Source organism: Pinus tabuliformis, chromosome 6 (assembly GCF_031772625.1).
Source record: "Pinus tabuliformis cultivar Carrire ecotype Pingquan chromosome 6, CPIR1, whole genome shotgun sequence".
NCBI lineage: Eukaryota > Viridiplantae > Streptophyta > Pinopsida > Pinales > Pinaceae > Pinus > Pinus tabuliformis.
Window position 1 is genome coordinate 316675596 of NC_142292.1, and position 72089 is coordinate 316747684.

The following is a 72089-nucleotide window of genomic DNA, read 5'->3' on the forward strand; positions in this document are numbered from 1 at the left end:
GATGTCCTTCTCAATGAAAAGGTGTGTGCCCATGTACACTGGCAAGCTCATTGACCCCTGTTCAACCACATCCCTAGTGCTACTTTCAACTGTGTTTTTTGATCCATCTCTCTTAGACGCCATGATACCTGTACTTCTCATAATATACTTAAAAACCTATGGTACCTGGACACAAAGAAGACACTCATGGTGAGACAATGTCAGCTAAAAACATCAAACAACTTTGAGAAACATTTGGGCAACAAATTGGTGACTGCTCGGAAAAATTACGCAGCACTAACTTCAGGAAGCTAGGAGACTCTAAGCTAGAAATGCGCATTACGTAGTCCCAACTCCCAGTGAGGCTGACTATTGGTTGAATTTGTGCAATGCGTAGTCCAGGAAGCTTGATTGTTTATTGAAATTGTGCAATGCGTAGTCCAGGAAGCTTGATTGTTGATTGAAATTGTGCAATGTGCAGAAAAGTTAGGTTGCGGTGCTGGCTAGAAGTGCACATTGTGTAGTTCTAGTGTGCATGACTAGGCACTGCCTTCCAGGGTTGGATGGAGCACAACCCAAGGATAGTGTGGGAAGCCTCTGTGCAATTGATAGAGGAAAGGTAGAGCCTTGACCTCCAAGAATGCATAGAGCTTGTTGGAGACACGGATCAAGCTGGACACAGCTCGGATTTTCCCAATGAAAACCCGAAAACATGAAGGTGTGAATGTGTGTGCAAAGCTAGTGAATATCCGAGTGAAATAAAAATGCATGTGATTCAAGTGAGTATAGAAATAAGTGAAATGATGAAACCAAGAATCTCATCAAGCGAGTCACCAAAATGGTGACTATGAGTGCAAAAACAGTTTTATGCATGTGACATTAAGGAAAGGTAATGAAAAAATTGAAATAACACTTCTACAAGCTAAAATGCATTGAAACACCAATGGTAATTCAATAAAACCAAGGAAACAACACTCATACAAGCCAAAAACTAAACAGCGAAAAAAAAGTGGCAAAAGGAATGAAAAAAACTTACCTGGAAAAGATGCGTCGACTGTACCGAAGGTTCCTAGATGCCTTGGGAGTGCTAATGCTCTGAGTTCGAATGTGAAGAATGAGATTTGAGCTTTCATTTAAATAGATTTGGAAAAATTAGGGTTTACGATGCACATGCCACAAATGTAGGAAAAAGCGACACTTAGCGGGAAGTTTCTAAAAACAATTTTGCATGTAACTCCCGCTATTAAAAATAGATCCATAAAATCTTGGGATGCTTTTTCACTTTTTTATTTTTTTATTTTTTAGGAAAATTTTCCCAACATGTAAGGAAGGATTGCATAGTTCTGGACAGAACCAGACAACCTACTGGCACATGCGATGGATACTCAGTGAGGGAAAACTTCTACGTTGGTTTTGGAATGAGGGGCCTTGGCTAACTGTCTAGCTCTGCGCAACTCTCCAAAGCAATGATGGTAGGCTACTCTATGCATTTATGTAGAGTTGTGCAACTAGCTAGTTCTGTGCAATTCCAGAGATCAATGCAGCTGGCCTTGGCTGCTCTATGCATTTCTAGAGAGTAGTGTTATCTAGCTGAAACTGCATATTTCTAGAGAGCATTGCCAGTTGGCCTGCTCTGCAAAATTTCTAGAGAAAGGATGGCTGGCCTGCTCTACACAATTTCTGACTGGAGGGAAGCAGTTGGGCTGCTCTGCACAATTCCCAAGGGGAAGACAAGTTGTCCTCCAGGTTTGTGCACTTTTTCCCGACATCTAATCGACCATATATCAACCAAGTGTTGGGTGTGCTTGTGGTTGACCGAATGTTGGCTTGAGGGGGCCTGACCCAGGTTCAACATTAGTTAGCCAAACAAATCCCTACACTACTGACCCTTTCGACATCAACCCGCGGAGCGCAGACCTAAGTCTCACCCGAAGCAGTATGGGGGGATGCTGGAACCAAGTTTCCGCACCCTGAGATGGTCGTGATGTTGTTTTATTCCTTCTATTCCTACTTTCACATAGGTCGCTCAGTTCTAGGGCTCGCCAAACTAGCCCTATACTTCAGCCTTCAGTACCTCCACGAAAGGGTACAGTTTGAATTTGCGCAACCCTAACATTAGTTTCAGATAGTTTCGCATTGTTAAGGTAGCGTATCGCACAGATTTTTAAGTTATCTTAAGGATCTTACCTATCTTATTAGATAATCACTATTAGTGACACGTAAATAAATATCCTTATTTGCATTCAATTATTCAATGTGATCACATACATTTGCGCATCACATAAGCATTATAAATGAAATTCATACACAACATGACAAGATGCATTAATCGAAACAAAGACACAAAATTTATAGAATACTTCTCTTTATTGATATCTTCAAGTGATTACAGACTCTATCTACCCTACGCACACAGCTGTAGGGGTCCGCACACTCAGCTGCAGACTTCTACCCTAGGCCTCTACACACTTAGTTGTAGAGCCTCTACCTATGCTACGACCCAAAAATTAGACTTCTTACTTCAGAGCTATGACTCTCCAAGATCTATCTGAACTATTCAAAAACTACCTAGAGCTTACTTAGCTCTTTCTATACAATCCCATCGGCCATGGACCATGGGTAGATATTTTACAACAAACTTTACTTTACAAAATTAAGGGCGGAAAATTCTCTATGACTCATGACACCTTCACGCTCGGCAACCACAAAATACAGAGACTTTACTATTTTATTACAATATTTGACCCAAAGCATGGGCTTTTAGCCCTAAAACTGTCATTGGGGGGTCCTGTTCCCAACAGGCCTCCAACACAAACATCATGACTCGCCCTCGAGTCACTCGGCAGGCACAAAGATCTTTGCGTGAAGCCCTTCTAGCTTGACCTGTATGACTGCAACCTTGGCAGTGCACTAAGCGGCTGCCTGCGTCGCGTCTTTGACCATCTCCTTGGTCACTGCTCCTGAACTGTCAACCTGAAGCTTTTTCTGCATCACTTACAGAGTCGCAAGCTTGACTTCAATAGATCCTGTCACTGTGTAAGCCTCATCCAGGCAGGGCTTCAATCTTTCCTTTAACACTGCTTCCTTGTGTAGCGCTATATCCATTTGTTCCTTGAGCTTCTTAGCCTCCTGCAGCTTTGCTAGTTTTTGTGTCCTCGTGATGGTTCATGCTGTGCCCTTAACCTCATCATAACACTGTTGTAGCTCACACACTTCTATCTCTATTCGCTAGACATTAGGGTCCTCCTGCAAGCTTGTCAGGACCTCAAATGGCTACTCAAAAAGTTGTGAGAAGTCTGCTATTGCATTGTCCACCACCACTAATGCTTCTGTGACAATGGTCACCGGTTGCTCCTTTACTTCTGGTGGAGTGGAAGGCTAGGCCTTCAACTGTAAATTTGTGATCTGCAGGTTCAACTCCAACTAAACCCTCGCCATCTTAGTGTGAGTGTTGCGCACCCCTGTGGCCAGCTTGCGGATGCGCACCTCGACTGGATCCTCCTTAGGAATGGACCATTCGGCATGCCTCCTCGACGACCTGCATAATGCGCTTTCTCTGATTAGTCACCTCGGTCTTAGTAGCGATGGAAGAATCTCGTCATAGTGCCATCTTCTTGTTGTTTATCTATTGTTCACTAATCACCTGGAGGGCGCGGTGCTCATGGGCCTCAGCTCTACAATCACTCAATCCTGCAAGAGGTGGAGCACTTCACACAAGAGCGCTGCCAGATTGAACCCTACCCCCTTTAGGGCATTAATAGTGGGCCTGTCAGCTTCATTCTCTGTGGTTAGTGCTCCATCAGGCAGCATTATCACACTGGAGGCATTTGCACGCAGCATCTCAGTAGCCTCTGAAGTGCTGATGGCAAGGCTGGTAGACACCATGCCAGCATGCAATGTGTGAGTTTGTAGCTCTTGCAAACCTGTCTAGATAGCCCCCAAGATTTCCTGTTGCTACTGCTCAAATTGTTGTAGGGCCTCCGCGATGACATTGCTCACTGTGTCACCGATATCATGTAGATCACCCTCTGTTAGCGTGATGGGGTCTAGCGATGTCTTGGTAGCCTTTGATTTCATCCTAGATCCTCCTTTCTCTGACTTCCTTGGGTGCTTGATGTGGGCAGACATCTCCTGTGGGTCTATGCCATGCTACTCATATGTCTCCTCCTCTATCTTAGGTGAAGGCGACCTCGTGCCTTTATCAAAGCTTCGCTCTGTCCCACCTGTCTACTTTGTTGTCTGCTGCATGGCCTCATGCTCTGCTTAGGCCTTGTCAGTGATCTCCTTCTTTCTCTTCTCAGCCAGTTGAGTCATCTTTAGCTTGGCCTCCTCCTTCTTTTTCTGTGTGGTGGACTTGCTTCCTCCCACCGCCAAGTCTGTTGTATATCAACATTCTACCAACCATTGATCAAATACTACATCAATGGCATCATTCGTTGCCTGATAAAGCAAGTCATACCATTTTTTTGTAGGGTCCTTCTGTGCCCTAATGGATAAATGATGGAAGTCTGTGTTAAATTCTACATAGCCCTATAGGTTGGTGTACACCGTAGGCGACAATCATGATTTTAAATTGATGGCCATGCAGATGTTCATCTCCATCAATATCCAAAAGGTCTTCCTTTCCTTGACTCCATGCATGTCCTTGATCACCCATAGTGAAGCATACTTTGCTGCCTTTAGGAGGTCTGGCATGACCAAAGGGAACTGACTATCCTCTGGTAGCTCCCACGCTACCAGCACGATTGAAAATAAGAGCCATGCATAGTGGAACATCTTTCTGAGCTCCTGTGCTTCATAGTCATTTGTTAGGAACTCTCCACGAAGGTAGTCTGACCAGTTGAACTGGAGTCCTTCGGCCCACTTGGCTGCTAGCACGATGACAAGCACCGGCACCTCATCGGCGTGACACTTCCTCATCACTTTCCCTGCTAGAATTTGTGTAGCTACCTTTACAGTAGGGTCACAGATGATGGATATAGCATATCTGCGTAGCTTTTTCACTAGTTTAAACTTTTCTTTCATAGACTTTGCGAGGGCCTGCTCACCACCTTTTCCACCAAATATCATGGCCGAATTCTCTCCTATATACGTTAATCATGTTATCTCGTGAATCAATCTATTCATGATGGGTATTGTCTCCTCCAGCCACAGAAACCCATCATGCACCAAGCAGAATAGCTGCTTGATGACCAATATTGTCACCGAGGTTATATTGTCACCGAGATGTGGTTGTAGTGTGGTACCCAAAGAATGTTTAGAAACCCTACCTTGTCTACTTCTTTGAGCCACCTCCATAGCTGCAATGCGGTCATTCCAGTATTTGTATAAATGGTGCGACACATTAACTGTTCGGTTGCTAGGTGTGAGAACCTATCGTGATCAGTCAAGTCCCAGTCTTCAAGTTTTAGTAGTGTCACAAGCGCCAAGTGCGGTCCCTCAAAAACAATCTCATCCGATAGTAGAGGGGTTTGCAAGGGGATATTTCTCTCATCGACATCTTTCGGCACCTTGGTCTTGGGCTTGCATGGAGGAACATACTTAGGAAATCGAGTGATAGGATCAACACCCTAGGCCTCAACCTCCTCCACATTAACTCCCACATCCTCATCATCCATCAGGATGTCTTCAATGTCTTCCTCCTTCGGCTCCAAATTTATGGCTTTGCCCTTCTCCTGTGTAGTGGATTTTGGTTGGTTTCTCCTTGGAAATGTATGCACTGGTATGGCAGGATGGTTTCCATTTTTATCCTTGGCGGTTTCCTTGGTTGGGGTCATCTTTGGTCTCGGCATCATTGGTGATTTAGGGACTTCTGCTAATACTTCAGTGACCTCTGGAGCAACTACTTCTACCTCCATCTCAACTTCCAGCACTCACTCCTCAACTTCGGTATCTATAGCTTCTATGGATGCCGACATAACGCTTTCCAACAGTGCTCGCGACATCTCTGGTAAGTTTGCAAATGTTGGAGTCTCTTTCAAAGCCTCGAAGAATTCTCGGTTCATGAGTGACTGAGAGCTCAACAACTGAATTCTCAAAATTGTTGGGTTGTGTTATATTCTTTCCACATAATTAACAAGGGGTTTGAGGCGTACCCATAACCCCACTTTATGGGGTCCAGGGCAGCGCACCGGAAAATTTTGATTTTGGACCCTATGTTAGGTTGGGTGGACCCACCTATGGTTTTGTGCATGTTTTTTTGCACATGTTTTTTGGACGCGATGGTTTTTTGGTCCATGGTATTAGATGCGATGGCTTTTCGGTCCATGGTATTGGATGCGATGGTTTTCGGTCCATGGTATTGGATACTTTGGCATGTATAAATATGTATTATAACATTGAAAGGAATATAATGAAAAATCAAGTTGGTAGTCCCAGTTTTGGGATCCAGTGGGAAATCTCTATGTATATGTGCTTTATGTGTTATGCTCTCGCATTGTTTATTTTTCTGTGTTTTAGAATTCGTATGAAGGTAATTTCAGTACAGGGTTAAAACCTACATTTGGTATCAGAGCTACTTTTGGCTTCAAGGGGATGCCTTTGTTGCTGAGGGGTTTCGCTCAGGCCTATGGTAGACCCTGTTCAGTGGGAGATCTGCGAGATCGATTCTGGTGGTGAAAGAACATGGTGAGTGGTGGAAAGATAGAGATCGAGAAATTTAATGGCTAGAGTTTTGAATTGTGGAAACTCAAGATGGAGGATCTATTGATGGATAAATATCAGTGGATTGTGGTAGATCCAGGTACTAAACCAACGGGTGTGACCAATGAAGAATGGAAGAAGTTGGATCGGAAGGCAAAGAGCATAATACGATTGTGTGTCTCAGATTCAATATTGCTGAATGTATCAGGGGAAGCTACGGCAAAGGCTTTGTGGGACAAGTTAGGGACTTTGTACCAATCTAATTCTCTGGTGAATAAACTGTTCCTGCGGAAAAAGCTGTATAACCTGAGAATGAAAGATGGAGACTTGGTGACAGAGAATATGAATGCATTTAATACTATGGTAAGACAGTTAGCATCTGTTGATAGTAAAATTTCAGATGAAGATAAGTGCATCAGTTTGTTGTGTTCTCTACTAGATTCATGGGATAGTCTGGTTATTGCAATAGGTAGCAATGCAACTGCCTTGCATTTTGATGAAATAGTCTCATCCTTGCTGATGGAGGAGATGAGATGGAAAAGTATGGAGAGCCAAAATGGTGATGCCTTGTCTGTACGAGGATGGTACCAGAACAGAAACAAAAATAAGTCATCGAGTGGGAGATCTAAATCTAGAGGTAGATCTAAATCTCCAAGAAAACCTGTAAAGGTGGTATGCTGGAAATTTGGAAAGGAAGGGCACTTCAAAAGGGACTGTAAATCTAAAGCTCCTTATAAAGGAAAGGGATCTGATGATGCTCCTTTTATAGAGGCGAAAACCACCTCAGATGAAGGTGGGGATGTGTACTTGGCTTCTTCAAGTACACATGTAGATCATGAGGCATGGTTGATTGACTCAGGTGCATCCTTTCACTTCACTCCTTATTGAGAGTGGTTTTGCAAGTATGAGAAATAATATGGTGGTGATGTCTTCTTGGGGGATGACAGGAAGGCTAGAATTATTGGTTGCGTAAAAGTAAAGTTGAAGTTGCAAAGTGGAAGGGTTAGAACACTTCTGAGTGTTCTACATATTCCTGCATTGGCCAGAAATCTGATTTTTGTAAGCAAGTTGGATGATGTAGGTGTAAAAATAGTGTTTGAGAAGGATACCTGCAAGATGGTTTGGGGAGCACTAGTTTTGATGTGGGGAGTTTGGACTGGAACTCTGTACAAGATGCAAGGTAGCACTGTTGTTGATGGGTGCAACAGTTATGTGGTTCCTGAAAGTGGAGTAGAAAATCTAGTCGTCTTTGGAGAGAGGACCATGCTGTGGCATCAAAGGCTTGGACATATTGGAGAGAAGGGCCTTCGAATACTTCATGGTAAAGGTATGGTAGAAGGTATGAGTAATAGCTCTTTGTATTTTGATTTTTGTGAAAATTGTGTATATGGGAAGCAAAATCGGGTGAGCTTCCCCTCTGGAAGTAAGAGGGCGAAATAGATATTAGAGCTTCTGCACAATGGTGTGTTTGGACTTGTGAAAGTTCCATCACCGAGTAAGTTTGTGTACTATGTATCATTTATAGATGACTTCTCAAGGAATACATGGATATATTTCCTTAAGAAGAAATTTGAAGTCTTTGACAAGTTTAAAGAATTCAAGGCTCTGGTGGAAAACCAAATAGAGAATAAGATAAAAGTGCTGAGGACAGATAATGGTGGAGAGTTTTGCAATAAGGAATTTGAAGAATTCTATAAGAAGTGTGGTATAGCACGGTAGAAGACTACTCCATATACACCTCAGCAAAATGGAGTTGCAGAAAGAATGAATAAGACGTTGATGGAAAGGGCAAGAAGCATGCTCAGTTGTGCCAGGTTAGGACAGGAATTTTGGGCAGAGGTGGTGGATACTTCATGTTACCTGGTCAATAGGTTACCTTCATCAGCGTTGGAGGATAAGACTCCACAAGAGGTATGGACTGGTAAGAAACCCTCTCTTTCAGATCTCAGGGTATTTGGATGTGATGCATATGTACATGTTCCAAAGGAGAAACAAGCCAAGTTGGATAGTAAATATGAAAAGTGCATCTTTATTGGGTATAAGGATGGTTTGAAGGGTTATAAGCTTTGGAACCTAGTAAAAAGGAAGGTTGTGTATAGCCAAGATGTGGTGTTCAGAGAGGTGAAAGATGTTATTAAACATGAAGTTGAACCAAAGGAACCTGAGAAGATAGAGCTTGAGGTAAAGGAGGAAGAGTCAGAATCTACAGTAGAGGAAGAATCAGAAGATGAAGAGCCACAAACTCTAGGTGTAAGAAGATCAATTCGAGAAAGAAGATAGCTAGAAAGGTATAGTCCATCTACTTTCTGTTCAAATTTTGCTTTATCTGTTATTGATGATGATCTTAGAACTGTGAAGGAAGCAGTGGATTCAAAGGATGGAAAACTCTGGAAAGAGGCCATGGTTGATGAAATGGCATCTTTGCACAAAAATGAGGCTTGGGATCTGGTGGAGATGCCGGCTAGAAGGAAACCCATTGGCAGCAAATGGGTGTTCAAAAACAAGATAAATGTAGAAGGAAAAGTGGAGAAATACAAAGCCCAGCTGGTAGCAAAAGGTTATTCCCAGGTGCCGGGAATTGATTTTGGTGATATTTTTTCTCCTGTTTCCAAGGTAACTTCTATTAGATTACTTTTATCTGTTGCTGCTGCTTTTGATTTTGAGGTAGAACAAATGGATGTGAAGACAACATTTCTTCAGGGGGATCTGAAAGAGGAGATCTACATGAAACAACCTGAAGGCTTTGCAGTGAAGGGTAAGAAAGAACTGGTATGCAAGTTAAAGAAGTCTCTGTATGGGTTAAAACCGTCACCAAGGATGTGGGATCAGAAATTTGATACATTTATACGGGGACTTGGCTTCACTAGAAGCAAAGTAGATCATTGTGTGTATTTTAAATTAATTGGTGACTGTGTTATTTATCTGGTCTTGTATGTGGATGATATGTTGTTGGTTGGAAATGACAAAGAAATTATCCAGGATTTGAAGACCTAATTGTCCTCCAAATTCGACATGAAAGATCTTGGTGCTACAAACTATATTTTGGGCATGGAAATTAAAAGAGATTGGGAAAAGAGGAAGCTCTAGTTAAACCAGAGGAAGTATGTCAAGACAATATTGTAGAGGTTTAATATGCAGGATAGTAAACTGGCGAAGGTTCCTATTCCTGTAGGTATAAAGTTATCTGTTGAACAGTGTCCCAAGACATAAGAAGAGGAAGAGGATATGTCCCGTGTTCCATATGCAAGTGCAGTCGGTAGCCTGATGTATGCAATGGTCTGTACTAGACCAGACATTGCACATGAAATGGGAGTATTGAGCAGGTTTATGTCAAAACCAGGAAAGGAGCATTGGACAACAATGAAGCAGGTTTTCAGGTATTTGTGTGGCACTAGTGAATATGGTTTGTGCTACCAAGGAAGACCAGGATTGGACAGAGTGTTGGATATTCATGGCTTTGTTGATGCAGATTGGGTTGGAGATCTGTATCAGAGAAGATCTACAAGTGGGTATGTGTTTAACCTATTTGAAGGTGCAGTCAGTTGGATGAGTAAGAAACAATCTGTAGTGGCACTATCAACTACAGAGGCAGAATACATGGCAGCCACTCATGCAAGCAAGGAAGCAGTTTGGTTGCAGAGATTGTGTTCAAGTATGGGGTTAGTACAGGAAGCTATAAGGATAGACTGTGACAGCCAAAGTGCAATTTTCTTGGCAAAGAACCCTGCATATCATTCAAAGACAAAGCACATTGATGTTCAGTATCACTTTGTGAGGGATATGATAGAAGACAAAAAGGTGTTGCCGGTAAAGGTGGACACTTTGAAGAATACTGCAGATGCATTGACAAAATATGTGAGCTCTGAGAATTTTTCCTGGTGTAGAGAAATGATGGGCATTACAAGGCTGAAAAATGACTGAGCTCTCCTGTGGCCCCCTGTGGAAAGAAAACAACAAGTGGGAGAATGTTGGGTTGTGTTATATTCTTTCCACGTAATTAAAAGGGCGTTTGAGGGGTACCCGTAACCCCAATTTATAGGGCTGCCCTGGAAAATTTTGATTTTGGACCCTATGTTAGGTTGGGCGGACCCACCTATGGTTTTGTGCATGTTTTATTGCACATGTTTTTTGGACACGATGGTTTTTCGGTCCATGGTATTGGACACGATTGTTTTCAGTCCATGGTATTGGATGCAATGGTTTTCGGTCCATGGTATTGGATGCTTCGACATGTATAAATATGTATTATAACATTGAAAGGAATATAATGAAAAATCAAGTTGGTAGTTCGGGTTTTGGGATCCAGTGGGAAAATCTCTGTGTATATGTGTTTTATGTGTTATGTTCTTGCACTGTTTATTTTTCTATGTTTTAGAATTTGTATGCAGGTAACTTCTGTATGGGGTTAAAACCTACAAAAATGCCAAGTGTTTTTCGCTGGATAGCCACTTGTAATTTATAGGGCATTTTGAATTCAAATCCAACCGTTCCCCCCAAATTCGGTTCATTAATGCTGGATTGGCAGCAGATCTTCAAGGATATAACCCATAAATTTCATCTTAAATGCTTGCCGCCCACTCCATTTGGCCGCATTTCTACTGTCGAATCATGAATAGTGAGTTTAATTTTCACTTTCCAACTGACCTACGCGATTCCTTCCTGGGTAGCGCAACCCCCTTTGTGCTACTACGAACCTTGTGATACTTCCTTTCTTCGCATAGTCCTCAAATTATGCAGCTCCCCAACCCGATCAGTGTATTTTATAGTCTCGTGCCTCCTTTCAGCTACTTGGAGCGCTAAGACTATACTACCTTCATCTAATCACATGGATGGACCTTCGGTGTATGACTTCAGTCGACTGTCATTCACTTTTCTTGGGAACAGATCTCCATTCAATTTGACCAACTGAACTGCTCCTCCATCGGTAATCTCCTTAATGACATAGGGCCCTAACTAGCACATTTTTAATTTCCCTATAAATTTATCAAACCTACAATCATATAACAAAACCAGGTCATTTACCTTAAAGGTGCGCAGCTTAATGTGTCGATCATGCCATGTTTTTTCGCGCTGCTTTTGGAGCTATTGGTGAAATCCAACTAGAAATCTCTCTTCCTCAAGTTCATCTAGCTGTGCGAGCCTTTCCTCCAGGGCTCCGCAATTCGTCATACCCATTAGCACCGCTATGCGTAGACTAGCCACAATATATTCCATAGGCATTATCACTTCAACGCCATAGACAAGCCTAAAGGGAGTTTGTCTAGTCAACTTCTTGCATGTTTTCCAATAGGCCCATAATACTATGGGTATGTGTAGGTCCCAATCACATTTTTGAGTATTGAAAATCTTGGTCAATGCATTCTCTGGCACTTTATTGAATTCTTCCACCATCCGATTAGCCTACAGGTGATAAGGCATGCTCTTCTAGTGATATACCTGAAATTCCTTTGTTAGCGCATTGATCATCTCATTTGGAAAGTGTGTACTGCGATCACTCAACAAGATCTTTGGATAGCCAAATCACATTAGTACATACTCAAAGAGGAACTTTGTAGTAGTTGCGCCTATGCAATCCTTCACAGGCTGTGCCTCCGCCCAACGAGTCAAATACTCCGTTGCTGTGATAATGTACCTTGCTCTTGTTTTTCCGTAGGGATGAATGGGTCCCACAAAATCTATTGCCCACTTCTCAAAGGGTTGTAATGTCATCTGTGTATTTAGAGGCATCTCATCCCTCTGCGATGGCCTACCAGTCCTTTGACACGCAACACACACTTTGTAGTAAGATTTTGAATCCTGATGGAGGGTTGGCCACCACAACCCTGCACGAAGAATATTCTGTGTGGTCGCTCACCCTACGTAATGTCCTCCTATGGTGCCCCCATGAGCATCCATGAGGATTCTGCTTCTTTCAAACTTTGATAGATATCATCGCAATATCTCATCAAACCCCTTTTTAAATAGTTGCCCAACAATGATAGAAAAATCTGCCACGCACACCACTAATTCCTTCTTATGCTAGATGGTGTATCCTTCCCAGGAAATCCCTATCATTAAGAAGTGTATGGTATCCTCAAAATGACCATCCATGATGCACACTACAAATAGCTACGTGTCAGGCAATCCTTCCTCCAAATTCATGGGGTCTTCCCCTGTCTCGATGCATGACAGATGGTCTGGTCCCACATTCAGTTGTCCAATCTTCACAATAACTTCAAAAGCATACTCCCGGAACAATAACAACCACTTATATATTCTCCCCCACAACATAGGCTTATTGACCAGGTAGTTTAGCAGGAAGTGATTTGTGTACATCTTAAAATGGCCTCTCAGTAAGTAGTGTCTAAACTTCTGGAGTGTGTATACCATGGCTGACCCCTCGCACAAAATATCCCATTCACCTGTACCATGGCAAAGCTCTGTTTCTACATACCAATTCATCGAGACAATATCTAGGGTGTGACAAAACAAGTGCACCCATTCAGGTTGGGGCTTTTCTCCATAAGCGTGAGCCCATTTGTCCAAGTGCATGCGTGAGTCATCCTGCACCTCATATTTGTCTATTAGTTATACCTTCAACTTCCCAAAACATGTTCTCATCATCCTCCTACATTCATGCCAATCATAAAAGCTTCCCTTATGTGTACCCCACCATCTTGTGGGCGTAGCATGCACTACCCAGTCCAACGCCTAGAAGTGCTACTTTTCAAGCACCTCACTCTCAAATGCATCCAAAAAAATATTTACATCATTCAAGCCATCATATGTGGGTAGATTTCTTACCTCTGACAACATGCAGCGCAACGACTAGGTCATCATGTTACAACTCAGAGTAGTTACCTCATGTAACCGATTCTACCACTGCTCTAATTCTTCATCACAGTCCGAGGTACAGGAACTCTCATGATCCCATGTAAATCGCCCATCCGCGTCAGATTCACCTAATCTTGGTCTCACGCTATTATCTTATAAATATAGTCCAGATCGTCATTGTTCTCATAATCATGGACTAGTTCAGTATAGCGCGATCTCTCAGCAAGATCTACGGGTACTATTACACAGAGCGATTTCTTTTCAAATATCATATTTTGCTTCTTTAGGTTGATTACTTCATTCATATCAGTAGCCCAATCAATTCCCAGGAGTGTAGGTTAGGGGTTTATGTCATCCACAATTTCTATTACCTTGAATTTAGACAGTGTGCTTGTGCCTTCAATATCTACAGTCACCCCTTGTAGCCACCCCATGGGGATGATCTTCTACTGATTCGCCATCCTTAGCTGAATCGGAGACCATTGTAGGTCGGGTCTCCCCATCCACTCCCAAGTCTTCTTTGGTAGGACGTTCGCTCTGACCCCAGATCCAAAATAACATGATCCATTTCATATTCTCCTATTTGCGCGGTCAACCTAATCTCCCATCCCATCCTTGTTTTATGCTTACCAATCTTTCATGCTACATGCGACTCACTCAGGGTGTTTTCGACGCATCTATGTATAAGCTCATGTAGCCCCTTCACAGCCTTGCTATTGCGCAGTAACTTCATACAGGTCTCTAGGAAGGTTGTAAGCATAGAAGGGTCCATCTCCTGATCATGCTTATCCTTGCTTCTTGAGGTGGAGGCCTTAGTGAAGCTCTTCCTTACTTCCATGAATGTTTCGTGTGCATGCTCCAAATCAAACTCAACCTCCTATGTTGTGGATTTGCGAACCCATGTGCTACCTTCGAGTTGTTTCCTCTTCTCATCTCCTATTGTGATTCCACTTCAAAGCACTATATTCATGTTCGGATCCTCTTCACATAGCTCATACCTAATCATTTGCAGGTTCTTAGTAGGCTGAGGTGGTAGCACCCCTTTGTCACGTATCCTTGCTATCAGCGTAGGACAGTCTTCCATTTCATGATCAAACAGAGTGCAATACTTGCATGATGGGCGTGTTGGGTTAGTGCAATTGTGGGCATAGTTTCATGGTCCTCTGTAATTGTAGCATATCAACTGTCCATAACCTCTACCAAGTCCTCCTCTGCCTCAGCCTCGTCCATGCCCCTGAAAGCTTGTCCATGCTATCCCCACGCTCTAGTTAGGGGGCCACGTTTTTGCCTGTACTCTATAAGTGGCAATTCTGTCTATCATCAATTCATATCTTCTGCAATTATGCTCATCATGTCCTAACAACCTAAAGAAGTTGTACAACAGTTGTTGTGGTGTCTGTACAAACTTTTGCAACAAATGACAGTTATCAGTGGCATGTTTTTCTACTACTTGACATATAGCGCACCACAATGCAGGCCCCGTGCTTGGTCCTGCTTGAGCTTCCAGCCTTAAAGGACTCAGTCCTCCTCCTGAAATATAGTTTGCAAAGACTGGGCAATGGTCTTTTTCATGCCCCTAACCCTTGCATTTTAGGCACCATACCTCTTTGCGCACTTCTGGTTGAACTGTTTTGTCCTTCTTCAAACTTTGCATCTCAAGGCAAAGATTTTTCAATTGCACATGGATCTGCTGAACCCCTAGATTTGGATCTTGGATCGGTGTTTCATGCAGTCTCATTGCAATTTCCAAGGCCTTTGCCTGAGTCATTATCTTCTGTTGTGATAGCGCAACCCTTAGGTGTGGTAGGAGCGAAGCCACAAACCACTCACGATGTTGTTCATTTGTTAAATTCATATTAGCTTCGCAGATCTTACACTTCAACCCTTGATCTAATTCCCAAGGTGTCTTGCCTAGTTTCATCGTGATTTCCTTGAACCCCACAATTGAATGTGCCTTAGATTTAGGCCTACTAAATTCTTTATTCAGTGTTGTCTGGATGTCTATCACTCTAGCATTTGGGTTATCATTAGAGTACTTGATGTAGCACGTTAGTACGCGATCATGTAGAGCACTAACCAAGGTTTCCTTCTTCATGTTATCATCTGTAACTCTGTGCATTACCCATACAACTTTCACCATGAACTAGTCCGGGTCTTCATTTCCCAAGCCTTTGAACAAAGACAACTTCACTGGATTTTCCATACTGCACTGCGGTGGAGGTGGAGGTGGTATGGATGAAGTTGCTAGTGATGTTGGTGAAGTTGGAGGCAGTGTGGGTGGAGGTGGCAATTGCGGGAATCGTTGTCATAACAAATGAATAGCACTTTGCGGAGAAGCCTGTGCTACTCCCTCTTCGTCACCTCACTAACGTGAAATCAATGGACTATATTCAAGACCCTTTCTTCCTTCATTCCAGTAAAGTTTTCTGATTTGTGTAGCTCCAAACATCAAGGTAGCTACATGACCCGCTTTTCACACAATAACATTTTAATCCAAGTATTCAAAGAGTTCAAGTACTTACCTTGCGATCCCTTCAAAAAACTCCACTCCGCCTCGCTATAACTGACTAAGGCATCGACTGCAAATTCAGTTACAAATCCTCCTATGACGTGATTGAGCCAGTCATCGGCAGTGCAGGTGATCTTATCCTCCGATGCTTCCAATTTCTGTACTAGCTTGAAGGTCCAAACAACAGGACTGTCAAGTTTCCACTTCCTTGGCTATCTCGCTTCACGATATACTCATATAGCTCAATCGGAAAGGAACAAAAATAGATCTCGTGTATTTCTGTATATAGGTCAATGTTCCTTTATTAGTCACAGACTTTTGTTCTCCCACGCCACAAACTCATGGATCTTCCTATCCAACCAGTCACTAATCTCTTTCTTAGTTGGATTCTAGTGGTACGACATCACACATCTCTTATGCATATTCTGGTCCTAGAAACGGAACCATTTGTTGGCTTGAGGGGGCTTGACCTAGGTTCAACGTTAGTTAACCAAACAAATCCCTACCTACTGGTGCTTTTGGCATCAAGTCGCGGAGCGCAGACCAAAGTCTCAACCAAAGTAGTATGGGGGGATGCTGGAACCAAGTTTTCACACCCTAATATGGTCGTGATGTCGTTTTATTCCTTCTATTCCTGCTTTTGCACAAGTCACTTAGTTCTAGGGCTCGCCAGACTAGCCCTATACTCTGGCCTTCGATACCTTTGCAAAAGGGTACGACTGGCCTTCGCATAGCCCTAACCTCAGTTTCAGATACCTTCGCACTACTAAGGCAATGTATCACATAGATTGTTAAGTTATCTTAAGTATCTTACATATCTTATTAGATAATCATTGTTATCACCACATAAACAGATATCCTTATTTGCATTCAGTTATTCAATGTGATATACATACATTCGTGCATCACATAAGCATTATAAATGAAATTCATACACAACATGACAAGATGCATTAATTAGAACAAAGACACAGAATTTACAGAATACTTCTCTTTATTGATATCTTCAAGTGATTACAGACTCTATCCACCTTGCGCACATAGCTGCAGGGGTCCGCACACTCAGTTGCGGACTTCCACCCTAGGCCTTTGCGCACTCAGCTATAGAGTCTCTACCTACACTACAACCCAAAACTTAGATTTCTTACTTCAGAGATATGACTCTCCAAGATCTATCTGAATTATTCAAGAACTGCTTAGAGCTTACTTAGCAGTTTTTATACAATCCCATGGTCTATAGACCATGGGTAGATCTTTTATAGCCGACTTTACTTTACAAAACTAAGGGTAGACAACCCTTTATGACTCATGACACCTTCGTGCTCCGCAACCACAAAATGCGGAGACTTTACTATTTTATTACAAAATTCGACTCAAAACATGGGCTTTTAGCCCCAAAACTGTCCTTGGGGGATCTCGTTCCCAACTCGACGAAATTAGTTTATTTGAACACAAGTTGTGAAACAACAAATGAACTCAAATTAATAGAAGTACCTCATTAGTGTAAGATAACTGTGATTATTTCAAGGAGGGAGGCTCCAAAACGAAGTGAAGGCAAAATTTTCGAGGGTGGTTGTAGCCGCTACAACACATTGATGCCTCAACACATAAACTGGCATTCCCTCCATTAGGTCGTAGATCCATTTATCATTTAATTACAAGTAAAAAACATGATGAAATCCATACATAGATGTTGTCATAAAATGCATGCATAACCAACATAATAGCAATATAAATACTCATTAAATTATAGCCATATGGACCACATTTAATCCATCAAAATCCTCATAGAAATACAAGGATAGATAACCTTCCATTAATGATGCAAAATCCAAACCCAGGATTGAACTTCCACATTCCACTCGGCCATAGAATGGTTGAGCCAAATCTCTCTTTAGCCATTCACCCCTAGGGCATATTCGAAGCATGAATGTGGGATCACATAGAACACGTCAATGAAAACTCATTCAGGACTTCTAGAGGCCATCCCCCTCAACCCATCAAACAATGATTCCACCTCACGGTCAAACATCATAAAACCTCATAATATTGGTCTCCATCCAAGCTTTCCAGGGCTTCCAGAGCATTTTTTCCAACCAAGGTTTCCAGGACTAGTAACTCAACCCACAACTGATGTCAGCATTCCAGATTGTTTGTCCAACTAAGGCTTCAAGGACCATTAACTCAATCCACCAAGGGCTTCAAGAGAGTTTGGCCAACTAAGGCTTGCAGGACTAGTAACTTAATCCAAGTTCTTAGAGGGATTCCAAAGTGTTTCTCCAACCAAGGCTTCCAACAACTAATAACTCAACCCAAGATAAGGAATCATGAGAACCAACCAAAATAAAACAAGGACGTGAACCCACAAACTCCATGACTATACAGGAAATGGAAAGGATAGGAAATCCACTATCAATCCAAGCAATCCTCCATGTCAATGATAGATCAAGACAAGAATCCACATGCAACTCGATACCTATAAGAAAATCTGACATAGTTGCTGATCTTGATGCCCTATTGTGCTTTCTTGCTCTTCCTTTGCTTTCTTGCTCCAAGAATCCAAGTATGCCACACCCTCCAAGCGTGCTCCAAGAAAACCCTATGTCTCCAAGAGTATGAGAGACAAAGAGAATAATGAGAGGACTCCAAAACTGAACTAAAAAAATGTTACCAACTAATCCTCAGAAGCCTTTTTATGAATGAGGCCTATATTCTCTTCATTTTCAATTATTTTCCTTCATTTTCCTCTTCACATGCACCATGTGACCTTTCACCTCCTTTTTCTCCTAATTTCCATTATTTTCATAAATAAATGTGCCAAAAATTCCATTTTTCCTTCTCAAAGCCTTAGCCATTGCCTTTGCAAATTTCCTTAGCCATTAAACAATCACAAGTGATCCATATCACTAGGATTTTTCCCAACATTCAGCTTGTAATAAGTGTCCCATCATCCATGGTTATTATTTTTTCTTTACTTACTTTTATTACATGGAATTTTCACCAGGGTTGTTACAGAACTCTCCCCCTTGGGAGAACACCATCCTCAATGTTCAACAACACCTACAACCACAAAAATTGTTGTAAGAAAAGTATACTACTGATGGAGCATTATAACTTAGCTTGTGGCAATATTTACAATGATCAACCTGCTAAGAAGAAAACAAACATGAACACATAATGAACATAACATCATCATGACATGACACCCATACTTCTTATTAGAGGTTTATAACATAGATAACCGTGGTATTTAAATCCATATACATATAGAAAAATCACCAAAACGTATACCAGAACATATACCAATGAATATAAAAAAATCACACTAAAAAACCAAGCCAAAAATGTTTTCCCTTAACTGTCAAACAAGGAAGGATACATAGCCCGCCTCTTATCCACCATCTACCATGTAGCTTCATTGGGACAAAAGTTCTTCCATTGCACTTTCACTTGATCCATTTCTCAGTTCCAGAGCATGAGCACCTTTTTCTCTAATATCCTCTGAGGCTTTGACTAGAATTCTCCATCTGGTTCCTCATGCAATCCAGACTAGTCAATCACATGATCAACGTCTCTAACATACTTCTTAAGCAATGACACATGGAAAACATCAGGGACTTTCATTGTCAGAGGTAGTGCAAGTCGACAGGCTATGGGCCCAATCCTCTCATTGATATTGAAGGGTCCATAAAACTGTGGTGCCATCTTGGCACATGATACAATCTACAAGGAGCTATTCTTTGGCTTGATGCGCAAGTACACATGTTCCCCAACCTAGATCTACTTGAAAAACTTGTTCCAATCTGCATAAATTTTCTACTTATCTTGTGTTGCCTTTAGATTCTTCTTGATCACCTACATTTCTTGTTCCATGTCTGCCAACATATCTAGTCCAATCAACACCATATTAACTGGATCACTCCAACTGATGGGAGTATTGTAACTCCACCCATATAATGCCCCAAACAAACTCATCCTCAAATATTCCTAATACCCATTGTTGTACGTGAACTATACGAATGGAAGATATTATTCCCACTTTCACTACTGATGCATCACATACATCCTCAACATGTCCTACAATATCCTGTTGATCCTCTCTGTCTGCCCATCTTTCTACAGATGATAAGCCATACTAAAGGATGACTTTGTGCCCAAACCTGCAAATAACTCCTTCCAAAACATGGAATTGAGATTTGCATCCTTGTCTGACACAATATGCTCTGTAACACCATGTAATCTAATCAAATCTTGGATGAATACCTATGCTACATCACTAGCTCAGAATGTAGAATTCACTAGAATGGAATTTGCAACCTTTGTCTACCTATCCACAATAACCATGATGGAATCTTGTTGTCTCATTGTCTTCAGCAAACCTATGATGAATTCCATGGAAATGGCCTCCCATTTCCACTTTGGAATTGTGATCGTCTATAGCAGTACACCTAGATGTTTACACACTGCCTTCACACACTGATAATCAAAACATCTAGCCACAAACTCTACTACTTCCCTCTTCATATTCGGCCAATAGTGAAATCTCTTCACTATTGTGAGTGTCTTATGGTAACATGGGTGACCTGAATATGGTTTCGCATGAAACTCCCTTAAGATCACCTTCATGAGCTTGCTGGTATCTAAAACATATATCCTATCTCAAAACCTAACCAAACCATCTATTATAAGGAAATAATCCACATCCTATGCACTTGCACTTGCACCTGTACCACTACCTATACCACTACCTTTACCTGTAACTGTACATGTACCTTTACCATCACCTGCACCTGTACCATCACCTATACTTGTACCTGTACCTGTAATCTACTGCAACTTGTGTAAAATCTCCATATATTTGACATCCTGTTGACCTGTAGGAAAGATCCTATCCTATAGATTTCTCCCATAGGAGCTCATAACTGCTAAGTGATTTATCTGTATCTGCCTACTAAGAGCATCTTCCACTTTGTTCTCTTTACATTTGATATACTGGATCTCAAAATCAAACTCATTGATTGTAGCCAACCACCGAGTCTGTCTACCATTCATATTTGTTTGGAAAATAGGTATCATGAGCCTTGGTATTGCAACAAGAATGCTGCAACTCCCAAGGCTGCTGACTTTAATTACTAATTCGGGGTTCATACAAACTTAAGAGGTCACAGCACTATATTTGCAGCATACAATGTGTCCTTTCTTTGCTATCATGATGTAATGGAGTGCATGTACTGAAGTCAAATCCTAAACTAATTGCAGAAAATGAAATTTTCGAAATGGAACCTTAACCTATTGCAAGAAAGAAAGTACAAGGAAAGAGAATGAAATCAAATGCCAAAACACACCATTTTTTAACTAATAGCTAAGAGGCTTTGCTTCAAAATAATGCTAAGTTAACATGTATGCAATCCTACTATAATAAGCATGCATATTCAAACCATCAAACCTTCTACTGTTGTGCATGTAAATGAATAAAATAAATTTGTTTTTCTTTTTGTCTTTTTTCATGTGAGAGTGTGAAAACTAATCCATTTTGGTGATGTGGCAGGTGGCTAGCAGATGATGGTGAATGGTCAGAAGGTTTGGGAGACAAGTAGCAACCCTTTGCTAGCTTCCTAGGGGCTTTTTCCTCAATTTGGCCTCAAAATAGGCTTTCCTACAGGATGCTACAGTGATTTCCTACAGGATCCCCTAATTTTCTACAAGATGTATAGATTTACTGTAATTCATCGAATGACCAAGCAAATCAAATCAAAATTGGATGGGAAAAATACTGGTATTAACTAGGATCTCCTAGGTCCCCATTCCAAGTGGAATCACTCAAAAAGACCTCTGTTAACCCATGCAAAAAATATAAAAGAATTACTAGTCGAAAATCTAGAAATTCGAGAACTAGTGAGCAAGTAAATCTAAAAAATGTCTAACCAAATCAAGTGAAAATGAAATGGGATAATTTTTTATGAACTAGAATGCTTTTGTGATCTAATGCAAGTGGAATCAATTTCATTGAACCTAGTTAGCATGCTTTAAAAAATAGTATAAATTCACCATTCTTTGCTAAAAGGGAGGTCCAACAATCTAGATTTTGGAATAAGAAGACTAACCCAAGCAACTTAATGATCCCTATAAACTTCCAAAGCTTTTCCAAGGGTGAAATAATTCTTGTGATCCTGCAAAAGAACTTACATCAACCAGTTAACTCAATCCTACCACAAGAAATCATTAATTCTAAATGCAGAAATAGAAAGAAATAAAAACTAGAGATACATGTGAATAAGCAATGAAAAGAAGGAAAGAAACTGATAAAAAAGGGCTCTGAGGATCCTAGGATGGCCAAGCCCAAGGAAATTCAGAGACCTATGGAGGAGAACAAGATTTAGAAGCTGAACATGACACCAATATTCATTATTTTCATCAATAGAATTACATCCCTGCAAGAAAATACAATGGAGCTACAAAAATACAAGCTCTCTCCACAATAAAACTCATGAAAAATCTCTCCCTAGAGGCAAATTCGACTTGGTACTTACACAAAATGATTATGAATAATTCCCATTAATGGAGGAAGCTTTCCCCACTAAAATCCCTTAATTAGTGGATCTAGCCCCCAATACTAGGAATTTGCATTAAATGGCAAGAACATATTCCTAGATTTTATCAATCATTCCCTAGAGGCAAATTCGACTTGGTACTTATACAAAATGATTAAGAATCATTTCCCATGAATGGAGAAAGCTTTCCCCACCGAAATCCCTTGATTAGTGGATCTGCTCCCTTGATTAGTGGAACACATTCCTAGATTTTCTCAATCATTCCCTAGAGGCAAATTCGACTTGGTACTTATACAAAATGATTAAGAATCATTTCCCATGAATGGAGGAACCTTTCCCAACCAAAATCCATTGATTAGTCAATCTTCTCCCTTGATTAGTGGAACACATTCCTAGATTTTCTCAATCATTGGAGTTTCACAATGCCATAATTCCATAATATCTTGTTGACTTATAAGTTCTTATTGATCCTCTAGTAGTAGGGAACAAGTCCCTAAATTATCTCCTCCACAAACTCTTCAAAATCTGCCCAATATTCTCATAATATCCTAGAAACAATAGATAATATTAGGCACAAATATTCAATTATTCATAAGCCTTCCTAATAAATATATTAAAGCTAAAAATAAATTATCGAATGCAAAAAAGAGAGGCTTAATGTCCTTAAGGATGGTCATAGGCCTTAATTTATGTTTTAAATTAGGGGCATGGGCCTTAATTTATGTCTAATTTAGAGGCCCATTAGACCCCTTTGATGAAAGTGTTGCTCATTCTCTGAGCAACTTAGTGACCTCATTGTTCCTCATCCATGGCCTTGGTGGCCTCTCTCTTATGCATTAACAATCTTGGTTGTAAGCTCCGCAAGGACAAGCCCAAAAACATATTTGTTCAAAGAAAAATCATTATTTCTTGAGACCATTAGCTTGCTTTCTTTCCCTTATTCAAGATGAGTTCTGGAATATATTTTTTTAGTTTGGCAAGGTATTCCACAGCCTTGTCAATCTTTTGCTGCCTTGTTCTGCCATTTGGACACCTCTAACACTTTCAAAATGCATTTAGACTGTTTTTTTTTTTTTTTTTGAAACTAATTTTGTTTTTAAGGGTGAATGCAGGGGTGATGATGGTGGACAAGGTATGGTGATGGAATGATGAAGGGGGTTCATTCTATTGGCATATCAAGTCATTTATTTTCCTTAGGACTACCTCCTATAGGATTTCAGGGTCACTGTAATTCCTACAAGATCATCCTATAGAAAACACATTCCCTTTGTAAACTAAAGTAAAGGAGTGGAAAAGATGATAGAAATGGTGGATGAATGAATGGTAATGAGTGGTAAAATAAAAATGTGAGTGACAAGGGTCTCTTTGTGATCCTCCTTTGCTCTTTAACTGTCCTTCTTGCTGACCTGCAAATGGAAATTTCATAAAAATGGAGAGGATGCTATCTTTGTTTTTTTCTTCAAGAATAAAATGGGATGGATGAATAATGAATAGATAGTGAACATGAGGTGGATGGAGGGCTTGGAGTGCTCTGGTGACTTGGCCTTTACAAAAATTTCTTCTTTTAACTACTATCCTCATTCCTTGAAATCATCACCCTTCATAATTTGACTTTTCAACATTGCATGAGTGAAGGAGTGAGCTGAAATTAACTAGTTGAAGGTGGCTGAGACTGCTGACCCATCCTTAGCTTATAAAACCTCATCTCTCATGCATTGATAACAAATATCTAGCTATAATATGCTCAAGAGAAAAGGTCAAGAATATTGCATACCTGTACCTACCTGATGGTTGTTGGAGTGACATGCATGCTACTGTTGAGTTGATGTTGATGTGCATGTGTTGGATGTTGATGGTGATGATCTTAATGCTGCTGCTACACTCTGGAGGACCTTCTTTGACCTCTGGATATCCTTTAAAACTGCTCACTTCCAATCCTGTAGGTGTTTTTTTGGATTGTGTAGGTTTATAGGACAATGACTTGTTTTGTCCATATTCCCCAAACGGTAGATTGGATTGCGCTAAAATGTTTTGAGCATGTTTCCATCATCATTATGCACCTCCCCATATAGAAAATCTGGTCAATGGATGCATGGATTTGGAGAAAAGATAAAAATGTCTTAAGGTGATGGAGGTCGCTTTCTTAGAAACTGTGCACTAGAATTGGCTGAAATTGCTTGGGCATGTTACCATGATCCATATGCATCTCCCCATGAAACATATTTTTAAATGGATGCACGGATATTGAGAAAACGAAAAAATGGCTAAAGGTGATGACGCCAATTTCTTGGAAACTGTGCACTAGAATTTGCTGGAACTGCTTGAGCATGTTACCAGCATCCATATGCATCTCCCCTTGAAATAACTTAGCAAATGGATGCACGGCTTTCAAGTTATGGCAAAAACAAATTTTTTCTCTATGTATTTTTGTACCCTATAGTAAAACAGAGCATCTTGTAGTTTTTTAGGACAAGAAGGAAAATGAGCGGTAGAAGCTTGAGAATGATGGGTGGATGGTGGAAATAGATGAGGGTGATGGATTGGCATGGTCTTGGCCTTGTTGGAGCATTTTAGAAAAGTAGGAGAAAGTCAAAATTTGACTTATTTTGACTAGGCTTGACCAATTTTCCTTTTGGTACCAACTTGTAGATGTTGGAAAGTACATACATGCATGGAGCAAGGATTTTTTTATTGTTTCTTTTTTTCTTCTAGGCCTACTAGCCGCCTCAATGAGGTTTTCAACTAGTAGGTCTACCTAGGTGCCTCAAAGGAGGTTTTCACCTAGGATCTTTTCTTTTCTTCTTTTCTCCAACCCATTGACCACCTAATGGAGGTTTTCAATCAATGAGCCCATCTAAGGCGCCTCCAAGGAAGTTTTCACCTTAGATTTTTATTTTTTTCTCTTATTTTTCAATTTTTTTTATTCTACCCTACCCTACTTGAAAAACAAAATCACTTTCAAGTATAAAAATACTTCCAATGGAGAAATGTGTAGATCAAGATGAAAGAAAAAATGATGTGGAGGCTTGAAATGTATGCGTTGACATGTACCTGATTTCAAAGATCAAATGATTTGACTTTGAAAATATCAAGCATAGTTGAGGAAGAGAGTGATGCTGCAACTTAGTGACTGCTTGGAACCATATTCCAATATAGTTGTGATGTCCTTGGTCCTTTTTTTGATCTGGATCATTCTTCATGTCTTCTTCTACCATGACCTTCAAATCTTCCTCTTTTTTCTGACTGTTCTCTTGAATACATGGGGGATTTGATGGTAAGCATGAGGGATTTCTCTCGATCTTTGATTTGATGTCTGCTCTTCAAAAATCGCAGCCCATGGTTCCATGGTCTTCTTATTTGAATCTTCTTCTTTTGGATGTGGTCCCTCAATGATATCAAGATGATCTCCTTTTTGCAATACTCTTCCTGAGCTATTGTGAATACCATTGATCTCAAGAGGAGATGTTTGGAAGTGTTGTACCTCAGCATTATAAGTGGGTTGAGCTACTTCTATGTGTGGGCTTGGGAATGGTGGTACAGGTAGTTGATTGGGAGTGTATATTTTGAATGGATGTGGATGGGGTTGTCGTTGTGGTGGAGGTGAGTGGTAAGGATAACATGGAGTTTCGTATGGAGGATATTGAGTAAAATATTGAGGATATTGTGGATGGATCCCATAAGTTCCTTGCCAACCTTGTTGCCAAGATTGGTTTTGGGGTTGAGATGGCCAATGTTTCCAAGGAAAGGGTGTGTTCCAATTACTTTGTGGTGGATGTGCATAATATTGAAATTGTGAATTACGCTCTTACATCATATCAAGCTGAATAGGCTGCCATGGTCCTCTTGGAGCTACATAACATTGCTACGTTGGCAATTGAATTGCTCCATTGTCCTCTTAGTGGACTTCCTTCAACCTTGGTAATGAGGAGCAACATTTAACACCATGTGATTTTGCATGGACAACACAAACATATTTTTTTTCTCATTTTGTATTCTTAACATTTCTACTTGTTTGGTTAGATTGCTAAGAATTTATGTTTTAAAGTCATCAAACAAATTTCCATGTTTAGCTTGACTTACCGATATTGATGTTGATTTACCTATTCTTAATTTTCCTCTTGGTATGTGTTTGCATGTTTCACAAATTTCCTCAAATGATAATTGTTATACATCACCTCTACTCATGAGATTAAGGATATCAATCCACTCTTCCCTAATTGTTCTAAGTAAGAGGGGTTTTAGTGTGTTAGATCCTAAATGATGTAGTTTTCCCATTTTAACATTGTACATGAACCTCTCTATTAGATCCTCTAGACTCTCCTCTTCTCTTTGATTCATTCCAAATATTTATTTCTTAAGATCATGATCTTGATATTTTTCTATAAATATCTTTTTCATCCATGATATTATTGAATTAGTCCCTAAACTCATGAACCATCTAAGAGCTCTATCCTTCAATGTTGTTGGAAACAATCTCAGTTTTTGAGTTTTTAATAAGTAACCATAAGATCTACAAACAATTTCAAATTCAAAGAGAAAGGTTTCCGGATCCTCTGACCTTAGACCATGAAATTTTGGAAGAAAATATGGAGGGATGTTCTTCATGTGCACACTACCATCAGTATCTTGAATGGGAAATCTGAGAGGATATTCCTCATTCTCATCATCTCCATCCTTTTCTTCTACATTCTTTGCCATCTTGTTCTTCTACCTGCAAAAGTGAATAGTGATATGGCTCTTACTACATCATGTGATCAAATGTGGGGGGGGGGGGGGTGGTGGGTTGGGTTGGTGTTGGGGAAATTGTGTTCTTGTTTTTATGATTGAATGAAAACTATAATGCAATTCAATTTTCTACTTTTGAAATTAAATATGCCTAATGAAAATATTTTTTTTTTGCAAAAAGAGAAAATACATGAATCAACTAGGGAAGAAAACAATGCGTACTTTGACACCTCCCCAACAACGGCACCAAAAAGTGATGAGCCTCGGTATTGCAACAAGAATGTTGCAACTCTCAAGGCTACCAAATTTAATTATCAACCCGGGGTTCGTACAAACATAAGAGGTGTCAGAACTATATGTGCGGCATACATGTTGGTGGGCTCCAGTATTGTAGCAATAATGCTACAACTCCTGGAGCTTCCTATCTCTTTTATCAACCCGGTAGTTCGTAACAAACTTGGAAGCGACGGTGCTGTATGCACAAGTACTAGCTCTTGTCGCAGCTGTCACTTGGTCAGCTGGCACAAGTCCGCTAGGGCTCAAGCCAACTTCTATATGTTCTCAGAAGAAGCTTTCTAAATGATGGACGAAGGCTATCTCAAAGGAAATTAATCTACTTTGCAAAAATGAACTGAAAACCAACCAAAACATGGAAACCCTAGTAAACCCTAATCTGACTAGCTTAATCTCTATGATGCAATGGTGGGAGTGCAAATGTCTAAGAATGATGTCATTACTTCTAATGATGTGAAATGCATGAACTCAAACTACTTCTATTGAAAAGAACATGTTTTTATATTTTTGCTTAAGTGGTTGGAGTGATTATGATTTTGTTTCTTATTAGGGTTTGGCTATGCAGAGGTGGTGTGAAGGGAGAGAAAGCTTGGGAAAGGTCAAGAGGGCTAGGAGAGGTTCCAGGGGATCCCTAACATCATTCCACAGGAGTCCACAATGTTCAGATGCTCAGCAACTGAGTTTGCAGGCTTCTACAGGATGTCTGCAGGGGATCCTATAGGAAGCTTGAGATTTCTACAGGAAGTCTGCTAACTTCTACAGGATGTGCTATGGTGGGAGTTTTGGGTGATGGTGAAGTGATGGAGCGGTATGGGTGGATAGGTAAGATGGAGATGGAGCTTGTGATGGCTCAGGGGCAGAGAAAGAAGATGGAGAAAGAGTGCATGAAGTTGGTTGGTGGATAGAAGGATGGAAGCAACGAAAGGTCAAGAAAATGGAGCTACGTGGACAATGGAAGAGTTGGAAGGCAAATGAGCTGAACAGAGGTCGAGTAGGTGGCTTTAGGCGTGGTTAAGAAGAAGAAGAAGGAAATGGAATGATACTGAGCAGTGTAAATAAAACAAATTGCTTATGTCTTGCACCAAAGCGATAATTCATTAACCTGTGCTACCTGTGCTATTAAACCAATGAACAACAATGTAAATCGTGAAGAGAAGTCGTGCATGGAGTTGGAATGAAGAAGTATGGCTCAAGATTAGAGTGCATGGATGGATCTATAATTAAAATGACTGTGTTGCAGCTTGCATGAAAGCATAAGACTGCGTTTTTTGGTGGTTGGTACAGCCCACACCCCCAATCTCTAAACAGAGATGGCAGCGAGTGCACTATCAACCTTTTTTGAATCTCCAATGAATTACAATCCTCCTATTCTAATCTAAACAACTAAAAGCAATTTAACCATAAGCTAATCCTTCTCAATCTCATTAAAGAAATCAAATCAGCAAACTGTAAATTCTAAGTGCATGTCAAAACAGAGGGAATAAAGTGCTGCAACGAAAGGCAAATAACACTACAAAGAGGAGGAGGTCTATTGCTCTCAGGTTGGGCCCTAACCTGAGAGCTATAGCTCCCTTAAAAACTCAGAATTAGATCCAAATCTGCTTGCTTTTATTCATAATCAAGAGTCTAATGTCATGCCAAAACTGGCTTACAAAAACAAACACCGAGCTATAACTCGTGCTCAGAAATTACAATAGTAATTCAAAAGTTCAAAAAGCTCCTATCAAAGGCTACGACCTTCATATTTATACACAATGAAGATCAAGTTGGCTTCCTCCATTCGTGGAGCTTGGCTGTCCAACTGAAAGTTAAACTGCTGATCCTGTAGAATCCGTTGGCTACCTTTAAGCTCGGTGGGGAGAGCTGTTGGAGCTCGGAGTTAAGGTGAAAATCACGAGGAAGGTCATCAAGACTGTGGACAACCTCCCTATGAACCCGCAATGTCACCTTTGCTGTCTCCTTGTCTCCATTTGCGTGGTCTTTTGCTCTCTTTAATGCCAAGAACCTGAAATCATCATGTATTAGCCACATAGATATAATGCCTGCCCTTCTTCCTACAAATAACACGAATATACTAAGAAATGAATGCATAAGTGTTAAAAGATGAATGGTTGAGCAAGGTAAGTAGGCCAAATGAGCCAAAATTGTACCAAAAATTGGGGCTCATCATCACCCCCCAGCTAAAACATTTGCTCATCCTTGAGCAACTTAGTCCAAATCTTCATCCTTCATTGCTTTTACTGCTTCCCTTACATCCCAAGCCTCTGTGGTAGTGTCCTCCTTGCTGATATGAAACCCAACTTTCCTGTTCACCTCTTCCCATTGTTCACTGTCATCCTTCTCTGTGCTACCTTCAGCCAATCCTAGCAGCAGTGGTGGGCTGAGTTTAAGGCCAATCCAGCTGGCCTGGAGGCTTTGCATGGATTTCTTGTAAAGGTCTACCCTTACCAAAGCTTCCCTCATCCGTGTTGGTGTATGGTACTCTCGGATCTTCAAACTGTGTGCCAAAGTATTCCATCTGCGTGTGCATGCTTGGGCAGCAGTTTCTCCTAACAGTCTTTCCATGTCTTCAAAATGAGCTATGGCTTGGTCCTGTTGGTCCATAAATCTCAAGGAAGCTGTGGGATCAGTAGACAAGTGTTGGTGTGCTGAGATGAGTGCCACTGGATCCTCTGGTTCTGCTCGAATGAACAATGGCTCGTTCAATTCTCGGTTCATGACCGATTTTGCTTTAGCTGCTCTTTGATCCTCATGGTTCAACCATGAAGCGAACGCCATCAATTGCATATCTCCCAAGGCAGTATTGGGATCCCAGGAAACTTCATTAGGCAAGGCCAAATTGTGGAGGTAGAACTCTGCTAATTTGGCTTTATCTTCTGACGAACTAGTACTGCACAACTCAGAAAATTGCTGTGGGTCCTGGATCTGAGAAATACCCCTTTGTGCCAGGGTATTTATTTGGAACTGCAGCCATTGGTCTTTCAAATACAAACCATAGGATTTTGCAGGTTGTCTGCACTGTATTGCCTCCATGGCCCAACTGGCCATGCAGGCCAATTGTGCTTCCTTTTGCTGCAGCTGTTCTTTTAGAGCTTGCACTTCAATTTGTGCTTGCTGTTCTGCTTCCTGTAGAAGTGTCATTGGCTTCTCAAGGCTAGTGGTCAGCTCCTTTTTGCCTTGTTTTTCTTCTGTGGTGTCTTTGGAGGATGTACTTGCCCCTGCCCTTAGCTCCTGTAGTTGCAATCTCAGCTTCTGGTTTTCTTCCTGTAGAAGCACACGTTGGCAATTAGCCACATGTTTAGCCATGCCGAATTCACTCCTGACCTCCTTGAGCTGCTCTTGTAAAGGTCCTATGTCCGCCACACCTTTTGACTTTGCTATCTTCATCCATGTGTGCGTACGGACTCTTTCTTCCTCTAATGCAAAAAATAGAGGCACAGTAAATTTCTGCGGTATGATTTTGCCCGCCTCTAAAAAGGTGTAGTATGAACTCAGACTAGGCGGAGGGCTAGGTTCTGGTATATGTTCTTTTTATACCTCTTCAAGTGGCTCTATCCCACCCTCCTTTGGTGGTGATGAGGGTCCTTCTCCTTCCCTCTTCTCTGTTTCCTGTAGCCGGGCCAGAGTGTCCTGTAGAACATTTTCAGCCTCCTGTAGCCGAGCTTTTTCGGTCAACAGATCTAACCTTTCTTGCCACGTATTTTTCTTTGGGCTCCCCTTCTCATAGGTGACTGTTATCCTTGAGGGGGACTTTTCCTTGGGAGAAGCAGGGGTATCTTCAATGACAATCGGGCTGCTGGACGAAGGCTGTGGCCTGCCCGTCTTTATCCTAACACTTCTTCGAGCTTTAAAGTGTAGAGGGGTCTCCCTCTTTCTTTTCTCTTTTGGCTTACGTGGCGTGCTGAGGGCAGCCAGCACAGTTGCTGCCTCTCTTTCACGAATATCAACCTTCTTCTTCTTGGGTTTCACTTTGCTAGGGCTTCCTGTAGAAGACCCTGTTTTAGCAATTTTCGGGCTTCCTGTAGAAGACTGTTTCTGCTTTCCTGTAGACATAGGTGTCGCCACCTTGGCTTGCTTTGCTGCATGGGTTTTGCTTTTTGGTTGGGTTGCGGGTGCTGATGAGGTACTTGGGCTGATGTGGACCATCTCAGCTTTGTCCGTTCTGCTCTGCAACCTCTTCTCTCTTGCTGACAAGATGGGTGTGTCACCTTTTTCTTTGTCATCCTTTTTCTCATGCTTCTTCTTTTGTTCTTTCTTCTGCACTGTGGTCGGGGTCTTCTGGCCTGTTTCTCTCTTTCGTGCGGCCACTGATTCTTTTTCCTCATTGCTGGAGGAACCACTTTCCTCGGTCAACATATTTATGTCCCCATCTTGTGTCAAATTCCTGAATGATTCCCATGAGAGGGGAACCTTATATGAATGAAGTGCATCCTCCACAAGAATTTTGATCAACCCATGGTGGGCTACCTGATCTGGTATGCCTTCTTTTAACTTTGTGGCACACTCAATTAAAGACTGTAGCAGGAAATAAGGAATGCTCAGTTTATTTTCTACAGGAAGATCAATCTGGTGTCTCAATTCAGTGAGCAACCTAAAGTGATACCCGTACACGATGCTAAAACGGCCTTCACAGGTTATATACTTCATGATCTGCAAGCTAACTTCATTCCATGGTGGCAACAAACTTGTTCTACGCACCCCATTTTTGTCCTCCGTGAATTCCTCCTCAGGTGGAAAGAATTCTTTCTTTGCCTACTGGCTCAACTTTCTTTCTTCCTTATCCCACGGCAGACCCATTGGAAGTTCAGTAATTCGACTGATATATTGCGGGGTGAGCTTGAGGCTTAGGCCCCTGAAATTCACTGTGGCCAATGTTTTGGATTTCGGCCTCAAGGCTTGTAAAAATTCTTCTGCCACTTCGTCGTCATAACCCTGCAGCTTGTCACAAAAGGATATCCATTGTGCTCGTGTGAAGAGCTCCACCACCTCCTGGTTTTCTCTTAATTTTAATGAATCATTGGGTTCCCGTCTAATAAACCCACCCGGCATGATAAAAACTGTTGCTAGAGGTGGCGAATGCGGGAGAAATTTAGCTTATTGGGACAGGGCGTAGAATTACGCTTATGTTGTGCAAATAATCCACAAAACTTATCCCTGAGGACCTTAACACCGTTTAATTCACTGACATCCTGTAGAACGACAGTATAGGCACAGCAGACAACAATTTCACCAATTTTCTATGACCAGACTGTGGACAACGATTCTGCCACCTTTAAAAACCAATTGCATGAAGAGTTCAGGGTTACCTTTATAATCTGTCACCTTTTTACGTGAGGCACCCGCCTTCCTGTAGAAACTGCGTTCCTGTAGAAACAGCGTTCCTGTAGGAGCAGCGCGCGATTTTCGGGAAAGACTGCAGTTGGTCTGTGCTCTGGGTGTGCTTCACAAGCGTTCTGAAAGGCTCGGCGTATCGAACTGCAGAAAGATCAGGATAGCCACTCGAGTTCAAAACGGTGGTTGATAAATGCATGAGTGCAATCTAGCCGATTAGATTTTGAATCGGCGGAATCCGTGGCGCGGGGGTGAGTTGTCCCCGCCGGACTGTTGGGCGACGTCATCCCATCATTTGCCTGCGAGTTCCCTTGCTGCCGCATCAATTCCTGCAGATCTGCCGCCGCCTTTTCTGTTAAACTCGTTTTTTTCCGACGGGATTGCTCTCACATGCGTGCTGCCCATTCTTTTTGTCATGGCCGCCACCCAAACATCCAACCAGACCATTAACTGGCCGACGTGGCCGGCCAAATGGCCATACGGCCGCCCAACCTATTCACCTTTACACTTTGCAATCAATTCAAAGTAAAATTCATGCAATCTGATGGAAGGAAGGGTCGAGACACTTACCTGCGCGGCTGCACACGATGTTTCGGTTTTTGGACGATGATGAGTGGATGTACCTGCTGCTGGCGAACTTACACAGGCCCAGAGGTTCATGTTTACAGGCTGCCGACGATGGATTGGATGCTTTGGCTGCATGCGCCCGCGTTTCATTGCATATGGCCAGCGCTGTGATTGGTATCCACTCTAGCGGGCTTAACTGTTACAGGACTCCCGCGGGATGTCTTGTAACAGTTCTTCCTCCTTGGGTGCATGCTGCACGACGAAAGATCTAGCCTCCCGATCACGCTCCCAGGGCTTCTGGATGACTGAGATGGATATGGTATGAGATCTCTAGCGTTTTTTCATTTAAAACTTGCTTTTTCTTGAGAACTCATCGATCTGCTTTGCTGGTGCAGGTAACTTCGTTGCATGTCGACAAGGATGGCAGGACGAGGTGACAACAATGTGCAAGGGAGACAATAGTAGCTTGCATGCGTCCAAACCGATCCTTAACCGTTAGATCTCCTCACAAAATGGATTCTGGGCCGTTCTGAGCTTCTACAGGAAGTTTCCTGTAGAAATACAGAGCTTCCTGTAGAAAGGTTGCGTTTCCTGTAGAGAGTCTGCACCTTCCTGTAGAAAATCTGCATCTTCCTGTAGAAAATCTGCGTCTTCCTGTAGAAGACTCAAGCTGTAATAGAATTGCAGATACCTTGGAGAAAAGGAGTATTCTTGGAGGAGGTGCTGGTGAGGTGTCCTGACTGCATGATAAGGATCCTTGGCTTTGAGTTGAGAGGCTCCCTCTCCTCCATAGAACACCTGCAACTTGCATGCATTTTTACATTATGAATTTGCTAACCTTGTTTTTTCTTTTTTTTTTCTATTTTTCTCTTCTTTTTTTTTTTGAAAGATAACAGGGGCGCCTCAATGAGGTTTTCACCCTTGCCATCTGCCCTGAGCGCCTCCGAAAGGTTTTCACTCAAGGATCTTTTCCAAATTTTTCTCTTTTTTTTTGAAAGACAATAGGGGCGCCTCAATGAGGTTTTCACCCCTACCACCTGCCTTGGGTGCCTCAGAAAGGTTTTCACCCAAGGATTTTTATTATTTTTTTATTTTTTTTTTTTTCTCTTCAGGGTATGCCCAAAGCAGAGGCAGAACCCTTCTCTATGACCAACACTGACTTCTCCATAGTTTTGATGAACTCTTGTCTTGAGAGAGGCTTCCTGTAGATCTTCAATCGATGCCCATTGACAAGCATGGGGATGGCTTCCTCATCATAGGTCCGAATAAGAATAGATCCATTGTCATGACATTTCTCCACTGCATATGGCCCTAGCCATCTGGTTCTCAGCTTCCCCTTGAAATCTTTGTATCTGGAGTCATACAACAAGGCCCAATCTCCCGGCTGGAATTGCTTGTCATGGAGGTGTTGGTCATGCCACACCTTTCTCTGAAGTTGAACCACTTCCGAGTGAAGGAGGGCCTGCATTCGGTGCTCATCCAGCCCATTTAGCTGCAATAACCTCTCTTATTGTGCATGGTTGAGATCTAGGTCCAGCTGAGCTGCCATCCTCAAAGTGTTGTATTCAAATTCAATGGACAGCAAAGCTTTCTTCCCATAGACCAGCTCATAAGGTGTGAAGCCGGTGGTGGTCTTCCAAGTGGTGTTGTAAGCCCATGTGGCTTCAACCAGGCGATCTGCCCAGTCCTTTCTGCTGCTGCTCACCACCTTGGTCAAGATCCCTTCTAATGCTCTATTGGTGACTTCCACCTGCCCATTTGCTTGAGGGTGATAGGGGGTGGAACTCCTATGCTTGATCTTGTGATGAGCTAGTAGATCTTCAACCAGGTTGGAGGTGAACTGGCTCCCTTGATCGGTGACCAGCTCTCTTGGATAGCCAAACTTATAGAAGATGTTTTCTCTTAAGAACTCGGCCACCTTTTCTTCTGTTGCTGCTTTGATTGCTTTGGTCTCTGCCCACTTTGTCAGGTAGTCAGTGCACACAATGATGTAAGACCTTTGCCTCGAAGGAGGGTTGATTGGGCCCACAAAGTCCATACCCCACTTCTGAAATGGCTCAAGAGTCACCTGAGGTTGGAGAGGCATCTCATCCCTTTGGGTCGGCTTCCCCATTCTTTGGCATTGGTCACACTGGCTGACATATCTTCTGACATCTTGATGAAGTGTGGGCCAATAGTAGCCTGCCTGCAGGATCTTGAAGGCAGTCCTCTTTGCTGCAAAATGTCCTCCACAAGGCCCATCATGACAGGTGAGGAGGATATCAAAGACTTCCTCCTCCCTTACACAACGCCTTAAGATCTGATCGGGGCCAAGCTTGAACAAATTGCCCCCGATCCAAGTAAATGAGGCACTTTTTCTGATGATTCTGCTCTTCTCTCTTGAAGATAGGTGTGGAGGGAACTGTGCTGAAACAAGGTAGTTTGCTATATCATCAAACCATGGAGAGAGTACTGAAATAGCAAACAGATGTTCATCGGGCATCTGGTCATCCACTGTTCCATCCTCATCTGCAGACAAATCCAATCTAGATAAAAAGTCAGCAACAACATTTTCTCTACCTGGTTTGTCAACAATGGTCAACTCAAACTGCTGCAATAAAAGTAACCATCTAATAATACGAGCATTCACATCTGGTTTATTCATTAAATATCTAATTGCAGCATGGTCAGTATGTACAAATGTTTGATAGCTAGTGATATAATGTCGGAACTTGTTCAGTGCATGGACCACAGCCAAAAACTCTTTCTCGGTTACAGTGTAATTCATCTCGGCTTTGGACAAGTTTTTGCTAACAAAGTAAATGGCATATGGAAGTTTTTGCTCAACTTGTCCTAAGGCTGCACCTATGGCTTTGTTCGAGGCATCAGTGTGGATGTGGAAAGGTAGGGCCCAGTTTGGACCTCTCAGGATTGGGGCTGACACCAACTTGTCCTTCAATTCATTCAAAGCCCTCTGACAATCGTCAGTCCATTTAAACTCCACATCTTTTGCCAACAGGCCAAACAATGGCGAGGCTAGCTTGCTGAAGTCTTTAACGAATCTCCGGTAATATCCTACTAATCCCAAGAAACTCCGAACATCCCTTACCTTTTGAGGAGGTGGAACCCTCTTGATGAGAGCAATTTTGTTAGGATCCACCTGTAACCCTTGGCAAGAGATGGTATGGCCTAGCACGGTCCCTTCAGTCATTAGGAATTCACATTTTTCAGGACTAAGGGACAAGTTCATCTCAATGCATTTGGTTAGGACTTTTCCCAGATTGGACAATGCTTCCTGGAAGTTGGCCCCATAAGGAGTGAAGTCATCCATATAGATTTCCACTGTATCATGGACCAGCTCCAAGGAGATGCTCAAGACAGCTCTCTGGAAGGTAGCAGGAGCATTGAATAGTCCAAAGCGAAGGACACGGTAGGCAAAGGTACCCCAAGGACAAGTGAAGGTGGTCTTATCTTGGTCTTCCGGGCTGATTTGGATCTGGTTGTACCCGCTAAACCCATCCAGGAAAGAGAAGAACTTCTTTCCTGCCAGTCCATCCAACACTTGATCTATGAAAGGTAGAGGGAAATGGTCTTTCTTGGTGGCTTTGTTCAGCTCTCGGTAGTCCACACAGATTCTCCACTTCCCATTTTTCTTGGGAACCAAAACCAGAGGGGACACCCACTCACTATCTGAGATGGGGTAAATGAATCTGGCATCCAACAGTTTTTGCAATTCTTCCTTGACGATGTCCTTAAGGGCTAGATTCATTCTCCTCTGAGGTTGCCTAACCGGCTTACAATCCTCTTTGATGTATATGTGATGGGTACAGACCGAAGGATGAAATCCTTTCATCTCCTTATAGCTCCAAGCAAAAGCATCTAGGTGACTGGCCAACAGGCTACACAGCTCCTTTTCCTGAGAAGGAGATAGGGAGGAGCTAATCTTTAACGTTCTCTCAGGGCCGAACTCCACATTTTTGACTCTGGGAGTGACAGGGTTTGTTGTACAAAGATCCACTAAGGTGCTGGCTTGGGCATCCTCCACCAATTTTTCTAAGGATAGTGCACTGGAAGGTGGATTCTGGATCAAGGTCTCAATCAAGTCATCCTCGGTTGGGGGGTCTCTTCTAGTGGTATCTAGGGTGCACAGAGGTGCTGAGTACACCTCGTCTTCCTCTCCTTCCTCCAACCAGAGTGGTAAGTCATGCTCTAAAGAGGGTTGGGCAGGAGGGTAGAGGACTAGCTGCTTGGACATAGGACCATTTTTGATGGTCATGTTTCCTGCACGACAACTTATGTAAGCATCTGCAGTGGCTAACCAAGGCCTTCCCAGAATGAGAGGATATCCAGTAAGCTTTGCCTTTGGTTGCAGAACCAGGAAGTCTGCAGGGTATTCCCAAGAGTCGATAGAGACCAAGACATCCTCCACAATCCCTTCGGGAGTCACAGTGGAGCGATCTGCTAATTGCAGTACTGTCGAGGTCTTCCTCAAGGAACCCTGAAGATTGAGTTTGAGCATGGTATCCCTGGTCATCACATTAATGGCAGCCCCCAGATCAATCAAGGTGTGTGGTATGATGGTGCCATTGATGTGGACATCTACTACAGGACTCCCAGGATCTAGATACTTTGGGCAGATGACTTGTCCTAGCATAAGGTCAGACAGTTGTCCTAAGACATTGATGGTTGAAGCATCTTTCTTCCGCCTGCCTGGGTGTTTGAAACACTTTTCCTTAACCAGTTTGTTGTATATTGGCACATCCTTGATGGCTTGGAGAAGTGGTATTTTCACACACAACTGCTTGAGCTCACCCAGAAGCTCATCCTCCTCTGGGTTGGGTTGTGTGGTGGCTATTAGTCTCTCGGGAAAGGGTGGAATAGCCTTTGGTTCACTTTCCGGTTTATCTTCCTCATCCTCTGGGGGAGGAGGTTGGCAATCTAGTAGAGTCTTTCCAGATCGAAGATTGATCTCCTGGATCTCCACAGCATAGGTAGGGCATGAGGTTTCCCCAGTGTATACCTGCTGGGCCTGTCTATTGTTGGGGTTTGGGTTTGGTTGAGCAGGCATTTGAGGTTGCCTTGGAGGAGCAGGAGGTAATGGCTGAGGTTGAACTGGTGGTGGAAAAAAAATGGCAGGAGGAGTGTTGTATTGGGGCCTCCACCCCGACTGAGGTGCATTCCACTGAGGCTGTGGCTGGGTATGTGAATGATATGAATGAGAAGTAGGTTGAGTAGGGTACTGAGGTGGGTAAGACCATGGAGGAGGCATGGACCAGGAAGGATGAGCAGGGGGACCCCAGGAAGGCATAGGAGTCGATTGGTTGGGGCTGTAATAAGCTTGAGGTGCCCCTTGCATCCCCTGCTGGTAAGGTCTAGGTCCTTGTGGCCTCCTTTGGTTGAGGTAGTAGAGAGGTTCAGTGGAAGCTTCTGTCCCTTAGTACATGGCTTTAAACCCAGGTAAGGTTGGACACTGATTTGTGGGATGGTCCTCCTCACAAACGAAACACACTTCAACCGAATGCAATGGACATTCATTCTTAGGGTGTCTCCTTGTACATCTAGGGCAGAAGATAGCCAAGGCTCTCTCAGCTTCTTCCTTCTTCTGCTGGATCCTGAATGTGTCCAGCTGCATGGCGATGGTCTGTCTCACCTCACTCTTAAGATCTTCTAATTGATTTGCAAACTCATGCTTGGAGAAAGGAATACCAGCTGAGGGGAGGTTTCCTCTACCACGTTTCTGAGCTGCCCTGGAGTGGTTTCTAAACACAGTCTTGATGTCCTCATAAGGCAGTTGGTAAATATCCCCCCAGCTAACATGTGAAGGGTATCTAAAAGGTCTTCAGGGACTCCTCGGAGAAGGACCAACTTGAGGGATTCAGGGTCAAGTGTGCACCTGGCCCGCTTATAGCTAAGTTGGAACCTTTCCTCATAATCCTCTAAGGACTCATCATTTCCCATGGTCATCCGAAAGATTTCTCCCTTGGTTTCCTTGGACCTACAGTAATCCCGGTACTTGGTATTGAAAGCTTGCTGCATCTGAGCCCAAGTAGTGATACTATTCCCAGGTAAGCCCATGAACCAGCGTAATGCTGCATCCTTAAGAGTTGAAGGGAAGAGTTTCAGCTTTTGTTCATCTTCATTATAGTCATAGGTTCTACAAAGGACAGCAAACTCAAACAGGAAGGTATCAGGATCTTCAGTGGTCAGTCCATGGAAGTGAGGTAAAGCAGATGGGCTAATGTTCTTCATTTTCATCTCTCCATTGGTCTCTCGGATGGGGAAGGCACCTTCTATTCTCTCATCTTCTCCTCTATTGTCAGCCATAGCTTCGGATGGAGTGGTCTCTAACTCTTCTTCTTCTATAGGATCTTTGTATATCTCAGGATGTTCACCTATAGGTTCTTCTGGGTCACTGTCACCAAAGAAGAGAGAAGGGTGACTCAGTGATGTGGTGGGGGTGTTGGGTAGGAATTTGCCTGATTTATCTCGGTCCCTGCGAGGCATGAAATGGAAAAGACTTTCTTTTTTTGATTGCTTTTGCTTTTTTTCTTTGGTACCTACAAAACTGAAACAGATTGATCTACAACTAACTATCTTACTGAAATGAAGATGCAGAATTGAATTGAAAGCAGGAAAGAACTAGTCTACTTTTCTCAAATGAAATTGCAGGAATGGAAATGCTAGTCTACGCTTGCAGAATTGAAATTGCGGAATTGAAATGCTAATCTATGAAAGCAGGAAATGTCTATGCTACTTTTGCAGAATGGAAATGAAATAAACTATTGAGCAGAAGGCAAGAGTAAGAAAATAGAAGAATAGCAACAATTACTAATACTCTGACACTTCCCCGGCAATGGCGCCAAAAAGATGGTGGGCTCCAGTATTGTAGCAATAATGCTACAACTCCTGGAGCTTCCTATCTCTAATTTTATCAACCTAGTAGTTCGTAACAAACTTGGAAGCGACGGTGCTGTATGCACAAGTACTAGCTCTTGTCGCAGCTGTCACTTGGTCAGCTGGCACAAGTCTGCTAGGGCTCAAGCCAACTTCTATATGTTCTCAGAAGAAGCTTTCTAAATGATGGACGAAGGCTATCTCAAAGGAAATTAATCTACTTTGCAAAAATGAACTGAAAACCAACCAAAATATGGAAACCCTAGTAAACCCTAATCTGACTAGCTTAATCTCTATGATGCAATGGTGGGAGTGCAAATGTCTAAGAATGATGCCATTACTTCTAATGATGTGAAATGCATGAACTCAAACTACTTCTATTGAAAAGAACATGTTTTTATATTTTTGCTTAAGTGGTTGGAGTGATTATGATTTTGTTTCTTATTAGGGTTTGGCTGTGCAGAGGTGGTGCGAAGGGAGAGAAAGCTTGGGAAAGGTCAAGAGGGCTAGGAGAGGTTCCAGGGGATCCCTAACATCATTCCACAGGAGTCCACAACGTTCAGATGCTCAGCAACTGAGTTTGCAGGCTTCTACAGGATGTCTGCAGGGGATCCTACAGGAAGCTTGAGATTTCTACAGGAAGTCTGCTAACTTCTACAGGATGTGCTATGGTGGGAGTTTTGGGTGATGGTGAAGTGATGGAGCGGTATGGGTGGATAGGTAAGATGGAGATGGAGCTTGTGATGGCTCAGGGGCAGAGAAATAAGATGGAGAAAGAGTGCATGAAGTTGGTTGGTGGATAGAAGGATGGAAGCAACGAAAGGTCAAGAAAATGGAGCTACGTGGACAATGGAAGAGTTGGAAGGCAAACGAGCTAAATAGAGGTCGAGTAGGTGGCTTTAGGCGTGGTTAAGAAGAAGAAGAAGGAAATGGAATGATACTGAGCAGTGTAAATAAAACAAATTGCTTATGTCTTGCACCAAAGCGAGAATTCATTAACCTGTGCTACCTGTGCTATTAAACCAATGAACAGCAATGTAAATCGTGAAGCGAAGTCGTGCATGGAGTTGGAATGAAGAAGTATGGCTCAAGATCAGAGTGCATGGATGGATCTATAATTAAAATGACTGTGTTGCAGCTTGCATGAAAGCATAAGACTGCGTTTTTTGGTGGTTGGTACAGCCCACACCCCCAATCTCTAAACAGAGATGGCAGCGAGTGCACTATCAACCTTTTTCGAATCTCCAATGAATTACAATCTTCCTATTCTAATCTAAACAACTAAAAGCGATTTAACCATAAGCTAATCCTTCTCAATCTCATTAAAGAAATCAAATCAGCAAACTGTAAATTCTAAATGCATGTCAAAATAGAGGGAATAAAGTGCTGCAACGAAAGGCAAATAACACTACAAAGAGGAGGAGGTCTATTGCTCTCAGGTTGGGCCCTAACCTGAGCGCTATAGCTCCCTTAAAAACTCAGAATTAGATCCAAATCTGCTTGCCTTTATTCATAATCAAGAGTCTAATGTCATGCCAAAACTGGCTTACAAAAACAAACACCGAGCTGTAACTCGTGCTCAGAAATTACAATAGTAATTCAAAAGTTCAAAAAGCTCCTATCAAAGGCTACGACCTTCATATTTATACACAATGAAGATCAAGCTGGCTTCCTCCATTCGTGGAGCTTGGCTGTCCAACTGAAAGTTAAATTGCTGATCCTGTAGAATCCATTGGCTGCCTTTAAGCTCGGTGGGGAGAGCTGTTGGAGCTCGGAGTTAAGGTGAAAATCACGAGGAAGGTCATCAAGACTGTGGACAACCTCCCTATGAACCCGCAATGTCACCTTTGCTGTCTCCTTGTCTCCATTTGCGTGGTCTTTTGCTCTCTTTAATGCCAAGAACCTGAAATCATCATGTATTAGCCACATAGATATAATGCCTGCCCTTCTTCCTACAAATAACACGAATATACTAAGAAATGAATGCATAAGTGTTAAAATATGAATGGTTGAGCAAGGTAAGTAGGCCAAATGAGCCCAAATTGTACCAAAAATTGGGGCTCATCACATGTGTCCTTCCTTTGTTGTCATGATGTAATGGAGTGCATGTACTGAAGTAAAATCCTAAACTAATTGCAGAAAATGAAATGTTCAAAATGGAACCTTAACCTATTGCAAGAAAGAAAGTACAAGGAAAGAGAATGAAACCAAATGCTAAAACACAGCATTTTCTACACACCATTTTCTAACTAACTGCTAAGAGGCTTTGCTTCCAAAGAATGCTAATTTAACATGTATGCAATCCTACTATCCTAAGAATGCAAATTCAACCCATCAAACCTTCTACTGTTGTGCATGTAAATCATTAAAATAAATTTGTTTTTCCTTTTGTCTTTTTTCATGTGAGAGTGTGAAAGCTAATATCTTTTGGTGATGTGGAGGTGGCTTGGAGATGATGGTGAATGGTCAGAAGGTTTGGGAGACAAGTAAGGACCCTTTTCTAGCTTCCTAGAGGCTTTTTCCTCAATTTTGCCTCAAAATAGGCTTTCCTATAGGATGCTACAATGATTTCCTATAGGATCCCCTGATTTCCTACAGGATCCCCTAATTTCCTACAAGATGTACACATTTACTATAATTCATCGAATGACCAAGAAAATCAATTCAAAATTGGATGGGAAAAATTTTGGTATTAAATAGGATGTCTTAGGTCCCCATTCCAAGTGGAATCACTCAAAAATACTTCTTTTAACCCATGCAAAAAATTATAAAAAACATTACTAGTCGAAAATCTAGAAATTCGAGAACTAGTGAGCTAGTAAATCTGAAAAATGCCTAAAAAAATCAAGTGAAAATGCAATGGGGTAGTTTTTTTTATGAACTAGAATGTTTTTGTGATCTAATGAAAGTGGAATCAATTTGATTGAAGCTCATTAGCATGCTCTAAAAAATAGCAGAAATTCATTGTTCTTTGCTAAAAAGGAGGTCCAACAATCTAGATTTTGGAATAAGAAGACTAATCCAAGCAACTCAATGATTCCTATGAACTTCCAAAGATTTTCAAAGGATGAAATAATGCTTTCGATCGTAGAAAATAACTTACATCAACCATTTAAATCAATCCTACAACAAGAAATCATTAATTCTAAATGCAGAAATAGAAATAAATAAAAACTAGAGATGCATGTGAATAAGCAATGAAAAGAAGGAAAGAAAATGACACAAAAGGGCTCTGAGGCTCCTGGGATGGCCAAGCCCAAGGAAACTTGGAGACCTATGGAGAAGAACAAGATTTAGAAGCTGAACATGACCCCAATGTTCATTATTTTCATCAATAGAATTGCATCCCTACAAGAAAATACAATGGAGCTGCAAAAATACAAGATCTCTCCACAATAACACTCATGAAAAATCTCTCCCTAGAGGAAAATTTGACTTGGTACTTATACAAAATTATTAGGAATCATTCCCATGAATGGAGGAAGCTTTCCCCACCAAAATCCCTTGATTAGTGGATCTAGCCCCCAATCCTAGGAAGTTGCATTAAATGGCAGGGAACACATTCCTAGATTTTCTCAATCATTCCCTAGAAGCAAATTCGACTTGGTACTTATACAGAATGATTAAGAATCATTCCCATGAATGGAGGAAGATTTCCCCACTGAAATCCCTTGATTAGTGGAACACATTCCTAGATTTTCTCAATCATTACCTAGAGACAAATTCGACTTGGTACTTATACAAAATTATCAAGAATCATTTCCGATGAATAGAGGAAGATTTTGCCACCGAAATCCTTTGATTAGTGGATCTGCTCCCTTGATTAGTGGAACACATTCCTAGATTTTCTCAATCATTGGAGTTCCACAATTTGTGCCATAATTCCATAATATCTTGTTGACTTATTATTTATTATTGATCCTCGAGTACTAGGGAACATGTACCTAAATTATCTCCTCCTCCAACTCTTCACAATCTGTCCAATATTTTCATAATATTCCACAAAAAATAAATAATATTAGGCACAAATATTCAATTATTTATAAACCTTCCTAATGAATATATTAAAGTTAAAAATAAATTTCCTAATGCAAGAAAGAGAGATTTAATGTGTTGAGGGATGGTCATAGGCCTTAATTTATGTTTTAAATTAGAGGAATGGGCCTCAATTTATGTCTAATTTAGAGGCCCATCAGTCTCCACATCTTCAATGCATGTATAATTGTTGCCAACTCAAGATCATGCGTGGGTTAGTTTGGCTCATGCTCATCCATTTTGTGTGACTCATAGCATACAACTTTCCCATCTTGCATAAGGACCCCACCAATTCCTTTCTTGCAAGCATTTGTGCATACTACAAACTCTTTGTCTGGATCAACAATCTTTAACATCGGTGCATGTGTCAACAATTTCTTAAGTTCCTCAAAACTAGCCTCACACTCCTCCATCCATTCGAGCTTCTTACATTTCCTCTACAATAATGTGATTGGATAAACAATCTGTGAGAAGTTCCTGATGAACCTCCTATACTAGCATGTCAAACCCATGAAGGATCTCACCTCGTCCACATTCTTAGGAGCTACCCATTCCATGATGGCTCTTATCTTTTCTGGATCTACTGCAATGCCCTCCTTGGAGACACCATGCCCCAAGTAATGTACTTCAGTATGAAAGAATATACAATTGTTGATCTTAGCATATAACTGATGGTTTCTCAACAACCTCAACACTGCTACTAAGTATTCGACATGATCTTCCTCATTTTTATAATATACCAATATATCATAAATTAACAAAATAACAAACTTATCCAAATACGGATGCAACACACTATTCATGAATCACATAAATGTAGTTGGAGCATTAGTCAAAATGAATGGAACTACAACAAACTCATAATGCCCATACTTGGTCTGGAAAGTGGTTTTGTAAATGTCCTCCTCTTTGATGCATACCTGATGGTATCTAGATCTTAGATCAATATTTGAGAACACTATCGCTCCCTTCAGCTGATCAAACAAGGCATCAATCCTCAGTAATGGGTACTTGTTCTTGATGGTAACTTTGTTCGATTTCTTGTAATCAATGCATAATCTGAGAGTACCATCTTTCTTCTTTAAAAAAAATATCAATGCAACCCATGGTGATAAACTTGGCCTAATGTATCCCTTGTTCAACATTTCCTTCAACTGTAACTTTAACTCGACAAACTTAGGTGTTCTCATCTTGTAAGGTTCCTTTGATGCTGGATCTTACCTTGGCACTAACTCAATAGAAAATTCTACGTCCCTATGAGGTGGAAGCTCTGTAATGTCCTTAGGAAATACATCCTTGAACTGCTGTAAAAATAGGTAGGTGCTCAACATGTCTGCATCCTCAACTTCTTTACCCTTATCAGTAGTAATGTGTATTGTGAATAACTGACACCTCTTCCTATGACTACACTTTTCTTTCATAGTTGTCACCATTCTAACTTATGTAGTCTTTTTATTACCCTTTAAGACTCTTGGTTCCCCATTTTCATCCAACCAATCAATGGCTTTGTCATAACAATCTAGCTTGGTTCTAGCTTGGTTCTATGTAGATACATCCAATCTATGCTCGGCAACATACTGTATGATCCCAATGGTAATACATTCAAATGTGTTGCAGTAGGAATACCATTCAAATCAAATTCACAAGCTCTTACCTAATGATGAAATCACTTCTACGTACCTGTAGCCAACTATACTAACCAAAAATCTACATGGAATTCCTTACTCAAACCAAACTTATCCACCAAGTCACAACTAACATATCTATAATTAGATATAGGCTCAAATAAAGTATAAATAACTTGATCAAAAAGCTTACTTTCCATCTCAATGATAGATACCTAATGATCTGCCTATTTGTTATCCAATGCTGCATAGATACATGGAATATTATGAATAACATCCCCAACAGTCTATGTCTCTTGCGCATTGTATATCTGAGATCTACCACCCTAATTCTATGGACAATATCTCATGCAACGATCTTTGCCACAACTCCAACACTTTATAGGCTTCCAGCATGTATCCTTTTTCTATTCTCCTAATCAGAATCCCTATCCTCTATCTGATGCATTGAATTTCTTAGGCAGTGCAACATTCTACTTGTTACTTGTATCTTGAGGCCTTGCTCACTTTTTGTCCCATCTCCCTTTGTTATTTACATTACCTCTCCAATCTGTCTTATTCTCATATATGTGCCTCGATTGTTCATAGCAATTCCTTAGCTTTCAGACAACCTCCTCTAACAACCTAGGCTCACCGAACTCAATCCTATCTTTGAATGCAACCGCTAATCTATTAATGAACCTATGAATCTTTGCCTTCTCAACCATGAGATAAGGAACATACCTCAGTAACTCCAAGAACCTGCTAGTGTACTCATTGTAAGTCATGAATCCCATCTTTAGATCATAAAATTATTATACCCTGTCATCAACGTATCTTTCTAACAAATAATTCTTCTTGAATAGCTGCTAAAACTCACTCCAAGTCAAATCTTCCTCATGAATACATCTAACATTATTCACATCTTCCCACCAAATGTCCACTTTACATTTGAGACTAAATGTAGCTACTCTAGCTTTCATGTTCTTTGAGTAGTCATGCAACCTAAAAAAATTCCTAATGCTAAGAAACCATGCCTCTACATCCTGTGGTTTCTTCATTTCTCCGTCAAATGTTGGTGGCTTTTATTTCTTAAATTAATCTAGAAAGCATCCCCTATCACTCCTTCTATGAGGATGATAACGATGATGATCATAGTGCCTATATAAATCAGAACTATAATGATACTTGTGTCTCTCCCCTCTCCTACCCGAAGTGTCAACAATCTACCATATCTGACCATGTCATATCTATATGACCTGTGACCACCATGTGACACACTACCATATGCCCCATTATTTTATCCTCATGCTCATAGCTGATCAGGCGTGGTCCTTGTCACTGCAAATATGACAAACTCTGAAGTATTACTTCATTTACCTCAACTTGTTTCTCCCATGCCCACATGATTCTTTCATTATCTATAGTACAACTCCTTATTTCTTCCTTTAAGGTTCCCAGTGTACCTGCCAAATTGGAGGATTTCCCAACACCGTACTTCTCTTCAGATTCATAGGGAGAGTCTTTGTAGTCAACCATCTTTCTAGCCATTTGATATTTCTTCCTGCAAGGTATATCATGTCAACTAAACCAAATCACAATAAACCAACGTACCTTAGTATAGCTTGGGGAAGATACCTTGTCTCCAAGATCAACAAATCAACATGATACATGTATCACATATTCATGACACCATATAAAAATATGACCCATAAACATATGACCATGCAACCATCATTCTAGTTAGGATCTAGTCATCAATGCATGACCTTAACAACAACACATAACATGACCTCATGCATGACAACAATCATTGCATCACTATACACTTGACCACATGCAAACATGAACATGCATAAGTGATGCATAACTATCCACACATATGCATAAACACGTATGATCAAGCATGAATGAACAATACTTGAAACCAAACCTACAAGAATGATACATGCAACCAAGAATAAAAGAATGTAATCAAACACATGAGAATGTAACCAAGCAAATGAAAGCAATACATGTAAGTGACATAAATCAACATGTAACTAGCCATACACTCACGACATTGCATTCCACAATAAAAACTTCAACTTCCACATGACGACATCACTATAACCCTGATCAAGATCATGCAAATGGAATAAACACATGGAATGCAAGTGTGAGAGAGACACATGAAACTAACATACGTGCATGACCAACACATAGCCCATCCAGTCTAAAGGGTGAACCATGCTTTGATACCACTCTATAACACCCTCCCCCCAAATCTACCCATGCAACGAGTCAGCTAGGGTAAATGTGAGACGAGAGGCCACTATGATATGATTCGACCTCCTAAGTCACATTAAGGAAGCCGAACTGATGAAAACACACCATACAAACATTCAACATCATCTTTAGGACCCTTGGGAACCATGCCAACACTTTAGGCATCTTGCCCCTAAGTCCCACTAAGCTTTTCGGCAACCTAAGCCCCACTCTCTCTCATGATATAGGCATGCCAACATCTAGAAACCTCTATTCGCTCTTAGAGGCTTGCTGGCTAGTGTCTAGAGACCCTTTTTGTCAGTGTCATGCCAGCATCCTCGGAATTTGAGCCACATTTTCAGGCTCAGAGCCCACGTCACTGCCTAGAATTGAACCATCTCTTCAGAATAGTAAAATGTCATGAAAATGATAGTACTAAAGAAAATACTTTTTTAATACATTGATTGGACCCCTACTAGCCATGACAGGAATTTTGTCAAAGATATCACGAATATGTAAACTACAGGTGTAAATACCATATCTGAGCATAGGGGTCTCATACTTAGCTGAGAATGACTAAGTACCATTGATGCCTCAATAGATCAACTACCATTCCATTCATTAGGTCATAGATCCATTGATCATTCAATTACAAGTAAAAACATGATGAAATCCATACATAGATGTTGTCATAAAACACATACATAACCAGCATAATAGCAACATAAATACTCGAAAGTATAACCATATAGACCACATATAATCCATCAAAATTCTCATATAAATACAATGAGAGATAGCCTTCCATTCATGATGCAAAATCAAAACCCATGATGGGACTCTATGTTCCACCCATCTGTAGAATGGTAGAGCAAAATCTCCAGTACCATATTCCAACCATGATTGTGGGATCTCATAGAACACATCAATCAAAAGTAATATAGGGCTTCTAGAGGCCATCCACCTCAACCCATCAAACATTGATTCCACCTCACGGTCATACATCACATAACCCTTATCCCATGCATCTCCATCCAAGCCTTCCATGGCTTCGAGAGAATTTGTTCCAACCAAGGCTTCTAGTACTAGCAACTCAACCCACATCTACCATCAAGCTTCTAGAGAATTTGTCCAACCAAGGCTTCCAGGACTAGTAACTCAACCCACCAAGGGCTTTGAGAGAATTTGTCTAAGCAAGGCTTCCAAGACTAGTAACTCAACCCAAACTGTTACAGGGCTTCAAGAGATTTTGTCCAACCAGGGCTTCCAAGAACTAGTAACTCAATCCAAGCTAAGGAAACTTGAGAACCAACCAAAATAAAACAATGAAATAAACCCACAAAGTCCATGGCTATCCAAGAATTAACAAGGCTAGGAAATCCAGTATCAATCCAGGCAATCCTCCATGCCAATGACATATCATGACCAAGAATCCTCATGAATATGCAATGCGTGCCAAAACTAGTGAACAAATCATACATGCAACTCAGTATCTGCAAGAAAATATGATGTAGTTGTTGATCTTGATGCTCTCTTGTACTTTCATGCTCTTCCTTTTCCTTCTTTCTCAAAGAATCCAAGTATGCCACACCCTCCAAGAGTGCTCCAAGAAAACTCTAAACCTCTAAGAGTATGAGAGAGAGATAATAATGAGAGAGCTCCAAAATTGAATTGACAAAAGGTTACCAAGTGATCCGCATAAGCATTTTTATGAATGAGGCCTCTATTTTCTTCATTTTCAATTATGTTCCTCCTCACATGCAACCTGTAACCTTTCACCTCATTTTTCTCCCAATTTCCATTATTTTCGTAAATAAATGTGCCAAAAATGCCATTTTTCCTTTTCAAAGCCTTAGCCATTTCCTTTGCCAATTTCCTTAGCCATTAAACAATCACAAGTGATCCTCATCACTAGGATTTTGCCCAAAATTTAACTTGGAATAAGTGTCCCATCATCTGTGGTTATTATTTTTCCTTTGTTTACTTTTATTACATGGAATTTTCACAAGGGCTGTTATAACTTCTCAAAATAAATATTACATTTACGTATAACAATTTGAACCTGAATACATACACAAATCACTCTCTCTCCCCCTTTGACATCAATGGAAATGGGTTTTACATGGTAAGAAAAGTTACATAACAACAATGTGATATATGACCAAAAATGAAGTGTCCCCCCTAAAGAGGTGTAACCAATAGTCCCCCTAAGCTGTTGAGTAATCTCCCCTTGAATATATATGAGATCACACCATCTTGAAAAATCAATATACATGAAGAAGAAACCCATCTTTAAATGAAACAAGAAGAAGCAAGCAAACAATTCATGATGCCTTGAATAACATGAAACCAACCAATCACTATCAATTTTCCAAATTTTGTAGCTAAAAGTGCTCTTGGTGAAATCCATATGACAACATCAAACTCCATGAAAACTCCTCAAAACCTTTGAAAAGGCACAACACCCATCTACTCTCTAAGATACTCAAATTTCTCTCAATCTTCTATGCCATATCCAAGATTCTTCTATTTTCTCATGCAACAACTTTTTCTATTGTCATAAGAAATATACATGTTGTTGTCACTTCTAATAGCGTTTGTTCCACTATCTTTCCCGATTTAGAATTTTTGATCCCACATTCTTTAGATATGAAAAATTCCTCATGCACATTATCACACATATGACTCACATTAAGGAGATTGTGATTCAAACCATCAACATAAATAACATTTTGAGCTTTGGTCTTATTGTCCAATCTAACTATTTTGTTTCCCTTGATGGGAACTACTCCATCATTTCCAAATTTGACATTTCCCTTTTCATATTCTTTTACTTGCAACAATTTACTCTTATCCCTGGTTATGTGCTTGGAGAAACCACTATCAATCAACCATTTCTCATTTTGATCATGAGCTATCAGAGAAAGGTCACAATTTTTAGCCTTTTTCTTATGTCTTTTCTTTGGGATTTTCTTGAGATTTCTGGTCATAGCCTTGACCTTATTGGATGCTTTGAATTCAAGTTCACTAGATTTAGATTTATCTTCAAGAATGGTCATTTCATAAGATGTAAGTATTCCAAGCAATTGCTCCATAGTAAGAGTGCTCAAATAAGTTATCTCCTCAATAGCAGAAACTTTTGGATTAAATCTTGCTGGTAAAGACCTCAATATTTTCTCAATAATGATTTCATCTTGAAATTTTTCATCTATGCTCTTGATCAGATTTGTTACTAATTCAACTCTTTGAAAATATTCTACAATAGTTTCATCTTCCTTCATTTTCAAGCTCTCAAACCTCATCTTATAGGTTTGGAGCTTCACTTTCTTCACCTTCTTGTCACCTTCATAGCTATTCTCAAGTTTTTCCCAAACTTCTTTGGCTAATTTACAATGCATGACTTTTATCAGCTCACTCTCACTAAGTGTTGCAATAATGGCATTTCTTTATTTTACATTGTTTTGAAAAATATTCTTTCCATCAGGGACTGAAGGAGGAACATCAAGAACAATATATCCATTCTCCACAGTGGAGAAGACATCAAGACCTAAATTCATGAGGTACCCTTGCATTCTCATCTCCCATAAGTTGTAATTTTCACCTTAAAAATTAGTATTTTGACATCATGGCTAGCCATTGTTCCTTCTTGAATTATCTGTTCAACGGTCAAGATGCAATAAAGGAGATGGCTTTGATACCAATTGTTAGAAAAAAGTAATATGGGGGGGTTATTCAGTATTATGGATATATAAAAATAATTTATACAAATAAAAAATTCTTCAAAGATTAACTTCAGAAATATATATATCACAATCAAGCACATGAAAACAAAATAATCATCACATATAGACACTTAGATTTTAGGTGGATAAACCCCCCTCCAGGGAAAAAAGCCACTGCATTGTTTGTTGCTTCTTCTTATTATCCATTTCTTCAAAATTTTCGCACTACAATACATCAGCTAGCACCCACCCCTTGAATGAATGAGAAATGTTGGCCACAACCAACTTGGAGCACCCACTCCTACAATAGACAAATAACATGCACTCATCTTGAAGCCCCCACTCCAAGCACAAACAATTCTACTATAAAATGATATGATTTAGAAATGAGAATATTGTTGCATAAATAGAACATGCAACAAATAGACACACTCATGCATCCACAATCCACACTCCAATTGAGAGAACAATTCTCTCCACACACACTCTCCAAACTAATTTTCAATCACTGCACACTACTCTGAAATTTTGCTGAAGATTATTCTCTAAAGCACACTACAATTCTGAAATTCTGAACTCACTACAAAACTCACTAGTTGTGCACTTACAACTCAAGCACACTCCCTCACACACCCTTCTTCTGAACCAACAAATGAGCTTCTTTCCTTCTCATATTTGTAGAATCTAGAGATGGTTAAGTCAATTAATTTTTCAGATGATGGAGCTCACACAAAACCTTTTCACACTCTTAAGAAATGATTGAGATTGGCATCTTGACCATATCAAACCACTACTTCCACTAGCCCTTTGATGATTTCAACTTTAACAACCTTCTAGAGGCCCCATGACTTATTTCAACCTTTTTCTGGAAAATTTCGACACTAGACTCGGTAAAAAGAAAAATAATTTCTAGAGGAGCATGAGAAACCTGGAGATAAACTCGTAATCCCTCAGTTATATGCACATTCCTAGAAGAAACTGGCAGGAAGAGTTGTTTTCTCACATGGGTCTGTTCTCCATACAATTTGATTGTTCCAATCACTCTAATGAGCCTCCTATACTACAGGGGCGGAGCATGGCTTAAAATAAGGATACAACCCTCAAACTTGCCACAAAAATTTAGGGGAGTGAAATGACATGTAAACCATCCTTCAAAATTCACCTTTACACTAGGAACCCAACTGCATAACTTCAACAATACATCATGCACATCATTAATTAGACCTCTAATACAAGTGTAGCTTACACTCAGATGAGCCCTTTTTACCTCATGGCACCTTTCCTACATACATACTGAGACTTATTACAACAAGTTACATCAGCATGGCAACCCTCAACGAGTATAAAACACACTCAAGAATTGACATATAGACTGATGAGTAAATCACACAAACAGGTGACATCAATGGCAACAAAAATAGGCCAACAATTCCCTCTCATAATAACTGCAATAACATTTTTTAGCTCATGCATTGAGTAACCATTCATCAACTATTCAATACATTTCAAGAGCCATAGCTAGAACCTAATATGAAACCATGCTTATAAGAATTGTATAACCAGAATAATGACCATGATAGAAAAACTATCAAAGCCACATAATAACTAACAAGTAAAAGTACTCACAGACTACAATAGGAAAAGTGCTCTTATTAAAATATGCAAAAGTCAACGAATCCAGGGACTTCCATGTACCGCCTGACCATAGATTGGGCTGAACCAAATCTTTCTTTCATCCAATCACCCCTATGCCATATTCTAAGCATGAATGTGAGACTCAATACAAAACAACCAACGCTTCATAGAGATTAAACCGCCTCCACCCTCATTCTCCTACGACGCTGCCAAAACCGGTCAAGAGAACACTAAGCCCAAAACAAGCTTGGATGCCTCATAATTTCTTCACCAATAACTTCAGGAATTTTCCTATATCCACTCACCTGTCAAGGGCTTCCCAAAGATTGTCCCACCTCCACCAACAACCCTTGGGAATTTTGCTGATACCACCTCACCTGGTTCCAAAACCATTTGGAAATCCAAAGCTCAATCAAATAAAAGAACCCCATCATGCCATGGCTACCTAGAAATGGTAAGGCAAGGTTGAAACCACTGTTACAGTTGAAAAAAATTATGCTAATGACAACAAGAGAACTAAATACACAAATACATGTACCATGCATTTACATACTATCTAGGAAATCACACATGCAACATGTTACCTGCAAGTCTTCCTACTGAAGCTGCTTGGTCCAACCTTCCTTGCTTGTCCTTTTCTTTCCTTTTCCTTCCTTTGCCTTCCTTTACTTCTCCTATTGGTGCTCTTATCTCTCTAAAATTAATTCCAAATACAAAATGACAAAAGTTTCGAAGTGATCCTCATAAGCCTTTTTATCATTGAGGCCTCTATTTTCTTCAATTTCCTCTATTTTTCCTTTGATTTTCATCTCATGCAAACATGTGACCTTTCATCTTTGTTTCCTCCTATTTTCCTTTATTTTTATAAACAAAATGCCAATTAATGCCTCTTTTCCTTTGCCAATTCCTTTTCCAATTGCCTTAGCCATAATAAACCGAAATAAACACCCATTAGGATTTTTTTCCCAACATTCAACTTAGAATACGTGTCCCATGACCTTGGTCTTATTTTCCCTTCATTATCCTTTATTACATCAACTTTAACCTAAGGCTATTAAAAAATACCCCCCCGGGGGAACACCGTCTTTGGTGTTCAATGACACATTTGACCAATAAACCGTTGAAAACAAAACATACTTCCCATGGAGATTTAATAATCCATCTCATTGCATTATTTATAATCACCACTACTAAAAATAGGACAACCATGACAAACATAACACTTATTGGAGATTTATAACACAACTCATTACAATAGTAGCCACATATACTTATACACATTTTCTTCAACCAACAAATAAAAATATTGTTCATGGAGCTTTATAAATCCAACTCGATACAATATTCACAATAATATAGACCTATATAAATGTGCACATTTTCTGCAACCAAAAAATAAAAGGATATGATTCCTGCATCTGCAACGATGGAATCCAGAGGCTCACACCTCCACCCTCAAAGTAATACCAAGATTCACCTCCTTTCAAGGAAGTCCATAATCCACTACCAAAGTCAAACCTACATGCATTGTTTAGTGCCACAATACTTGCACTACATGTTCCCTGAAATAATAGTTATAGACTCATTATTCCAGGTCACACTCCTAATGTGCTTCTGATTCCATCTAGCAATGCTAATCACAAAAAAAAAAATATCACCCCAGCCTTCCCTTCTTTGCTACAGAGTCCCTCAGGAAATCGATTCACCCCCTTCCATGCAATCACTCACCTTCCAAGTTCCCTCACATCCATTTTCCCGGGAGATCCATCCCTTGGAAAGGTTTCCTCACATCGAAAGGTCCAAAAGCCAAGGCACATCCCTGCCTCAAAACTATCATACTGGTCATAGCATGCTCATGGAAATAAATGGGCACTATTGTGTACCAGTATCCCACAATGGCCCTACTCCTGAATATTTTACAAGAATACTTATGCCTATTCCAATTCCTTTTTTTTTTTTTTTTGTTTCTAATTCTTGTAGTCATTTTCAACCACCCGAAACTGGGAATTTCCTTATGTTCTCGTACCAAGCAGACAATTTCCATTGTACTAAAAAGGAATCTAGAAAAATTCAAATCATACCTCGTTGGTGGCTCGTCAATAAGGTAAACTTACAATTATTTTTACTTCTTGTTACAATAAATCCAAGTAGATGTTTGATCAAATCATCATGTATAAACATATCACATATTGTTAGCTCAAACACAATCATCATAAATCAAAATCATAGATCACATGCAACCATCATAAATCAGAATCATAGACCACATGCATAATTAAAAATAAAATAAAATACTCATACTTATCTTTCAATGATGTTTTTGTTTATGCCCTTATTATTTTTCCTCTCCATACACACATTGAATTGGCTTCCAATCCTAGAAAGAACCCAATGCCTTCTCTTCTCTTTAACCACATATACACATTGGTTTGATTTCCTAAACCCAGCAAGCACCTAGTGCCTTTTGTTCTCTTCAATGAAACAAAGAAATCCAAAGACTAAACCACCTCCTCCCTCAATACCAACATCAAGGGTATCTTAAGACTAAACTACCTCAACCCTCGATATCAACAACAAGGGCATCTAGAGACTAAACAACCTCAATGCTCATTATCAGCAGCAAGGGTGTCTAGAGACTAAACCACCTCAACTCTCATTATCAGTGACAAGGGTATCTCCAACCTAAACGGCCTCAACCCCAATATCAACAATAAGTGCACCCATACTCTAAACTACCTCAACCTTCAATAGAAACAACAAGAGCCTAGACAATCCTATACCTACCTATCCCATCACATTGTACAACACATACACATACACAATGTACAACACAACACATACACCTACACCTAGTGTACGACACGACACATACACCCAGACTCGGTGTACAATGCGACACATACACCTACACCTAGTGTACAATAGGAGACATACACCTACACTCGGTGTACAACACAATACATATATGTACAAACCATACAATACAATCAGTACACATGTTGTGATACAATGACTATACAATACCCATAACACACTACCACATATACACAACACAACATGTGTGGCATGTACACAATACCACATGTACATATCACCACCTCTACACAACACCATCTGCACAACATGTACACAACACCACTTGCACAATGTGTAGACAACACCACCTGCACAACATGTACACAACACCACTTGTACTCAACACTACATTCACAACATGTACACAACACAAATTGCATACAACACCACATGTACAACAAGTACACAACACCGCAGACACACATCACCACATGTACAACATGTACATAACACCACATGTACAACATGTACATAAAACCACATGTACTGAACACCGCATGTACAAAACACCATAAGTAAAATGTGTACACCACACCACATGTATAGTTAGCCGCATGTACAACATGCACACAACACCATTTTTACACAACATTGCATATACGACATGTATACAACACCATCTATACATAACACCATATGTACAATGTGTACACCGCACCACATGTACAACATGCACACAACTCCATTTGTACACAACATTGCATATACGACATGTACACAGCACCATATGTACAATGTGTACACCGCACCACATGTACAGTTAAGCACATGTACAACATGCACACAACACCATTTGTACACAACATTGCATATACGACATGTACACAACACCATTTTTACACAACATTGCATATATGACATGTACACATATATACAACAATAGTATTGTACATCTAGAGACCACACTGACTCTACTAGAAAACATTACCTCTAGTGTATTACCCTTATCCATGCTTGTCCCAACATGCCATAGATCGCATTGTTTTCATTCAACTAATGTGTCCCTCAGCATGGCCTATCCATAACATAAACATATGCACAGTATAAAAAAATAATAATCAATTCATATCCATATGATACTAACCTCATAGATTTGTTAAGGCTACTCTTCCACTTGATTCCTCATAAAAATAGGAACCTCTTTATGCCATTCATTTGCATAAACAATCATCCACAAGAATTATCCCTGAAAACCTTGTCGCACAACGAAATACATACATACATACATATGTGTAATCATTAGTTGTGAAGGTAAATCCCCTCTATGGACAGAGGCAATCCCTCTAGCCCAATTAGTTGGTCTAGCAACAAATTAAACAAGCTAACATGCACTTTCCTAGCTTATGTTTAACAAATGCAGAGAGAAAGGGAAACCTAGCTCGCTCTGATGCTAATCGCTCAATATTTTGGAGATGACTTTGAATATTTCACTCTAGGCCTCACTCCTTACTTTTTCTTCATGCTCAAGTACCTGCAAGGAAGATCAAAGAGCTATGCAAGATACAAGAGCATATATGGCATACATCAAACATAAACTACTTAATAGATCAAGGAGTATTAAGCTAAAAGCATAAACATTTACACAATTATGGAAAGTGAACATCAGATGTATATATTAATAAGCTAAAAAGGGAAGCATACAACCTATGCCTTGATGTTGGAGACCTCCTTTTGGTGGATGTCCAAGTCCAAGCAAAGAATCTTCAAGCACTCCTTCTCCAAGCTAGAATGGGTAGCATGTAAGCATAATCTTAACATAGGGATGCAACAATCAATGACCAACCATTTGGGGATGGAAGGGAGTGAATTTATAGGAAGGGAGAGGGAGTTAGGGATCCACAAAAGAGGGAGGAAGGTCCACATCTCAAGGGGAAATCCCATGATGATAATATCAAGAGGTCCAAATGGGAGAGTTCGACCATATCAACAACAACCAATATCTAGCTCGTTGTTCTCGAAGGTTCTAGTCCAAGAAGCTTCTCTTCTAGTTTGGGAAAGCCTACCATAAGAGGTTCAACATAGGTTTATCTATCAAACCCCATGCTGGAAGCACTAGTGTATAATTGTGAAACCTACCATCAACATAGGTAGGCAGTGGAGTGTTGTGGCCAGCAACAACCCTCCTTCTTATTTATTGTTATTCCTAATACTAAATAAGTGGGTACCCTTAGTTAAAAATTTAAAAAATCAAAGTAGTGCTTAAATTTCCTTTTTGAATAAACTTACCATCATAAGCTTAGGAAACCCCCTTGTAAAATATAAGAAACCTAAGTTTTCTGATAAGGTGAGACAAAAGCTTTCCTTAGGAATATCGCATCGCAAAAAGATGATAGAAGACCACCTTACAAACTGAATTCCAATATTGTGAGATCACGATATGAGATAATATCACATCACATCCAACAAATACAACTTACATTGAAATACTTTAAAATTGCCGATATGCGATGACGCCGATCGCAAATCGCATTTCGTAGAAAACAGGTTAACAAAGATTGTCATATACAATGTTCCTGCGATCTGTGATATTGCGATATTGTGATTTTGCAATACAACAACAATGCGATAATGCGATGACACGAGAAATCAACTTTGCGATGATTGCAATTCAGTGACGTTATCATTTCGCGATGTTGTGATCTGCGTTATTGCGAAGCAAATCACAAAATCGCTTCATCACAGATCTTTCAGGCTCGTTATTCAAGAAAAAGTATTTTCCAGAAGCTGACACCTGGTTATGTGCTTTAATGCTAATAAATGTGTTAGTTTCCAGTTATTAATGGAATATGGTTTTGTGCTTATCAAAAAAATCATCTCACATAAGGTGGTATATTTGATGTGTCTTCGGCATTTAAAACTTTCCCATCACCCTTCCTGGTCATTATTTTCACTTCACTGGTAAACTATAGGAACTGAGAACAGAGGATGATACAAAGCAATATGCAGGTTAAAATGGGAAAGAAAGCAAAGCTCTGAGCTCTGAAGAAAAAGAAATGGCGCCCTTGTATATAGACACGGCTTGTAACAGAGACACAAGAATTGCTACGTGGGAAGGCATGTATAATCTTCTTGAAGAGGAGAATCTAAGAGTAATGGAAGTTGCCACTACCGCGGGCTCAAATAGTTCTTTTGAGGCATCTATCACAGAGCTAGCTTGCTCATTTTTGGACCAGATAGCAGCAAGGCCCAAAATTCTCCCATACACGGACATGGTGAAGTGGATACTGGACAACGCGGATATCAGAAATAGACAGTTTAAAACTCAGGGTCAAGGACTTATTGGCTCATTCGCTACACATGATTTAAAACTTATGTATCATTTACCAGAGCCACAGGCAACTTATAACAAGAAGTTTATGGAGAAATTTGTAAAATAAAATTAGGACCTAGCAGAAACCACCAAAGACTGGTCTAGGAGGGATGAACCACTGAAGAAAGATAATCACGGTATGTACAGTACTGGTTCCCTCACCTCCCCATATTGCTTTGCTGCTGCCATGCTCTATAGATTGTTTGGAATGCCAGATATCAACAAATTTTCATGAGAATGGCTACCATTATTGGATGCCTCCACGAATGCCACTATTGTAGATTGGGCTAAAATATTATCTGATAACCTAGTCACGGCCATTGTAAGTTACCGATCTAAAAGAACTACCTCTCAAAGAATCTATCCTCCTTTTTACCTATCTACATATGTAATGGATGCAATATGTCATGTTTCTAAGTTTCCTGTTATGGGTTGGAAGTGGACAACTCAAGACCCCTTACCTATCCATGTCTATCATAAATAATTGTGGGACTCTAAGTTCACTCCGCACTTCTACCAGATTTGTCATGGAATTATGCTACCCTTGTACAGAATGTTGTATGATAAAGATGCTCTGAGATGCTCTCCTAAAGCAGAGGTAGACATCCTCCCAGTCGGGAGATGGTTCGGAGAGGAATTGTTTACTTATGTCAGGGTATTTGGAAGTTTTGCTTCCCCTCATGTCCTACCTTTATATGTCCCTGATAAACTCTTAGCTCGAGAAATTTCTTATCAAACCTATGGAGAAGGAGGTCTGACTAAAGATTTGAAAGAAAAAAAGAATGCTATATGGCCCCAGTTTCCTGTAGCTTATGGGGCCTTTTCGATTTTTGATGTAGGCCATGCATTCACAGAAGTAAAAAATATAACGTGTTTACAGTTATTCAAATTTTCAGGAAGACCATTTGACCATCATGATGTTGCCAAGAATTTCACTACTGCGGTCAAGATAAAGGTGTTTTCTGTGGAAGATGATTTATTCGATGATATATTCCAACAGAGAAGCACACTTGAAGAAATTCTTCATGCAGCCCAAATGCAATTCTCTCCAGAAGAATTTCAAAAGTTTAAAATATATAGGGAAAGAAGGCTAGCCAGTATTCCTTTGGAGAAACTACGCCTAAAACCTGCAAGGGAACCAACTCCAAGTGTTAGTCTTAGTGGAAGTTGTTATAGACATTTTTGTGCCTTACAGCTCTAAGCATGAAATGTCCATAAACCAAGGGATCCAAAGTCCCTAAGAGTGTTGTTCCTGCCCCTAAAGGAACAAGGTCAACCAATTACAGCTTCTCCCAGAAGTTCTCCACCAAAAACTGCTCAGAATCAGTCAAGTCAGGATCATTTCAGCTGCTCCACTAGCTAGCTGCGTTGCATAGCACCCCAGTACACTAGCTAGGTGCGTTGCAATGCACCTAAATGCACTACCAGGGTGCGCTGAGCGGGAAATGACAAATGGCAGTGTCATTCCGCGAGGTGGACAGACAGTGGAAGCTTCCAGAATCTTCCCCAATGACACTTGCCTCACTGAGTTCGACTAAGGATGAGTAAGAGGCTATCAGTCTCCAAGTGGAAGCAAGAACTGACAGAGAGAAGACACTAGTCAGATGACAAGCTGACTCATCTTCTTTGCATACATCTATATATGGATCCCTCATCCCAGAGATCCAGAGGCTGGAATTTGGTATTTTGCAGAGAATTGCTCTTGGTTTTGAGATTGATATCAGAGTATTGGGTGATTTATGCTTTGTTGGAGGTGAAGAAGGGATTCCTTTGCTGGGAGGTTGATGCTGGATCGGGAATCATTGGTTGTATCTCCTCCTGGATCTTCTTGTTATATCAATAAAACTATTTGAGTTTCTCCTACATGCTTGTGTATCATTGATGTTTGTTACATTTGTATGTTTAGCTTAAATCTGATCCTAAGCTATTTATGAATATAAATCCATGTCTTTGTGTAGTTTTCTTCTTCTGTGATCTTACAGGAACTTGGTGAAGCTGGGCAAGTAAGGGAGCAGATAGCTGGAAGCTGTCAAAGAGAAGAGAGATTGGATCAAAGGACTAGCGCAAGACACGGGTTGGTTCATCCTATTCCTCTTCGTTTATAGTTCATAAAGAAGAATACAAAAGTAGTTTTCTCTGTTTGTTGCTAAGGCACTGTCACACCTTAGTGGGATAGGGTCGTTCTGAATAGACACTTTTCCCCACAACAAAATGGCGACTCCACTGGGGACGATTGTCTAATTAGTTTATTTGTGTTTCTCTTGTTGTTTGTTTCATAAACACAGAAGTAGCAATCGAACTGCATTTGCCATTATCAAATGCAAAGTAGACACCTGCTACTTCAATCCATTCACTAGATTTGTTTATGATTTGAACAGCTGATTCACAAGTGATCTGATTTCCCTTTGTGATAGCTCTTAGTCCTCCTTTAAATCATCCCTCTGATTGTACCTTACTGATTGCTTTTACTCGGCCAAAAACCATAGATTAAACTGCAAACCGTGACGCAGAACCCGGACAGAATTCTCGTTTCTGCCCCAGTGCAGGCTCTGTGAAGAGATTCTGCATTTCAACGCAGTTCCCGAGAGGGCTACCTGTGTTGCAATTCAGTTTCTCTGTGAAATAGGTGCGCTGATCAGCCTTGCCCTGTGCAGCTGAGGTTCTTTGCTTCATTTTGTCCAGTTTGGTCTCTGATTTTTGTAGCCTGTGATCAGTGTGTGTACCTGTCTGAAAACTCCTTTTCTTTTCCTTAATTCCGCCTCCTTTGTACAAAAAGAATGTAGGTGTTTTTGTGTGTTTGTGGCATCATTTACAGTTTTCCATTGCAAAAGTGAAATAGTCATACTGTCGTCCTCTGATTTAGATCTATCGTAACTGTCGATTTTGGTCTTAAGAGAAAGTTCATTTGCTGTTGACAGTAGATTATGCTTTTACTTTTGCCTTTGGTTTGAATTTGTGACTTTCTAGTGTCGAAACGAGTGTTTATTTCAAAATCATAAAGTGTCGTAATCATCTCTACCTTTTGATTTCGAAAAGAAGCTTGTTTGTGTTTGTCATTTGAAAGCAAATTCAGATTTGTACATCAACTTTCTTTTTAGGCATCAATATTAAGAAAGTGGAAAACAAATACATGCACTTGTGCATTTTCATATTGATAGTTTGTATGGCTTGATTTAGGAAAAGTGCATTTACAGTGTGCTCTTTGCTCTTTGAGAAAAGATTGTGTCTTTCTTTTCCCCTTGTAGCTAGGATTTTCATTGCTGAAAAGAGATAAAAGCTTGCTTATCATCTTTAGATTGCATTTTAGGAATTACATCTACATCTCGTGGTGATCCCAAAAGGCAAACTTCTAAGAAAGATCAACTTAAAATAAATTGAATGAATCTAACAACGCTTTGGAACTTAACACACAACATAGAGGTCTAGGCTAGAGACGTGTTCCGGCGTCGTAAAACCTGGTAACTGTTGTCCTCACTGATGGTTGGGTGATTCCTCCACTGTGAGACGATAAGTGCCAGTACAGACTTGTGCTCCCACGTACCGTCGAGTATATATTGGGAGACCCCTATAGGCTTAAAACCTTTTATCCATAGGAAGCCATGTCGGCCGCCCTACTGATCGCAATGCACCGAACACAACATTCGGGAAGATTGACTGTCGTACCGTAAAATGTATTCTGCAGTTTTGTGATTGGTTTGGTACTCCCTCTACCTAGATCTCCAGAGCAGTCCCTTTCGTTCCTTTTCAGACTCCTTAACAGAAAAGGTCCATCTGAGCACTTGTCACTTCAGGCTCATTAAAAATCGAAGGAGACTAGAGTCATCTTTTGTTTTTTCTCGACTCTTTAAAATTGAAAGAACAATTTGTGTCTAAAGCGTCTAAAAATTTATTTTAAACGGAATATTCATCACCCTTTTCCTACGTTGATCTTTAGGTTGAGAAAATGGAGTCTACCAACCAAGGAATTCCCCTTGGTGGAAATCCTAGTCCCTTCTCCTCTTGGGGAGATGTTGGTGCACCCCATATGGCCACATTGTCGCTTCCAGGACTGACAATTGACTTGCCGATCTGGCTCTTCTCAACCAATGTCGTTCAGAACACCACTATTCCTGAACAATCGAATCGGAAATTAGACGAATCCAGAGTTACCCACCAACCTTCTACTTCCTCTAATTCTTCTTCTCCTCCTTCCTCTTCGCTTGATGGGGCTGGCAAAGCCAAAAGTCAAGTTGCTAAGGAGAAGAAGGGAAAGAAGAAGAAAGAGAAGAAGAAGGAGCCAAAGGCGAATGGGGGAAAACAAGTGTCGTCTAACGAAAATCCACACACTGCACTGACCAGGCCTAAATCTGTTGTAAATAATACTGAGAGGGGGGGTGAATCAGTATTATCAGATCAATAAAACTTTTTCAATACTCAGAAACATATACGCTACTTCAGTTAAGTGAACCAGCGTGTACACGCTACTGTATCTAAAGCAACCAGCGTATAACCAGAAATCTTATGATTCAGTTAGTTTATCTTCAGCATCAGAACATTATTAACCATATTACAGATAAATAGATGCAGTATAATAGAACAGATCATCACACAAAATCCACACACATGAACACCATGATATAAGGTGGAAACCCAATGTGGGTGAAAACCACCTGCTGCAAGTCGTCTCTATCTTTCTTTAATAAGAAACTTCAGTTTACAATCTTTTGTATTGGTGCAGCCTTATACCAGTACGCAGGCTACAACCTGCAGAAGGCTACAACCTTCTCTCGTTCTCCAAACTCTCTTGGAAGGGAGCTCCAACCCCCTTTGCTCTTGTACTAGCTAAGATACTAGTACGTAGGTGCTGCCCTACAATCTTCTTTCCTTCAGGTACCACTTTTCATCAATTTTCAGACTGGATACTCTTGAAGCACAACATTACAATCTGAAGACCACAATTCATTCACAAGTCATTGAAGCTCAAAAACAACCAATACTAGCATCATCAATCTTTGAATCACTGAACCACTAAAACCCTGTCAACACCCAGTCACCAGAACACAGAGCAGACTACAGAACCTCTGCAATAACAGTCAGACCCAACTGCAACCCCAAAAATTAAGCTTCAAAAGATATACGCTACTTCAATGAAACCAACCCGCGTATACACGCGCTTTTACCAAAGACAACCTGCGTACAGATCTAAAAATAATTTCTCATAACTTGCAGCTGTACCAGACATCAGTCATACTTCAGAACATAACATTGCGTCAATATGCAGATCTAAAAATATGCGCAATCAACCATATACCGATAGTTAATTTCAAACCATCTGATCCCGATCTATCCTTAGATCTAGTCTTCCGTCAACCGGTGTGATCTCTCCTTAGCTTAGATCAAGCAACCCAGAACTTGCATACAAGATCTCTTTCTTTATCAGATATTCAAGACTTTTTCAGTGCACTTGCCTAATGATCTTCTTCTCCTTATATAGCCTTAGGCCCTTCTCAATACCACGGTCCAAAACCATAGTAATACAATACCATCAACTTCAAAACTCGGGATCAACACGATTGTCGAGATACCTTGGTCCAAAAACACAGGCTCAAGTACCGAGGACTAACTACCATGGACCAAAGGGAAGCTTCTCGACATGTACGCTCTTTTCTGTTCATGAACCTGCGTGTATACGCGTCTTTGAATATAGCTAGACTGCGTATCCGCGACATAGTATATAGAGTACCAGCGTGTATACGCATCTTGGGCTTAATGAACCTGCGTATATGAAATTTCTCTTCATTCTTGTAGTCTGGACTGAGATCTGTCATTAAAGAGAGTTGCCATCAAGGACAACACCTGTACCGTAGCGCCACACTAGTGCCAAAATGCCAACAATCTCCCCCTTTGGACTTGATGGCAACCCCAAGATCCTTAGAATCATTCTCCCCCTTTGTCATCAAGGGCAAAGGGTTGTGCTCCCCCTGAGAACATGCTGATATCTCTGCTCTGCTGTGTTGAACATGCTCCCCCTGACTGTAGGCAAGATCTGCAAAAGATGTTCTTCAAAAAGAACCAAGACTTATACATCATAAAGGACCTTCCTATCACCAAAAGACTCAATGCATACATCCATACTCCCAACCAAGAGGGGATACATCAGAAATTTACATATAACAACCAATTACATTACATCATTCATCCCAGGCATAGTGGGGAAACCAACATAGGCCGTTACATGACCTTGACACCATAGAAGAGATATCACAAAAGAGATACATGACATAGAGACAAAAAATCTAGACCAAGACTTATGAAGGTCACCAGCAGCATCTGATAATCATCTTTTAGATCAGCAACCAAGATTTCCTTCTATGCTCCTTCTCTTGAAATCAATCAACAGTTGTGAACTAGAACCAAAAGCATCTAAATGCCAACAATGCTTTATTAGACTTTAAGCTGCTCCCCCTGAAACTGTGCCTGCTTCTCCCCCTGAAACTGTGCCCGAAGGACTCTGTCATACCCATCTCAGACCTTCTTCAACCAGAATCTGCCCTTGCTGTTCAGAACTCCATATACGCGACTTTACCTGCATAAATCAGCGTATGTACGTGAATATCCCTTACACAACTCGCGTATACCAACTTTTCTTTAGAACAGATAAGCTTCAACAGCAGGATGAAGCATTAACTACTCCCAGCTTTTGTCTGAGATATTCAAAAGTCTCCCTGGGCAGTGGTTTTGTGAGAATATCAGCAACTTGTTCTTTAGAAGGAACATACTCCAACTTGACCTTTTGTTCAACCACTTGTTCTCGGAGGAAGTGATACTTGATTGGTATGTGCTTGGTCTTTGAATGCATGACTGGATTCTTTGAAATGCTGATTGCACTTGTATTATCACATAAGATAGAGACTGGTGGAGTGCAAGTGATTTGAAAATCCTGCAAGGTCTGCATCATCCAAAGAAGTTGTGTGCAACAAGATGCCGCAGCCACATATTCTGCTTCAGCTGTAGATAAAGCAATCGAACTCTATTTCTTGCTGAACCAAGATACTAATCTAGAACCCATGAAGAAAGCACCACCACTTGTGCTTTTCCTGTCGTCCACACTTCCGGCCCAATCTGCATCTGTGTAAGCATGAAGAGTGAGATCTGTATCTCTAGGATACCATAAGCCATAGTTTTGAGTCCCTTGAATATACTTGAAGATTCTTTTGACTGCCTGAAGATGAGTTTCCTTTGGGTTGGCTTGAAATCTTCCAACAATTCCTACTGCATGCATAATATCTGGTCGGGTACCTGTTAAATAAAGGAAACTCCCAATCATGGATCTATAAGTTGGTTGGTGAATTGCTGCTGATTCATCATTTGCACTGAGGCTGCATCCTATAACCATGGGGGTACAAACTGGCTTTGAATCTTCCATGCCATACTTCTTCAAGATCTGCTTGAGGTACTTGGTTTGAGACAAGAAAATACCTCCTTCATTTTGTTGGATTTGCAATCCAAGAAAGTATGTCAATTCTCCAAGTAATGACATTTCAAATTCTTTCTGCATAACCAAGGCAAAGTTTTGACTCATAGCCTCTTCATTGCTGCCAAAGATAATATCATCTACATACACAACAAGTATTAGCAATTTGTTATTTTCAACTTTCATATAGAGATTGCTATCTGCTGATCCTTTTGAAAAACCTTGTTGGTGAAGATATTTGTCCAAACGATAGTACCAAGCCCTTGGAGCTTGTTTGAGACCATAGAGAGCCTTTTTCAATCTGCATACAAGGTTTGGATCATTCCCAAGAATGAAACCATCTGGCTGCTCAATATATACTTCTTCTTCTAAGTCTCCATTCAGAAAGGCTGATTTCACGTCCATTTGAAATACCTTGAAGTTTTGAAAGCTTGACAGAGCAAGGAACATTCGGATGGCCTCAAGTCTTGCAACAGGAGCAAAAGTCTCTTCAAAATCTATTCCTTCTTGCTGCGCATATCCTTTACAGACAAGTCTGGCCTTGTTTCTAATTACTTCTCCATTTTCATTCAACTTATTTTTGAAGACCCATTTTGTCCCTATGACATTCTTATCTTTTGGTCTAGGGACCAATTCCCAAGTGTTGTTCTTTTCGATCTGCTCAAGTTCTTCATCCATTGCTTTGACCCAACATTCATCTTTGCATGCCTCTTTCACATTTTGTGGTTCAGTGGAAGAGAGTAATGCCAAATAGCTTGAAGCTTCCGCAATTGTTCTTCTTGTTTGTACTCTTGCTTCTTTCTGCCCCACAATCTGAGATTCTGGATGATTCTTCTGAACATATCTGGATGGAGTCTTCTCTTCTATTCTTGTCTGCTCCTCTGGTTCTTCTTGAGGTCCTTCTTCTTCTTGAGATTCTTCTTCATCATTCTGTCTTTGAGGATAGCCTTCATCTTCTTCGATGTCTTCATGATGAACTTGCCTAGGAATGTATCCCTTCTCATCAACCACAACATCAATGCTGTCAACAATTCTGCCAAGTCTTTTATTGTAGCACTTGTATGCCTTGCTATGTGGAGAATAACCAAGAAGAATGCCTTCATCTGCTCTTGGTTCAAGTTTGCCAAGTTGCTCATCAGTATTCTTAATATAACATTTGCTCCCAAAGATTTTGAAGTGCTTCACCGAAGGAGTCTTACCAGACCAGAGCTCATGAGGAGTTTGAGTGTTGTTTACTTGGACATTTGTTTTGTTGAGAATAATAACCGTATCATGTGCAGCTTCACCCCAGAAAGTTGCGGGAGTACCTGATTCATCAAGCATAGCACGAGCCATTTGTTGGATTGTTCTGTTCATTCTTTCCACAACTCCATTTTGCTGAGGAGTTCTAGCTGTAGAGAATTATCTTCTTATCCCATGTTCTTCACAGAAATCGAAAAATTCATTCGAAGTAAACTCCCCACCTCTGTCAAATCTGAGGCACTTAATTTTGTGTCCTGATTCATTTTCAGCCAAGGCTTTGAAGGATTTGAATTTTTCAAATGCTTCATCTTTGTGCTTCAAAAGTCCTAACCAGACAAACACCTGGAGAAATCGTCAATGAATAATATCAAATATTCTTCTCCTCGAGGTGTTCTTTTTTTGAATGGACCACATATATCTGTATGTACTAGCTCAAGAGGCATGCTAGCTGATCCTTCCTTCTCAGGAAAATTAGTTCTGGTTTGCTTTCCAAACTGACATGATTTGCATATGGTGTTGTCTGGAATTTTGATATCTGGAAGATCACGAACTGCCTGATATTTGCATGCTTTCCTTATTTGTGGAAAGCTTAGATGCCCCAACCTCCGATGCCATAGCCAGTGTTCATCATTCTTGCTCAAATAGCATTGTTGTTGTTTTTCTTCAAATATGTATAGATTATTTGGAGTCCTTCTTCCTTTGATCACTGTTTCACCTGTATCAAGATCACGAACACAACATCCATTTGATCTAAATATTACCTATGTTCCTTGATCGCACATCTGACTGACACTCAGAAGATTATGCTTCAATCCATCAACATACAAAACATTTCCAGCTTTGACCTTCTCTTTCAATGGAGCAACACCTTTTCCTTTTATAGCTGCAGAGATATCGTTTCCAAAAGAAACTTTATTTCCCTTTTCCAATGCAGTATATGATTCAAGCTTTTCTTTGTCCCCTGTCATATGCTTCGAACATCCACTGTCAATGTACCATAGGCTTTCTTGACCTTCTGCATAAAAGGATATCCCACATCTTTTTGGTTGCGGTTCCTTTATTCTCCATGTTCTAACATTTGAGGTCTGTTCCTTCTGAGTTGTCTTCCAGAACCTGCTCCTGCATTCAGAGTCTTCATGACCAAAGTTATTACAAATAGAGCATTCAACTTCATTTTCAAGAACCGAAAAGTTGTTATAAGTCCTTTTCATGGTTCCAGTCATACTTCTTTGCTTTTGAGCTTCTCTAGTCATGATTGTCTTGTAGGCAACACATTGAGCTGCTTTATGACCGAAGTTATGGAAAGAAAAACATTGGCCATTAAAGAAATTTCTCCGATAATCAGATCTATCATCCAACCGATTGTAGCTTCTATTGACATCCATTCTTGGGGCAAATTGGGAAGATTTTACCTATGGCTGATTGTAGCTTCTATTTGTCCTTAAGGCAGCTTGTCCCCGAATTTCTTGATAGTCTTTATTTGTTCTTGAGGTAAACTGTCCCTGATTCACCTGATGACTTTTGTTTGGTCTTTGCTCGCTCCTCCTTGCTGCATCAAGATAAATTTTAGAGGTAGAAGCTTGAGATGTTTCTCCATTATATCCCAGACCTGTCTTGATCAGAGGAGAACGCTGCACATTGATAATCTCATCCAAGGTTTCAGATCCTTTAACAAATTTAAGATTAATCGCTTTTGTTTTCTCAATCTCCTTTCTAAGACAAACAATCTCACATTCCAATTTTTCAAGATGTTTTTCCTTTTCTGCCAGTTGACATTGTAGAGAATCAATAATAGCATTTTTCTCTTCTAAGCAAACTTTGAGATTATTCATTTCTTCATAAAAGCCTTCTACATCTATAGCATCCATGTAGTCATCATCTTCAAAAGCCATTAAAAGTTTATATCTATAACCCTGTTCATCTTCGTCACTATTTGAAAGACCATCACTATCTTCATGAGTGTAATAGCTTTTCTTCTTTTCATTCTGTTTCTTGTTCCATTTAACAGGTTCCTTTCCCTTGTCATTCTTATCTTTGTGAGGACATTTGGCAGCATAATGACCTACTCTTCCACAAGCAAAGCATTTAAAGGGTAACTTACCTCTGAACCTTCCAGAACCCCTTTGAAGATTTCTGACAAAATTTGATTCTTCTTCTTCATCTTCTGGCACGTGACTTGCTTCATAATAATCTTCTTTGCCTGAAGCCTTGAAAGCAGCTTCTCTTCTGTCTAAAGGACCTCCTTTTCTCATTTCATAAGCAGTTAGAATTCCGTGAAGCTGAGACATAGTAAGAATTCGTAGATTTTCCTTTTCTTCTATTGCAGACACTTTAGATTCAAATTTGGGGGACAATGATCTTAGAACCTTTTCAACCACAATAGCCTCTTTTATTTCTTCACCCAAGTTTTTCATGCAATTAACAATCTCATCTACCCTAAGGAAATAGTTAGCCACACTTTCATCATTATACATTCTGAGAGTCTCATACTTAATCCTGAGAGTTTGAAGTTTAGCACGCTTTACCTGTTCGTCTCCTTCATAGCTCGTGACAATTTTGTCCCATATTTCTTTTGCGGATTTATAGTGCATTACCTTCATGAATTTCGATTGGGATATACATCCTAATAGAGTACTGACTGCTTTTGCATTTGTTTCATACTTCTTTTTCTCGGCTGGATCTGTAGGAGTAGCTGAAGGAAAAGTGTAGCCTGACTCTACGATGTCCCAAACTTCTGTACCAAGAGATTGAAGATAGGCAGTAACTCTTACCTTCCAATAATTGAAGTTTGTCCCATCAAAAACTGGTGGCCTGATTGATGCTTCTTTCTCGTAGTTGCTCATGATGAACGATCTACCTTCAAGCGATCAAGATTCTCTGAAGGACCTACTCTGATACCAATTGTTGTAAATAATACTGAGAGGGGGGGTGAATCAGTATTATCAGATCAATAAAACTTTTTCAATACTCAGAAACATATACGCTACTTCAGTTAAGTGAACCAGCGTGTACACGCTACTGTATCTAAAGCAACCAGCGTATAACCAGAAATCTTATGATTCAGTTAGTTTATCTTCAGCATCAGAACATTATTAACCATATTACAGATAAATAGATGCAGTATAAGAGAACAGATCATCACACAAAAGCCACACACATGAACACCATGATATAAGGTGGAAACCCAATGTGGGTGAAAACCACCTGCTGCAAGTCGTCTCTATCTTTCTTTAATAAGAAACTTCAGTTTACAATCTTTTGTACTGGTGCAGCCTTATACCAGTACGCAGGCTACAACCTTCTCTCGTTCTCCAAACTCTCTTGGAAGGGAGCTCCAACCCCCTTTGCTCTTGTACTAGCTAAGATACTAGTACGTAGGTGCTGCCCTACAATCTTCTTTCCTTCAGGTACCACTTTTCATCAATTTTCAGACTGGATACTCTTGAAGCACAACATTACAATCTGAAGACCACAATTCATTCACAAGTCATTGAAGCTCAAAAACAACAAATACTAGCATCATCAATCTTTGAATCACTGAACCACTGAAACCCTGTCAACACCCAGTCACCAGAACACAGAGCAGACTACAGAACCTCTGCAATAACAGTCAGACCCAACTGCAACCCCAAAAATTAAGCTTCAAAAGATATACGCTACTTCAATGAAACCAACCCGCGTATACACGCGCTTTTACCAAA